This window comes from Aricia agestis, chromosome 17 (genome assembly GCF_905147365.1).
Source record: "Aricia agestis chromosome 17, ilAriAges1.1, whole genome shotgun sequence".
NCBI lineage: Eukaryota > Metazoa > Arthropoda > Insecta > Lepidoptera > Lycaenidae > Aricia > Aricia agestis.
In genome coordinates this window covers 10,606,255-10,678,343 of record NC_056422.1, presented here as the reverse complement: position 1 = coordinate 10,678,343, position 72,089 = coordinate 10,606,255, and the positions used below count along the sequence as shown (strand labels likewise).

Sequence of the window (72,089 nt, the reverse complement as noted above, 5' to 3'; positions counted from 1 at the left end):
AAATTTTTAACAACTGAATAACAGTTATGTAGTTTGAACTTTGTTGATTGCCCAAAAGCTATGTCCACACTATGCTTATATTATATTGCATCTTCAATTTTCGTCATCATCTTTTTATTCATCTTTCTTTTGGCATAATATTCAATAATTGAATGCGTCAAAATCCACCCGCGTTGGAAAGAAAAGTGTCATAGCGTCGCGGGCATGCCTCACGTGAGATGTTGACTGCGCTATAACGCATGCCCTTGATGAACAAAAAAAGGCACAGTGTGGACAAAGCTAAACTCCTTTATGTTACCGTAATGAAGGCCCCGAATATGTCCCTGATAGTCTCTACACGTTCGCATTTAGCTTGTGGACAACATGGAAAAGCATAATTCATTTAAAATAAATAAATAAATAATATTTTAAATCTCTCATTGTCATATTGTGTAAAATTACCAATTTCATTACAAAATCCGAACTGGAAAATACGTTATTAGTATTTAAATTGTATCATTTCATTGTTTACTGCAGGTTTAACCACAACTGTGTTTGGCTTTAAGGTCTCTTGACTAAGGCATAAAATCTCATTAAAAAAGTGTGTCATAGTTTGTGATTCTACATTCAAATTTTGACATTTCGAAGAACAGTTGGCGTAGTTTTTGGCGCCAATCCTTGCGCCAAGGATGTTGGTATCAGCATGGAGTGACTAATATAGATAGTGCTAAAAATATCCTACGCGGGGTTTGACACCGATTCATGCATGTCACTGAAATTAGATAAATATTCATTAACATGTGCTGTTAATTAATATTCGTAATATTAATCGTTTTTTGTATACATAATTCGTTTTTTAATATTATGGGCTTCAGACTAAATAAATGAGAGCAATTTAATTTTTCGTTTTGGTATAGATCGTTTTCGCTTTTGTAAATTGCTGAAAATTACTACATGGTGATTTTATTGTTTTCAAGCTCCAAAACTTTTTATACATACATAATATTATATATATAACAAAACTCCGTTGCGCCAAAATCCGTTTATCCGTTCCGTTAATCCGTTAATTTATTCCGTTAATATTATTAATAAATCCGTTAATTTATTATTTATATTCATACCCTTTTCTATGTCCTTTCCTGGGACTCAAAATATCTCCATAACAAGTATCATCAAAATCGGTTCAGCGATTTTGACACAGGCAAAAAGACAGATAGACAGACACACTTTCGCATTTACAATATTAGTATTTGGTATGGATAGCACAGCCAGCTTTGTAGCTATAGCAATAAAAATAAAATTACTAGCCACTTTATTTAATATTTCGTGCAATATAACGTAAATTTTTTGGCATAACTATGACAAAAACTATTTACCAGCAGGGACACAATAGACATAGCTACCAGTAGTTCGACTGCAAAGAACCGGACAGTTTTCAATATCTGTCAAATTCGTCGGGTTTCACTAGGATTACGAACGGAATGTGCCTCGCGCTGGCTGATATAATTTATTTTTAAATGTTTAAAATAAAGATTTCAAAATTGGATTCTGACAATTTTGATCGCATGTGCCAAAACACAAACAACAATACGACCAAAGAGGAACACGTCCATCGAATATGTCATATTTTTAAATTCATAGGTAACAAGTTAACAACCCTAGCGACGATTTTCGTCATAATACGTCAAATTTAAAAATTTCAACATCAGTTCTAAGACGGCATACTCTATCATTCTGTCTACTCTGGCAGGGATATTCACAATTTCCTGTTTGGATCGGTATATCTAGACACGCGGTAGCGTGTCAAGCCAAGTAAATTCGTCAACTCATTATTGCGGATTGTCACCTACGTGTAACGGTGTAAGCCTTGCTTTACGTATTTAAAATATTAATATTGTAAATAATTGTATTTGTATTTAATCACAAAATTCAGGCCATATTGAGGGCAACATGCGTCATGCACTGTGTTATCGAAAATGGTGACGTGGGATTTTGCACGTTAATGTTTAGACTTTAGCTGCAATTATAATACGAAAATAAAAGTAATTATAAGAGTCAATATAAAATAAAAATTTATTCCTCTTCGGAACAAAATCCTAAAGAATAAAAAGTTAAAAAATAAGAAGAGAAAAAAAGTTTTATTCCAACGAGGGTTTTCACAATACCCGGTCAACTCGAAATCGTTAACCTCAACGTTAATAGTAGAAAGTAAAATAATAGCTGTATGTCTCTGAAATGATACCAGCGGCTCAAGCAAATTCCCAAAAATGCTCTGTCGGCGCTGCTACTTTCACAGTGATCTATCTGTATATAAGGACACATACACAATACACATCCTAAAGTATTATCACTTAGTTTTGTCACACCCTGTATATCTGTATATTATGGCAAAATAATGTTTGCCGGATCAACGTTTTTATAAATACATTCCATGTCTTTCTATTTATTACAATGAAAACAAAAAAAAAATACTTAAAGGCTATCAAAAAATCATGGATTCGTCCAGAGAAGCATGAATAATTACTAAACGTTAACAACACGGCATATTTTGATGATTTTTTGATTATAGGTACTTTTCAATAAGCAATAAAGTAAAAGAACAGATAACAGCTTCGCGCTTAACACTTTTAATAATGATCATCAAAATATCCCATAAAATCCCTTTAGAGCATTTAAGTTTTGAATACACTGGGAGCTAATTTTATATGGAAAAATATATCAAAACGAAAACAATGTTGAATCTTGCAATATTATTTTCAATTTAGAGTCATTTGTTATTTCTATTTTCATGTAACTTTAGTTATATTACTGAAAATATTCAATACAAAGCTTGGTTTCTCAGCTGACAATTGACACTGCAATGATAACTTGACTACGTGGAAAAATAAAGATACTTACCTGTATTTTAAAAAGATAAAACAGACTTAAAAATTGTACGTAATTGAGAATTGAAGCTTTACCTACAAAACTACTGAATCGATTTTAATGAAATAAATAAAAAAACTTACATTAATCCCTAATTTGAACAATACATAATACAACAAAAAAAAATACTGAAATCGGACTGGTAGTTCCAGAGATATGTGAACACAAACATAAAAACATACATACGGTACATACATAAAATTTTGTAATTTGGCACATTTGTTCTGACGCTGATGTAGACTAACATATACGAAAACTGGGCAGTTCTGGAAATGTTACATACACACGCGTCGAATTGATAACCCCGTTTTTGAAGTCGGTTAAAAAACAAAAGCCCGTCTTGCTTCTGTCCTTTTAATAGTGGGCTTACATGATCAATGATTACGGGTGATGGAATCCACTAAATTGCATTCTAGTGCATTCCAGTGCCCGTTAACATTATTCCAGTTGCAGTAATATTCCAGCCACATAAATAAATCAAGATAGAACGGCTAAGCGGGTGGAGTACGCGTGTTTTAATCTTGCAGTATACTGCAAGATTCGTTGAACGTTCATTCAGTCAGCGCACACGTCTCGAATTGATTACACCGAAGCGGTTGTGCAAAAATGCCTCATTGTGCAGTGTCTAATTGTAAAAATAGAAGTACGAAAGTGAATCGGTCAAAAGGAGGTATTTCTTTCCACGAGTAAGTTATTTGTTCTAACTAAGAGCAAAGCAAAAATTGATACGAGCGATTCCTTAGCAACCCACGCGCGTCGCCGTTCTATCTTGATTTATATTTGTGATTCCAGCACTGGATTAGATCAATGCATTAGAACAATGTAAACAGGCCACAATTTTCTTACATCTTAAAAACTTACTTATCTAACGAATTTTAATAGATGATTCAAGAGGAAGGTTTATACGTCATGTATAAACCTTCCTCTTTAAGGCGAAACAACATTTGACGGGTCAGGTATTTAATAAATTAATAACAGTCAAACCGCATTTGACGTAAGAGGACAAGATTTCCTTACTCACATCATTATTACTAGACGGGATAACCCATAGTAAACTAAATAACACTTTTAAGTAATCTGTGGTTAAATATTAAGGAGAGTGTGTGTTAATATTAAGCATACCTCAGCATAACCTTAGCCCTTAAGTAATGTTAGCACTAAATGCATATTTATTTAGTCTTACGGCTGGCACACCTAGATTTCGTTATTACCTGAAATTATACCTAGAGACTAGAGTTCATTCCAAAAAATTTATATCAAAGTTAAGAAGACGGACATCGGAGCCGCTATACAAGTTTAGAACTGATATTTGTATTTTTAATAAAAAGTATGATTAACACGAAATAGGATGAAATACTCCCAGTGTGCCCACGGCTTTAGATCCATCTCTTTTAATTGTTTTACGATCTCTGGCTTTCCGTGTAGAAAATTGAATCAAGAAAGCTTTTTATAATATTAGTTACGCTTCCTGGAGATGGTCGACAGATAACGCGATTATCTGATAGACTTTATGGGGGTTCAAAATTTCTAATAGGTCGGCCATTTTGAATCGTATTTTTAAAAGCTTTGCGCACATTGCGACGCGCGACGTGGTGCTACGGCCCACGGGGCGGGCCTTTTTTTTTTTCATACGAGTTTTGTGATCGGGTGCACGATGGCTGGATGGATAATGGGGCTGTATTATCCATCCATCCAGCAATCGCGGGCTACGGCTACGGTTACTAAGTTACTGTTATCTTCGTTTTGTGTTTGAACATTTTGAATAATGTAATGTAAAAATCAGTAGCTTCACGTTTAAGATTTTAAGAATATACCATTTTGATGGGAAATCTATCGAAAAAGAAACTATGTAACACGGTTCCAGGGTATTAACACTTTGAGGCGGTACACTGGCAGTGGCGGATTAACCCTTAATCAAATTAAGCAATTGCCTAGGGCATCACGTCTGAGGGGGCACCAGAAGAAGCACAAAAAATCTGTCCTTAGGGCGCGTTCACATCTCACTCTCACGTCACCAAAAACCACACCAAAAAAAAGTTTCTAGGAAAAAAACTAATGTTTTGGGCGGTAAAGGTTTAAGGCCGATTCTAGTTGACGTACAGATAGGGAGGTCCACAGGCATGGATTGATTAGGGCACCAAGTCGTCTTAATCCGTCACTGTACTTTGAGGGCGCAAACGCAAAAAACTTCTTATGCAATTCACATCACTATTAAGCATTACATAATAGTGATGTGACATGTTGCGTTAGAACATCACGGAACTGTCTATTGTCTCCGTACATTTCGTCTCTAATCTGTCATACATCATGAGAAAAGTTCACGTCTGGGCGTGGTGACAAACCTCGATGCTTTGATACTAAATATGATTGTTACGTAACCATACCATATACAGATATACAGGGTGTAACAAAACTAAGTGATTATACTTTAGGATGTGTATTGTGTATGTATGTATTGTAAAAGTAGCAGCGTTGACAGAGCATTTTTTTGCGATTTGTATAGGCAAACGCCCCAGCGTCTTGCCTCATGAGTTTGCCCATACAAAATACAAAAAAAACTTGCTCTATCAGCGCTGCTACTTTCATAGTGAACTCTATATAAGGGACTCATACACACCCTAAAGTATTGCGACTTTGTTTTGTCACACCTTGTATAAGTTTAAGATTATACATACACATTAATTTTAAAACGGCAATCGTAATCATAGTATCGCACAGAAATCATAAGTATGGGTATTTTCTTGTTATTAAAAAAAAGTAAAGTCCTCCCCGTTGCATATAATATGTTATTATCCTACTATATACAGAATGTTACAAAACAAGTGATAATACTTTAGGGTGTGTACGTGTTCCCTGTAGAGATTTCACTGTGAAAGTAGCAGCGCTGAAAGACCAAAATTTTTTTTCACTTTGTATGGGCATGGGCCCGAGCGTCACGAGTTTTCCCATACAAAAGTGAAAAAATTTTTTGGTCTTTCAGCGCTGCTACTTTCACAGTGAACTCTCTACAGGGAACACGTACACACCCTAAATTATTATCACTTGTTTTTGTTACACCCTGTATATTATATATACATAGTAAAAGTTTGTTTGGATGTATGGATGTATGGATGTGTGGATGTATTAATGTTTCTTACTCTTTCACGCAAAAACTACTGAACGGATTTTAATGAAACTTTACAATAATATAGCTTATACATCAGAATAGCACATAGGCTACAATTTTAACCGACTTTCGAAATAGGGGAGGTGTTATGTTCGTTTTCTTATGTTCAACGATTACACCGCCGTTTGTTAACCGATTTTCAAAATTTTTCTTTTGGTATATAATAGGGTATCATCCCAATTTGGTATTATCTGATGAAGGATCCATAAGTAATCGAGGGAACTCCTCAAAATTGATATGGAAACATGTGGTGGCTTTGGTTTCGTGAGAAGTATTCTAAGCATATGCTGCCAACAAGTAAGATTTTGCAACGAAATATACCTGGTATAGCGTGATTCGGAAGGTGCTGAGAGAACTCCTGATTCTTTATAGATACAAGTTTGGGAGTTTCGGCGTTGTTTTAAGAACGGAAAGCATAATATTATTATGCTACTATGCAAATTACATTCATCATCATCATCATCATCACTACCATATTATAACATACATGGTTGTGACTTATGACTTATTAGCCTATAATGACCCTGTTATTGGTACTTTTCATAGTCTTTTAAATCGAGACTCGAGTTTGTCAAGCGATAATTGAAAAAAATCTATACTTAATATTATAAACCTGAAGAGTATGTTTGCTTGAACGCGCTAATCTCAGGAACTACTGGTCCGATTTAAAAACTTATTTCAGTGTTAGATAGCTCATTTATCGAGTAAGACTATAGGCTATATATTATCACGCTAAGACTAATACGACCGAAGAAACTCAGGAAAATGTGGGAAAAACGGGGGAAATATTAGAAATTACGAACTACTGGAGCAATTTTTATGGCAATATTTGGCACAGATATAGAGACCAAGTGAAGGAAGTAGGGACATAAGAGCTATTTGTTAAGGGGAAATGTACGGTTTCCGTAAAATTCCTAATTTACGCGGGCGAAGCCGCGCGGGACATCTAGTATGATATATGCCTCTAAATTCTACTCTGCAGAATGCAACTGTGTCAAATTACTGTTTCGGTTTTCAGTAGCTCAGTGACTTTCAGTATTTGATGCTTCATCATCATCATATCAGCCTATAGTCGTCCACTGCTGGACATAGGCCTCTCTTAATGAACGCCAAGATTTGATGCTTACATAATTACAATATGCAAACATTGTACTACATATTAGTATGGGAGCATTGAGTAAGCTTCGCAAATTCATTCACATCTGTAACCTAATAAAAAGCGGCAACTTTTTATTTAACGACTCTATAAAATGCACTTAACTTTTTACCACAATAATCCTTTATGAAGTCATCTTGATAGAACAGAAAGGATTGAAACTGGTTTTTACAATGGGGTGAACGGTGTACAGTTCCCAAGAACATAACTCGTATTTTTGTGGCAGGGGTTGAAAATATTGTCAATGGAATATGGAACTTATCACTGTGATTTTAAAGACCATCGACCACTGTGTTATTTGGGATTTATTTTTTAATTTATGACGAATACATATTAAAAAGTGAGAAACTGTCTGATTTTATGTTTTAAGCTTAGCCTTCAAATTCAACTTTCTGTTACTAAAAAAGCTAAAAAAACAAACATAAAATAAAAAAAATAAAAATCATCCTCAATTCATCAAGGAGAAAATACCACAGTTCAAATACACATAAGGACCAAATACAGTTTTGTATCAATAAATGCATAAATTCATGATTAATAAAAAATTATAGCTAGATACAATAACTAGTTAAGGTTAAGAGGATACAACAGGGGCTAGAGAAATGAAAAAAAAGTACGTGTAATATCTATAGCTGTCTCCCTTACCTCAAGCCTATACCGCAGAACGCGATAGAGACAACTGCAGAAAATCCAGAAAATCAACGATTCGTTGTCCCCTGATTCCTTCTCCAAAACTTAACCGATTTAAGTACTTTTTTCATTAAAGATTAAAAAAAGGCTTGAGCTGTGTTCCTATGTTTTGCTTTTTTTGTATTATCTAGCCAAATCTGTTTTCTGGACGTTTGAACACAGTGGAAAATCTGGCCATTTTTTTGGGTTTTTTGAACGTTCATATCTTATTTAATAATTAAATTATGAAAAAAAAGAAAACATAGGGACATTGTATTAGTGGCCGTAGATATTCAGGAAAAAAATTATAACTCTACTAGCATTATCCAGGGAGGAAACAGGGGACAACGTTTGTATGGAAAAAAGGGCGGTGTGGAATCCTCTTAAGGTTGTCTGTAAGAAACCGCTTTCAGCGGTAAGACCGTCTGTTTATACAGGATCATATATTATTTTAAATTGTAATTTAGTTTCTAATTTTTGTACAAATAAAGCATTTCCTATCTATCTATCTAGTTACATTCGGCCTCAACATGCATTTAACAATAAATAATATTTTAAACTAAAACTAAATTAAATTAAATTATTAAAAATTAAAAATGCAGTTAATTGCATTGAACAATACATATTTTCTAAAAACATAATTAAGTATAATAATTATTTATTTACCGTGCTTTATTTATTGCTGTCCTCTAATGAAAATTATGTTGTAAGTATGAAACTTGCACTTTTAGGTTTTCAAAGTGACATGGGTTCGTTTTGTTTCCACGTAATAAAACTTGAGAGGTGTCAAGGGACACCCGAATGGAACGAATTATTTCTTATGTTCAAAAAGCCTGTATACCTATACACTCAAAAATTATTAAAAAAAGCCATCTATTTGACGCCCGAGAATACTAACAACGCGATGCTGTTTATTTAAAAAAAAACGCCATCTAGTTGACGTACAGGAAAACATACAATCAACGCCTTCTGTCCCTACCATGCAGGTACTAATAAAAAGTGTCGAGGTCAAATATCGTTCTGTCTAGCCTCTTTTACGCCGAACGCGCGATAAGGAACTTCGTTCCAATTAATAATTATTCATGATACACATAAACTTATGATTACTTAGCAGCGCTATTTTGATAGCATCGTAAACGTTATTAAGACAAGTGTAATTACTTATCAGAAAGTCATTAACCTGGGTCTGGGTCTAGTATAGTAATAGACGAGTCTATCTAGATTTGTCCGTATAAGGACGTTTCACAGTAAGCTGAATACCAACATGAAGCTAGATTCTATGTAACAGGACTTGCTTCCGGAGTCTTAACTCCTGATTCCTGATAATGATTTTGATTGATAAATATTAATCTATGATCTAAGATCTACGATATCTATCTATGAACAATGAACATAATATTGTGTAAAATGTGACATAACATGTGTAGTATTTAGACATAATATTGTCATATCCAGGCAAAGAGAGAAGAAATGGATAGATTTAGGACTATTTTGAGTTTAGACGTTTACATTTAAATACGTAAATGGCGTACTTAACTTTTTTCTTGTGTGGAAATTAAATTCGACAAAAATTAAGTGCACTTGTATTATGCAATATGTTTATACGTGGGAGAGCCATGCTTCGGCACGAATGGGCCGGCTCGACCGGATAAATACCACGTTCTCACAGAAAACCGGCGTTAAACAGCGCTTGCGCTTGTTTCGCCGAGTGAGTGAGTTTACCGGAGGCCCAAACCCTACCCTATTCCCTTCCCTACCATCAACTATTCCCTTCCCTTCCCTACCCTCCTATCCTATTACCCTATTCCCTCTTAAAAGGCCGGCAACGCACTTGCAGCTCTTCTGATGCTGCGAGTGTCCATGGGCGACGGAAGTTGCTTTCCATCAGGTGACCCGTTTGCTCGTTTGCCCCCTTATTTCATAAAAAATAAAATAGTTTTTTAGGTAAAATATCCAGGCCTTCCCTAATACATAATAATAATTATGATGTGGAAAGTTTTGAAACTGAGCATAGTTTCACTGAGCACAGCTAGAAGAATATGAGAAATAAAATACTTTTATACTTATCAGAAATAACTATTCTATCCCTTCCGTTAGGTCATCTTATCGTAGTTAACTTTTAAGTCAGTTGAACTAGTGACATACTTTTTGTGGTCGTCATACACTTTTGTCGATAAGACATTTCCCTTTTTTAATGCTAAAGTAAAGGCATAAAACCATGTGAAAACATACATTTTCTCTACAAATAATTTCACTTGTACGCATGAAAATCTGGGGGCACGGGAGTGCCCCCGCCAAGATGAGCCAAGCGAAGCGCGCAAGGGCACTACCTACCTTTTCTCGAAACGTTTCGTCGTATTTTTGAACTTTGGTTTGAATAATGCCAGATAGTTGAAATTTTAAAAATATAGTGACATGGATATATTTATTAAATGTGCAAAGTTTGAATATCGTAGCTTTGTTTGTTTGAAAAGTTTGAATATTATTATCAAATATTTTGCCGTGCTTTAGGGTAAAATTAAGGTTTTTAGATTTAGGGTTGAGTATGTAAGGTTAGAAACTTGGCTCTATATGAGATCTCACTACTTTTTGACACGACGAACTATAATATTATGTTCTCATCTTGGCAACATTTTTACATGAAAATGTTTTTGGTGGGATAAAATATTTTTTATTGCATCGAAAGTTTTCGACCGTATGGAATTTCTTTTAAAAAGTGAAGTTTATCTCGTAATCTTTTATTATCCTTTACATCTTTAAACAGGTAGTCGGACAAAGCCGAATCATTCAGTTTTTATGGCACGAAAATGATTTACGATCCCTTTTTTATTGGATTCATAAATGCAGGTAGCCTGGCAACATTAAAAAAATATCGCCTTCGTTTAAAGAAGCCGAATAGTGGTAATTAGATTTTTAAATAGGCATATAATATATTAAAAATTATAACCTTATTTCTTTGTGCTTATAGTAAATTAAAGTAAAATATTTTTTCAATACAAATATTGTAACGTAAGTCACTTGTGTGACAATATTTCCGTTAAGTATTATAAATAAATAAAAAATACGGTCTCTTTTTATTATTATTATAATATGTATGTACTTACATAATATTATAACTAACTATTTGACCGAGCTTTGCTCGGTATTCGATAAAACACGAATAAAATGACATTTTCTAAAAATGATTACTAGCTAGATCGATTTATCGCCCCCAAAACCCCCTTTAGGTATACTAAATTTCATGAAAATCGTTGGAGTCGATTCCGAGATTCCAATTATATAATATTATATATATATACAAGAATTGCTCGTTTAAGGATATAAGATTATAATAAAAAGCGACTGCCGTCGGCCGCGGTAAAGCTATTGAAGCAATTATAGCTATAGTCTACTCATACGTCTAGTCGTAGTCGCACGCACGCAAACATAATGCCGAAATCTGCCGAACTGGAACGACGTTAGACGATTGTAATAATCTATACTAATATTATAAATGCGAAAGTATCTCTGTCTGTCTGTCTGTCTGTCTGCCTCGCTTTCATGCCAAAACTACCGAACCGATTGTAATGAAATTTTGTATACCTACAGATAGTCTAAAGGCTGAGAAAGGACATAGGCTACTTTTTTACTGGAAAAAAGGGTTGTAAGGGGGTGAAAATGCGTAAATTTGTTCAAATTAAGTTAGTTCCAAAAATTCATAAATAGATGGCGCCATGCGTCTCCTACATCGCGGTGACGCTTGCCCAGACTTCTTTCTATAAGAGGTGGTATCGTCTTACATTCGAATTTCGATTTTTTTTCGATTGTTATTACTTTTTTTATGTTATTAAATAACTCAGTACTTTATCTATGCAGTGACGTAACCTTAAAAGTTAAACCTATCAATGATATAAATAGTTTATGGGTAAAGTTGTGCAATTATGGGCCTAAATAAGCTTTAAAATTTGGCATAAAATATAAAGTTTAATTTAAAAAAATGAAATATTATGTACACACTGCACAGCTGTTTTGTACCAGGGTTTTTTTATAAAAGCTTTTGACACCAATTTTGTTGACATCGCGCGCTATAAACTGAAGTCCACGCGGACGAAGTCGCGGGCAACAGCTAGTATTATGTAAGTACAATCTCTGTAGGAGTTCCTACAGAGATTTAAATATGTACCCCTAGTTTGGGGGTCTTCCTTTACTGTCTAAATCATTTATGTCGATAATCCAAAAGGTACTGTCAGTAGCCAAAACTTTAGTATATAAGGTAAATCTGAAATATATTTACTAGTACATACTTACTATAATACTGAGCACTCAGACCAAATCTTTTTATTTGGTCTAAGACTGAGAAATAAGAGAATAAACTTAAATTCTCACCATACAATCTACTGGTCCATGTATTGTTATCATAATACGATGAATTACGACTGTCCATAAACATTTCATTCATTTATTTAACGACGTTTGAAAATCGAACGTCGTAAAATGTTGCCAGTTGCCACCCGCTGCACTCGCCAGATGTTTTACCAAAGCATGTAATAGAACTATTTAGGAGTTTATATAAGTTTAAAATTTTATTGTACCTTAAAATTGGGTGCACTATGTAGTCTCTACGGTCATAAAATATATGGAGCTATTAATTTTGAAGCGTATTTATTTTGAGCATAAATTAATATAGAGCTATTAATATTTAAAGCCTAAAATCTAATACATAATTTATAAAATTCTCGTGTCACAGTGTTTGTGCTCGAACCCCTCCACGGCTCAACCGATTTTAATGTAATTTTTTAAAATTTTTATACTTACTGATTAATTTTACTTACTTATATAATTTATATGGCAAAACAACGTTTGCCGGGTTTCTATATACGAGTAGGTTATATTATGTAAATTAATTGCACATAAAACGTGCGTTAATATTGCGATTAAGAAAAGTAAAAAGTAAATTAAAATGATAATCAAAAGTGCAAACTACATATTTATTTCTCCCTACTAGCCAAAGCACATCTAAATATAATTTTTCGGCTTTATTAAGTTAAAATAATAATGTATGATTAATTCGTCTTTGGGTACGAAGATCCATGTGTGGCCATACATGCAAAAAACACACTCAGTCAACACTAAACATCAAAATAATCCTAAAACAACTTTATTGGCCCAAAAAACACGACATAAGTCACTGTCAGGGTAACTCCTAAGCAAACAGGGGTGGGACATGTGACGAAGACTGCCACTGCTAAAAAAAGAAAAAATAACAGTGTAAAGTCAGAGTAATCCACGATTTAGTATTTTGAGTCACGGAGACTACCCAATTTTGTGGGAAAAAAGGGGTGTATAGTGTCAGATTATATTTTAAGTTGGTACATTTACAGCTTACCTTACCTCCAAGGTGAGAGCAAAAATATCCTGGGGTGATTGGTTTATGCTACAAGTTCTATTAAGTAGATGGATAGACAGACTTTTTCTAGGAAAAACTACGAAACGACAATGATTTATATGGATTGGTCGTCATACTTATATTTTTTGATACGAATAGGGATCACCAGAGGGATACGGGATACCATAATTACGAAGTCAGATGTATTTAAATAATTATTTTAAAACCAATTAAACAATTTAACAAAACTATTTTTAAAACTTTCTCAAAGCTCAGACAAAGAAACAAAAGACATGCCCCTTTAGATAGCTTTAATCTAATCTTAAAACCTTTTGTCACAATATGGCCGCTCGATAAAAACCAGTGACTTGATCGCCGGCGCATGAGACACCGCTAATGTCTTATTTAGGGAAGCCGAAAAGCTTTTAGCCGTCACCGACTGGGCGCCTAAATTCTGCCATCTGACTCAGAACGAAACAAGTTTTTTACTCTACATTATGTTAGATGATGTAAAGAACAGAGGGGTAACTTCTAACAGAGTTCATAATACCCGGTTTGTGAGGACTTTGAAGTTTATCTTGTTAAAAGCGTTATTAATTGGTTCACTTGTTTAAACAGCTCAAAAATCGGGTGTGATGATGATATATTTTCGGGATTAAAACTTAATCAGGGATCAAAACAAGTCATTTGAGTCTGCCAGTGTGACTATTCATAATTTGCTGAGTAAAAGTATTAGTAACACATAAACACACTACAAATTTTATATTTTACACAATGACGAAAAATTAGGTTAAACATTAGGTGATATTTATTAATTATGAAGCTTTTATAATGACTTAATTGATTAAAATTACGGATCTTCTCTACAATAGTTTTCTAATTCAATATCTTTGTTACTTATGCTGTTATTATCAAAAGTAATAGTCAGATGTTTGAAGTTGCGCTTCTGTTTCATTATTACATCTATGCCTGCTCTACTTTTTGCCAGTGAAAGGTCATAAGCTTGAAATCTATATAATAGACCCTTTCACTATTTTAACTTTTTATAACAGTACAATAATGACACCAGTACTCTGATTATTATTTGCAACATTAGTACAGCTTCAGTTCTAATTTCATCCAGCTCTTATTATGCCTCGTCTTTTAACCATAAAGTTAATATACCTAGCGGAATAGAGCAATAATCTCAAGCTGTCAAACGAAACCGAAATTAGTTTATATCTGTGTGTAAAAATATGGGTACGTATACACTTACACAAGCATGATTGAACATGAATTCTATGAGATTAAATTGTCAACGTGCCGTTAAGTGCAGACTGGACGTCAAAAAACTGTCATGTATCACACGTCTCTTTTTACCACGCAGTGTTACTGATAGTGACTCGCTTGCTCAGGCCTTCGTTTCTCTATTCCACTAGGCTACGAACAATAATAGTTTTTATTATTCGTAGCCACTAGGTATATTAACTTTATGCTTTTAACAAACTACGCTTGTATTCCTGACACTTTTATTGGGTTTGTACAAGTTGCCTAGAAACCAAGTTTTGTTGACTACAGAACCCTAAAACGGAACCCTAACGTGATGATTTTTTGTATATTGATAGGTACATCATATTTTAGGACCATCAAGTCGAAATATTAAATCCTTTCTATCTCAGTCAACTATAACCACTTTTGAGAATTTTCACAGAGAAAATTGTTCGTCTTATCAAAATGAAGCTACTCACGAAGAATTAGCTCGATAGTAAATAAAAAAAATGTTGTAGGGAACCCGGACGGACGAATCTTTGTGATCGAAAAAATTTTTCGGCATGTACTATTTTTGACAAGGTGTACACTCTCAATTACTGCTTGATGATGATGATGATAACAATAAACACAGTAACAACCTTGTAAGTGTAGACCGTGAAAGTCAAGGCCGCGTCACAGCCCACGGCCTATGAGACCATCGAAAGTATACTGTATTTTGTATGCTACGAATATAGTCTGTATGCAATTGACTCTACAGTCTACAGTCTGTGATAGAGTCATGTCTCTTTGTTTTAAGTTGTAGACGTTTTTAAAGGCCTTGTAGAACTTTAAGATAGCTTAGCAAAAATGGAAATGAAAGGCACTGTGTTCGATTTTAGGTTTCTTTGGCGCGGCGAGACGCGAACGTAGCGTGTGGGGTTGGTAGATCAGAAATGAATAGATATTTATTCCGATTTCTGGACATTTCTGACAGGTGAAATAATACAAACATTGATTGGTATGTAATGACCGCTAGGGGACTATTATCGTAAGAGTGCTGTTAAGGAAAACGGGCATGGATCGAAACTGATCGCAAAAGACAGCCTTTTTTTAGAGCCATCATTTTATACGGGGAGGCTGATCCGATTGGACTGATCAAAGGCCGAACTGACTCGTGCACACAAGAAAAAGAACAAAACGAATCCGGTCAAAACCGCCTGCGATCAGCGGGGCTAAAATGGTCCCTTTGAAGAATCATGATATTATGAATCATAATATGTAATATGATTCATTTTTCAAAAATCGCAAAATGCAACTCTGCTTGTGCTGCTGCTTCATTTCTGTATTTTTGCACTGATTTGACATTTGACCGTTTTGACAATTCATTTGCTGAATTGATTGAGAGGAGTTGCTAAATGTGACCATTTTAGCCCCGCAGTACGAAAGGATCGATCGATCTTCACGTATATGGGGGCCTATAAATTAACTTCCTGATCTTCAAAACTTAACCATCTGTCAGGTATTATTGACTTAACTATTTGACCTCAGTGCAAACAATTCTATTAAATATGGCCGTGGACCTTTTGTGACCTCTTGCATTGTTGCGCATGATTCATTTGCTTTATTATTTGCTAGTACATTGTGTTTATTGTAAGCATAAGCACTACTGCAGTATTCCAACACCTGTTAGCCTAGTTGCGAAGTCTGCAGAGGGAAACTCCTGCTTTCGTCTTGTTGTCATTAACCGACTTCCAAAAAGGTGGAGGTTATATTATGTTCGTCTGTTTTACTTTTATTTCATGAAAGCTAAATACAACGTTCTCCTCGTCTGGTATAATGTCAGACAGCGAAAGGCTTTTCATATCTACAAACAGGTAGCACTGTTTGTAATATTCTCCGGCGTATATGGAACGAATCTTTTAAGGCGACGCCTTGATAATTTGGCTGTAGCGATATCGATTTTTCTCAGCAATGACTAAAGCCAAGAAATTATGGTTCATTGTGAGTATTCATCATGTTTTTGTCTTTGAATTACCCATATCATGACACTATTGGTCAACTTTTATAACACAGAATAATCAATCAAATAGACCTGTGTAAAAAAAGGGATTCCTAGTTTTCCAACAGAGGAGAGTGATTTAAGCTTCCAAAATTTGTACATGGATTGGTTCCTTTAATTTGCCCATAGCTTATATGAAATGTAATTATGGTTTTTAAATTACGCGACAAAAACCATTTTGTCCCTTACACCCTTTCCGTTTTTTGCTGTTCCATTAACAAGCAATCTAAAACATATATCCAACACGGCTTAATTATAAAGCTACAAAATAATAAAGACCTCTTATTTGTGTTGGCACAGGATATAACATAAATAGCTTTAAGCTTTCGTTCTGTGTCGTCTTATCACCTGTGTAACATAAAAATCACGGTTTATTCGACTCAACTAAGGTTACCATATTTTAAACTTAACGCATGTTTACGGAAGTCAAAGTGATATTTAAACGAAAGAAAGTTCTCATTTAAATGTATAATTTACATATTGTAATATTTTCAACGATTGGGAGATTTTGTTACAAAGGTCAATGGTTTTTGAAGACTTTTTGAATAATAGTGTTGCGACATTTCAAATAAAAAAACATCATAATCTTTATATTGTCTAGACTAGACTTTTACGCAACTTTGTTACGCAGAAATGGGCATTGTCCAAAAAAAATCACATGTACTTTTTATATTTTTTTCGTTAAAATAGGGTATTTTAAGAATATAAATTAAATAATTTTGAAATTCATTGGCTAGTTTTTTCTCAATAAATTTTTAAAGTTTCGCTCTGACGTCATCATCGGCGGCGAATTGACCTCTGTAGTGTTTTAAATTTCCTTTCAATCTTATTTATAATGGCTGGTTCGTCAAATGAAAGTTCTCATTATGTGAAAGCTGATACGAGAAGCTTACCAAAAGTTCGAAATGTAATGTTGGTCGAATTTATTGCTTATTTAACGCCATTGAAGGTCAAACTAAGGTTAAACATATTTGTTCAAAAATATAGGTGACTAATGGGTATTTTTTTCTTTTATATACAGAAAAACGATCACTGACCTTATTCCTCGAAATGTTTTTGTAATGAGCAAAATTAAAAAAAAAAAGGACAATCCCCATTGTTTATCGTGCTGGAAATCATGCAGTCCGTAACTCGTATTAGAAACTACTGTATTTTTCTAGGCTTTAAAAAAAACCCAAGCCCAATTTTATGTAAAGATTCAGTGGTTTGACCGAGAAGAGGTAACAGAAAGATACAAATACCCAAGTCATGAGCTGTTGTAACGCCAATCGTCCACAGCAGATGAGTTTTAGTACGGGACCCCTAGAACAATTTTTTTTTATTACTATCAAGCAAATTTTTTGTGAGTAGCTTTATTTTGATAAGACAAACAATCTTTCTATTTACGAAAAATCTCGAAAGTGGTAGCTAACAGAGACAGAGGACAATGTTACTCTTAAATTATATAACTACTAACCTATCAATATACAAAAAATCTGTTTGTAAGGGTTCCGTTTTAGGGATCAGTAGTTAACCAAGTTTTGTTGATTACACAACCCTTTAACGGAACCCTAATGAGCTGATTTTTTGTATATCGATAGATTAATAGTCATATAATTTAGGAGTAACATTGTCCCACAAATAAAACAGTTCATATTTTAGGACCATCAAGTCAAAGTATGAAATCCTTTCTATCTCTGTTAGCTACCACTTTCGAGATATTTCGCAAATAAAAAATGTTGTTCGTCTTATCAAAATGAAGCTACTCACAAAAAATTAGCTTGATAGTAATAAAAAAAATTGTTCTAGGGCTCAAGGCCCTGTAGACAAGTGGCAAGGGCTTATCGTAAACGCTAACAAATGTATGGGATTTGACGTTAGTATTGGCTAGCGAATCGATGAATTATGTCAAATCGCATACCTACATTTTGTTGGCGTTTACGATACGCGCTTGCCACTTGTCTAGTAGGGCCATACTACTTAATATCGAAGCACATCTGTCGCACTTGCTTGTTAGTTATTTTCGTATGTACTTATTATGCAGCTGATATCATGACCTACTATTAGGTAATTATTAAAAAATACATAAGACATCTTCTTCGCAAATAACACTAGTTCCTTCAGGTTTATCTTGTTTTTATGTTATGATCCCTGACATAGATACAAATGCCTTTTCAAAGCTTTCGCTAGCGTCTTCTCAGGATCCTGTGGCTTTTGGGTGACTTTGTGATGAAAGCGCAAAAGACAAGCAGCCATCATTAAAATAACAAGGTTACTTTCAGTTCTACCACATGGGATGTATGTATTTGGGTGATATTGTCGGGGGCGTTCCCGTCTAGCATTTAATTTACAAGATGGTGGTGCTAGTTTAAATGAAATCTTCTATTTGTATCCCCACCTGTCATGTCAGTGTCATCCAAATCATCATTGTACATTCAGCTATATCTTACTTCTTTTGTCTTGTTAATTTAAATCAATCGTATCTTATGCTTTTAAAAAAGAGAAAGACTAAGGTACCTTATAAAATCTTTTTGTATTGCCTTTACCTGTATCCTCTACCCCTAGGGGTTCGCCATCCGACAGCAGGGGATTAGCGACAAGATGAAGAGGGAGGGGGGGGGGTAATTAGGGTCATTAACTAGGTCAGTAGTAGGGTCAGTAACTTACTATTAGTAAGTAGTAAGTTCGCTGTCACCTGGATTTTAACAAGAGTCCGTGGAGCCGAAAGTTTGAAAAATCCTGCTGTATACTATACTATAGAGTCTAAAGTCTATAGGTAAAGTCTAGTCAGCCACGGTAGCTATAGCCATAACCATACCTTCGGGTGCTGTACATAGAAAGGCAAGTATTTCACGACCACCGGCATGATGACTCAACGTTTCCCAATACATTGTTAGCCCGCGAATCAGAGTGTGCCGGTGAAGAAATGTTTAGAGGTTGCCGTGTAGCCTTAATTGGAGGTCCTAAGTAAGATTACAGTGATATTTCATAGTACCCTGTAATCTTACTTGGGACAGTACCCTTACTTACTTTCCGTAGGGACAAAATTTAGAGCTCAAATCTACGAATTCACATCGTATCGCAAAAAGCAACAAAACTCATATTAAAAATGACATTGCGATGCGATGCGATGCGATGCGAATTCGCGGTTTTATGTGGGAGTCCTAAGTAAAATGTTGCATGAAGTACTATGGCATACTTTTATTTTAAAACTCGAAACTTTCAAATGCCACATAGGCGCTACTAGCTAGCCTAGTGAACTTTTGTAAGAAAAGTAAAAAAAAAGTTAACATAAAAAAAGTATTCCGGCATATTATTATGCCATTGTATTTTAGTGAAAAATCTTTGAGCCCTATCAATTCTACAATTTACCTTATATTTTGTCTCAAGGCGTTATATTATCACCCAGTCTATCATTTACTTATGGCCTAAGTAACAAAGAAATGAACAAAGTCGTAATATAGTGCCTTAAAATTAACTGAAATTGGCTATTACGATTTAGACTTACCATTGAGGTCTGTCTAAAATCGCGATAGTTTGGGTGATGATGATGATAATGATCATTAAGTACTTAAATAATATCATTGGAATCCGCAAACAATGTTCATCGCAAGTCCCACTACCGTCTGCCACCCACAGTGATTGTAATTCACCACGTGGTGGGATGGGGAAGGTCGGTGCTGATTTGTCCAAATACCTTAATTGTTAGGGTTGCCTATTCTGATAAAATAAAATTTTGCTACTTTTATGTGAAACATGGATATGGTGTATAAATAGTAGTTTGTTTAACCTGCCCTTAAAAAAGGTTTTTTCTGAGTAATCTTTTTTAAAAAAGTTACCAAAAACAAAAAATATTTTTACATTTTGGTTTTTACCATTGTGACCAATTTGAATGCTGCATTTTGAGTTTGCAATAAGATAATACGGATTAAGCCATAAAATTCAAATCATACAAAAAGGAACATTAACAAAACCCTAAATACTGTATTAATTTTACTGATGACCTTAATTCTTAATAGGGTAGACTGTGTACGGTTGTGCCAGGGAACGGTTGTGACAGTCGTTATACAGCGAAACTATACGGAATATGAGGATGGGTGCTAAGAGAGAAAGACGCGTCTTGCAAGCCTGAATGCTTCTCCTAACAATTCTTCCGCCAGCACTTGACGATAATGTTATCAGGGGCCTTCATTGCTTTTTAAGAGTCAAAAGTAGGTTTTCTTGCTTGATTTATTTCAATATTTACTATTTTTTGTATGTAAATAGCCTATGTCGTTTATTTTCTTGTTATAAGTTGATCATTAGTAGTTAACTTCAAGTGATTATTTTTTACGTAAAGCCGATTCGTGGCGCTTGTTTGATAATTAAACTTCTGTGTTGGGTACGGTTGTGACATACATGTCTAAAAACGCTTGCAGGAGACCAAACGAGTGCAGGATATTATCAGTCAATACGACAATACTTACGAAGAAGTCAAACGTAGGACTTATTTACAGAGAACGGAGAAATTCATCAAATGAATCGGATGTCGTTGTTTTGGTTGATAAATATGTTTAGAAATAGACTATGTTTTGATACGCTAGATGAATTTGTTTAGAATAAGATTATGATGTTTTATGGTACATTTTTATTGAAATAAAAATCATATAAAACATTTTTTTGTAGATGTCACTACCGACCCCAACCACCGTCACAACCGTCCTTGGGTTGTGGTCGGTTGTGAAAATTTCCCTCCTTCTTTTAAATTTGATTCCATGACTAATACATCGTATTTTAGCATGATATATTAGTATTTTTATGTAGACAAATAAATAAACTATGGTTTGTGATAAAATTTTCCTAGCTTGGTGTAAAATTAACAAAATTATTGCCCTCCGAACCAAAAATGTCACAATCGACCAGTCTACCCTACTTAATATTAAAACTTGCCTCTTATTTAAAGTTAAAACACAACTTACAAGTTAGCAAAACCACCAGAGTAAAATTTTGGATTTCTAATAGCAGGTAAAACTTTCCTTTAGTAATCCGTGGACTGCAGTGTCGTTAGGCTGTTAAGCTACACTATTATTGTTGTATTTGTTCATTACATTGTGTTTTTAACCGACTTCCAAAAAGGAGTAGGTTCCTCAATTCGATCGAATATATTGTGTTACTTTTTTTAAGAACATACCGCCTTACTCAGAGACGTTTAATTATGATTAACCTTCAATTTAATGAAGAGTTTGACAGATAATGTATGGGGCTTATGTCAAAATTTGAATTAATTACAATTATGTAATTAATGTTCTACTCTGAGTTCGGCAGATAGTGTAGCTATTACTCCTTTTAAAATAAATAAATAAGTACAGTTTGGTAGAAAAGTGTCTGGCGCGATGACAGCTGGAACTAAACATTTTCATTTACAGCAACATTACAGTATCTACTTGTCAATACCAGTACATTATATTGTGTCAAAAGTGCGTTCATGCGTAGCGTAGTATTGCCCAAAATACAAGAAAAGTCTCACTCTTTTTTGCCAAGCTGTTATAAGTGACAAGTGACAGCCCTACTGCAGTGCATACGTATCATTCTTTTGTTTTGATGTGTATTTTGTTTTGTTATGTGGTGTTTGTGGTTTGGTGATATCGGATGGTCGCGACGTGTAAACACGCATGTGTATTCGCACGTAGTAAGTACGATATCGCATGCAAAAACCCAAACGAAAATCCCCTTTAATAATTCAAATATAATTATACACTTTCCTTGCACTTATTCTACTTTATTTATATTATTAAAGTGGAATAAGTGCAAGCCTATTTAATTGAAGATGAATTTCCACCAAGAAGTGACAGTACATTCAATATCATTTTTAATTTAAGAATGTTATGTAATATGTTTGTTTATTCTATTTTTAATTATTTGGAGCTTAGGTTGGGCACAATTATTTTTGTCTTTGCAGGAATTTCTTTACAGTGGATACATTGGGCTTGTCATGACTGATAGACAAAAACCTGTTAATTGACTGTTTTACAAATAAAAGTAAAAATAAATTGAAATTGAACAAATTACAATTATTTGGTCTAAATTCGGATAATATCACTTAAGGTAACTCGAGTGACCTAAATATTGTGCTCTATGTTCTCTAATTAGCTAAGCTGTCTTTTGGGCCTCCACACATAACGATCGAGTTGCATCGCATCGCAATGTTATTTTTAGGGTTCCGTACCCAAAGGTTAAAAACGGGACCCTATTACTAAGACTTCATTGTCTGTCCGTCAGTCCGTCCGTCCGTCCGTCTGTCTGTCTGTCTCCAGGCTGTAACTCAAGAACGGTAATAGCTAAAGAGTTAAAATTTTCACAGATTATGTATATCTGTTTCCACTATAACAACGAATACTAAAAACAGAATAAAATTAATATTTAAGGGGGGCTCCCATACAACAAACGTGATTTTTTTTGGCCTTTTTTGCTCTATATCAATAATGGCAACAGCTAGGTGCTTGATTTTTTCTCAAAGTACTTATTTATATGTGTACTATAATACTTAATAATAATATTAAAATAAAATAAAAAATTAAGGCGGCTCCCATACAAAAAAAACACAATTTTGGCCTAATTTTGCTCTATAATGTTACGGAACTGTTCGTGCGCGAGTCCGACTCACACTTAGCCGATTTTATTTTTATAAGATTTGCTGCTGGTATTTGCGATTCGATGCGAGTTCGCAGTTATGTGTAAGCCTTCAAATGATATTATAGGAGAAAGGACTAAGGAGATAGAAACGTCAAAATATCAGTGTAGAATTATTGTACTTGCATTACAGCTCGACAAGGCTTTATAATTTATATGAACGTGGGTGACAATTGACGGGAGCGCTGCTGGTAAAGGAGAACTGTCAAACACAATATGTCAAAAATGACGATTTTGTATGAACTAAGAAGCGTTTAGTTCCTTTTCTCGCCACGTTAAAGTATAAAGCCTTGTCGAACTGTATGACAATATTGTTATAATATGTAAGTATATACTTAGCTCGTAATAATTGTCGACTAAAGTGTATTATTGATGCTTAAGTTATCGCATGCGGAACATCATATTTGATATTTTCTCAGGCAGTATCGTCATACGATAGCCAATAATTGGTATTGAGGGCATCGACCGATCACATGTTAATTGTACAGTAATTGTTAACAAATACTTAACGAGCTGTTATTGCATGTAAACTAAAGTTATGTGCGGTCTATTATGTGTGTAAATAAACTTTTAAAAGAGTACAAAGTCTTGGAAGAATTTAAAGCTAAAAAGTAATTATTTTTAAATAAAAAAAATTTAAACCGACTTCCATAGTAAACTGCCTCTAAAAAGTATGAAATAATAATTCTTACTCTATTTAAGTGCCCTTTATAGGATTGGCCTAAGCCTTAACTATATCTTTACTCAATCTTTATAATTTTGAAGTCGGTACTGCCTGGGGCACTACTTCGTCCGCATTAGGTAACAGTACGGTACAATGACGGAGATAGATAAATTTCTCCTTTATAGTCCCCTTATGTAATAAGCAACATTTCCAGAAGGTGGGGAGGGGGGGTTTGGCCCCCCCCAAAAAATTGCAGGGCGCAAGGTCAACACTAACGACGCGACAGCATTTACAAGAGAGAAAGGGGGGGGGGGGTTTGGGCTGCGGTATGTTTAGTTTAGGTTACAATAATTTCGTTAAGATATTCACTTTTAATTAATAACTTAGTATAGTACTGTTGATGATGATGATGATGACGATGATAATGATGAACGTAATTTGCTTAGTAGTATATGCTTACCGTTTTTAAAACAACGCCGAACCCCCCGAACTTGTATCTATAAGGATTCAAAAGTTCTGTATAGCACCTTCGGAACCAGGGTATACACTGGTGCAAAATGTTACTTTTTGGAAGCGTATGCTCATAATTCTTCAGAAAAAGTTAAAATCACTAGATGTTTCCATATTATAAATTTCAGTTCTCGATTCCTCATGGATTGCATCATCAGATCACCATTTTGGTGACCATGGTACCAAATGACGGCTGTATCCTTCTCCTTTTTGGAAGTCGGTTAAAAACAATAAAAAAATACCAGCTTATGACATCAACTTTCGTTTATATTTTAACTAGATGTTGCTGGCAATTTTGTAGCGCCAAACTTTTATTTCGTATTTTATAGTGTGGAAACCGTACTTTTCTCCGCAACAAAAACCATAATAATGTCTTTTCTCGTCTCTCAAAGTATCTAACTACCAAATTTCTTCAAAATCAGTACAGACTACAGTGGCTTAAGCATGGTAACAGATAGACAGACAGACATACATACAGATAGACACACTTTTGTATATATAGATAATAATATTAGGTAAAATTTGGTATGGACTATGGATGGATTAACATTAGTACTTATACAGGGTGTAACAAAAATAAGTGATAATACTTTAAGGTGTGTACGTGTTCCTTGAAGAGAGTTCACTGTGGAAGTAGCAGCGCTGAAAACCAAATTTTTTTTTACTTAATACCTATGGGGTAACTCGTGACGCTCGAGCCCTTGCCCATACAAAAGTGAAAAAATTCTTTCGTCTTTCAGAGCTGCTACTATAACAGTGAACTCTCTACAAGAAATACGTACACACCCTAAAGTATTATCACTTATTTTTGTTATGTGTAACAAAAATAAGTGATATGAAAGTTAACTACAAGAATTAGGGGTCAGCTGACTTCTGACAATCCTTGTATCGCTGTTTATCCAGTCACAACACTGCAGCAGCGTATCGGCAATTCGGCAGACGGTCCGGCGCCGCACCTGCGGGGAACTGGGCCACGGAACCGGTCCCGCATGTTGCGTAACACCTAGTGATGGGAAACATATTATCGACAAAGGTTTGTCGATATCCCGATGTCGATATACATATGTTTAATAATAACAAAAACTCCCACACCGGTTTCGGTGACGGTGGCTCGTTTTAATGGAACAATGCCAGTTACGCAGGAGTAATTTTATAGTGCCCAAGTGTATGCGCAGTACACAAGAGTACTCTTTATTCCTGTATACTCTCATAACCCAGGGGGACTTGTATTGACTTTGATGTGTTATGTGCTAAGTTTACTAACAGAGACACTGGAATTCACTAGATAGATCATGCTGGTAATGATGTTGGTGATGTGCGTCTTTTGCTATTTTTAGTCCAGCATGCTGGCAGCAGCAGCAGCAGCAGCAGCAGCATGGAGCTGCATAAAATTATTATAGGAGATAACTCTTGAATAATTGAAACTGCTCTTGTTTATAAAAACAAGAGCAGTTTCAATTATTCAAGAGTTTCAGAAGAATGGCTTCCAAATTTTGCTTATTGTATTACAACGTTAGAAAAGCTGAGCCAAAGCCCTTAAGAATATTAAAATATAAACTACATCTTATATAAAAAATTCTCGTGTCACAATGTTAGGCCGCGTACTCCTCCGAAACGGCTTTACTGATTTTAACCAAATTTTATATGCATATTCAGTGGGTCTGAGATTCGGCTACTGGGTACTTTTTATATTGATAAGTGCATTTGTTGAATAAATAATAGTAAATTATGACAACTCGAGACTGACGGTGACCATTGTTTGTGAGACGGGATAGCGATGGACGTTGCCATGGTGACATACTTATTTAGTCACTTCAATAAAATAATATGGGCGAAATAATTTATATGGCAAAGAAACGTTTGCCGGGACAGCTTGTATTTCTATAAAAAACTTATAAGTTATGAAAGAAATAAGAGAGATAATTAATTCCAATAAAGGAATTAATTTTGGGTACAATTTTACGCATATAACTTTACATATTTATATTATTCATTATGAGCTATTAATATTACATATACTTACCTACATATTTATCGACGCTCCAATTCCAAAGAGGAAAAAACAAGAGTTTATGTTCTCATTGAAATTACGTAATTGCGGTTACGTTCGAATGTTTAAAGTAAATAACAAAAATATTTCAATATATAAGCTAGAGTTTTAATTTAATAATCATTAAAAATTTCTAAATATATACGTTAATATTATTCGTAACTTTTGAAACTAGCTCTAAACGAGGTAACTATAAACTAACTATCTGAACAAAATTTTTTATTGAGTTACAAATAATAAATATGTATTTATCATAATGCATAAATTATAAATAATTTGTATGTAACTTTAGGTATCGACTGCATGTTGAAATAATATTTTGGAATACTTATCGATAATATTCTGTACATCACTAGGCGGCGATGATTATCTTTGTTTGTAATCATGTTTGACTTTTGAGCAATTTTCACTTTGGGCAATATGCGATTGGACAAATTCAACAAAATAAGTAATGTATTATGTGCACTTTAAATATTCCTATTAGCTGGTATATTTAACCCATTTTCAAATAAGCAAGAAGTTCTATCATCTAATTATATTCGGCTGTTGATATTTTTAGGCGTTTGGCGAAGACTTGCCCTTGTATGTTCTTCTTTTTATTAGCATTAATAACGAATTGCTTATGTCTTGCGGAAAACTTGATATACCTAAGCAGCAGACAATATGTCGAAAAGGCGTTGATTTTTCCCTAAACTTACATAACACTTTCTAAAGTTTCTACGAAAACTTTGATAAGGTGATGTACTTACTCTATCTAATCAATGAGTGATTGGTACAATTCGGGTATTCCTTTGTTCTGTGATAGTATGTGTTCTCATCATTAACTTTATCAAGGTACAGTTTGTACTTGTACTGTCAGAGAAATGTATTCATATGCAGAAGGCGGACCTACGTAATTCGGTTGGATTGTGCTTACTAAAATTGACATGACATAAGGTGACTAGTTAACATAGCTGCAGACACCTACTGCCATACCATGCCATGCTGTTAATGAATCAATCTTTCTGATAGTACTCTCTTTCTCGTATTATGTATCTCTTTCTAAAATTAACAGGACTTAATAATATTATGTAAAGGGTAGGCAGAAAGTGCAAACTATGAACATTTACGTTGTCATTCAATAATCTTATATCTTTAAACGAGCAATTCTTGTATATGTTACGTTCAAAGACCGAAATCTCTCAGTGAGCGAAAAAATAGTTCACAAGCACAACGCGTTGTGGTCACAGCGAAACAGCCACGACGCGAATGCTGCGTCCTGCTCTAACAACGTCATTTCACGTTTGTTAGAGTAGGACGCGGCATTTTATTTAATAAAAATAAAGTTTTATTTTCATTAATATATTTTCAATATAATACTACTAGTTGATGCCCGCAACTGCGTTGCGACAGACAGACAGATAGACAATAATAATTTTAGTACGGATAGTATGGAACTATGGATATTTTATAAAGAATAATGATAAACACGTTATGCAGTGATTTAGTAAAAGAAAAATATTTTTTAGTACGCGTATTAACTCAAATATAATCTTCCATACCTATGGACGACTAATCAATCAAGAACAAATCAAGAAAAACGAATAGCATATCAGCCACGGCCTACGACACGAATTTCGCGTTATGGTCTTTTTGTGATTGCCAGAACGCGTCGTGGCCATTTTCATCAGAGTTTCGCGCGAATTTCGCGTCGTGGCTGTTTCACTGTCACCACAACGCGTTGTGAGCTATTTTTTCGCTCACTGAGAGATTTCGGCCTTTGAGTGTAACCTATATAATATTATATTGTATATAGGTATATAGCAAATAATACGCAAAGGTCGGAGGAGAGGGCGCTACTATCCATACTAATATTATAAATGCGAAAGTGTGTCTGTCTCTCTGTCTGTCAATCAATAATACTCCGACAAAAATCCTGCATGTTGCACAGTGCACACGTCATATTATCAGAATATTAACAGTTCAAACGTTGTCAAACGTTGTCAAACGTCGAACAAAACTTTTTGTTTACTGTCTGCGCTGGTCCTGCCTCTAGCGTGAAAAGTGAAAACGTTGTATATAGTAATATTATGTCCTATTACAAACACAAATTGGGTAATCCCAAACAAAATCGCTGTTGAATAGATAAACTTGAGTCAAAAATCTCAGAAAATTATTATGAGATGAACAAATCTCTGATAGCAACTTGGTATTTCCCAAACATGAGCTCGAAGGACCATCTATCATAGCTACTGACAGTTCTACATCTTATCTCAACCAATAAATCCGATGTCAGCTCGCAGATAAAAAATATGAGTGTTATTTCAAAACACAAAAACTACTATGTAACATTTATCAATCAAATTCATCTTCCCACTTAGTCGTACAATAATAAAATCATAATGTTATAATATGTATAGCGAATGTACTTATTATAATATATTTTATTTCACGCGTTGATTTGATTTAAATGGCAGAATTTCCTTTTTGAAAAAACTAAAACAGTTATATACAGTATGTAACAAAAATAAGTGATAATACTTTAGGGTGTGTATGTGTTCCTTGTAGAGAGTTCACTGTGGAAGTAGAAGCGCTGAAAGACGATTTTTTTTTCACTTTTGTACTTATGGGCAAGGGCCCGAGCGTCACGAGTTTCCCCATACAAAAGTGAAAAAAAAATTTGGTATTATTAATAATTTCATAAAGAGCTAAGGCGGTGGCCGGTGGACCTAAAGCTTTTTTTTTCAAGTAGGAGAGTAACCGCCCTAGTAATGGTTGCTTATAGTCAGGAGGAATAAAATTCTTGCAATACCTTTACCAATTTTTCCCGAGTTCGTAAGAATCTAATGAAGGATCTTCGTGATTTACAATTTAACATCAATTTTCAATATTATAAATACTCACGAAAAGTAAATAGCACAAATGTAAACGTGTGCAACAAGCAAAATATTTAAATAAGTATCATTGGTTTATGGCTGACTGCGGTTAGGACGACCTGCAGACAGTCCGATCGGATTCGACCCGCCTCTTCATATTGTATGGGGGCCATAAGTGACAATATAGCGTTTGTACTTTGTGATAGAAGTCAAAATTGAAATATTTCGGATTTATTTTCTAAGGATCCTGGGCCTGCAGCCAAGAAGTTTTCTTTATCGCTTTTTTATAGAATTGCCTATCAAAATGTTTGGAATTGACATTCGACATGTCGAACGACAACGTCATATTAATGAAGGTCAAGATAGACAAGTTAAAAGTTTCAATAATAAAACCAATATTTAAAAAAGGTGACAGAAAACAATTAAGTAATTATAGGCCAATTGCGCTAGTTCCAATTCTATCAAAAATATTTGAAAAAGCAATGCATAAAAGACTAACTTCATTCATAAATAAATTTAATATCTTGAAACATGAACAATTTGGCTTTCAAAAGAACAAATCAACTCAACAAGCATGTTTCAACGTTACTAACCAAATTGTAAACTGCATTGATGAAAAGAACCACTGCATAACTGTTTTCATTGATATGACTAAAGCTTTTGATTTTGTTTCACATAAATTACTACTGAATAAATTAAGCAAAATGGGAATAAGGGGACCAGCGTTAAATTGGATTAAGACCTTCCTTGAAAATAGAACGCAATACACAGTAATAGAAAACATTAACGGAGATAATGAATTAGTTAATACTGAATCTGCAGTCTTACTTAATGAATATGAAGTTCCACAAGGCTCTGTATTAGGTCCTCAGCTATTCTTGTTTTACATAAATGACATTCCCATTGAAATTAATAATCCAATAATCATGAATAATTATAAATTTACATTACTTGCAGATGACATATCCATAATATTTACATATAATAAATCGGACGTGATTAAAATCGAAAATGACATAAACTTGACACTTAGATATTTAATTGAATGGCTGACATCTAATAACCTTAAAATTAATGTTAAAAAAACTAGGTATATACAATTTACAACTTATAACAAAAAACCCATTGACTTAAAATTAACACACAATAATAAAAGAATAGAGGAAGTTGAGGAAAACTTGTTTTTAGGCGTACGAATTGACAAACACTGTAACTGGCATGCACACATAGATAAAGTTTGTTCAAAACTGAACAAATTTGTTTTTGTCTTGCGCAGGTTAGCATGGACAGTTAGTATACAAACCGTAATTACAGCCTATCACGGCTACGTGTCCTCAGTCCTGCGATATGGTCTAGTTGTCTGGGGAAACTCAACGTATATATATAAAGCATTCATTGCGCAAAAGAAATGTATTCGTGCTATAGCTAAGATCCCACCGTATGAGTCATGTAAGCCTTTCTTTAAAAAATTCAAACTATTGACTCTACCTAGCATGTACATTTTAGAAATATTTAAATTTGTTATACACAATAAGGACATTTTTACACAATTGATTGACACGAACCCAACGAAATATTTTAGAAATTCAAATCGATTAATTATAAGTAAGAAACCAAAAACAACTCTTTTTTTAAATAATGCATATACAATGTGTGTAAAGATTTACAACAAACTACCAGATCACATAAAACACTTGTCTAAAAAACACTCTATTAGAGAACTAAACAAAATGCTAATAAATGAATCTTATTATGATGTAAAGGAATTATTAAACAGTTGACATTAAATGATTTTATTTTATGATATTAGTTTTAAATGAAGTAATTGACATTTTTACTTCATTTAATTTCTTGACATAAATATATTATAGACTTCACATTATTTTCATGACATGTTTAATTATTATTATTATGAATGACTTATGTAAAAATTTATTTGAATAGGTATTGTTAGCGTAAAATATAGTTTGTACATGATTATAATTTAAATATATATTTGCATGCTATTTCATACATAGCTAAAAGTGTTAGTTCTTAAGAAAATTATCATTACCACCTACTGTATTCACCACTTTTATAGCAAATAAACGAATTGAATTGAATTGAATTGAATTGAATGAACGCTTATGTCAACTCCATACATTTTGATTGGCGATTCTATAACGAAACGATAAAGAAAAGGTCTTGGCTAAAGGGCCTGAGTCCTGACTCCTATGAAATGTGTCATTCAAATGATGTTTTGTCTCTGTTCCTCGCTGTTTGTTCCTGGTCAGGGACCCGCAGTCTCGCAGATAGCGACTGACATATTGGGGCTGGAGATAACATACGTCTTCATTTTTAACACAGTATAGACAGTGAACAGTAGACTGTAGTGTTTCCATACGACATAAATATTAACATAACAAACCGAATAAAAGGCTCTGATATTATACGAGGAGGCCGATCGTTAGGCTTTGACATCCTCCTCCTCGCGTCGTGTTCCTTATTGCTGAGGGTCGTGATTCCCCTTTTGGAGTTTAGTGACGACCACATTATCCCATCTGTGGCGATCCTTGGCAGGACGTAGAGCATCATGTAGGTTTTGACTTACCACATATGAATTTTTGATAAATGTTTGTTGAAATGTTTACAACTCCAACAAATGTTTGTACGGAGCGGCCGATCGAATCTAGTCGGACTATCGCTGGACTAACGGGAGGCAGCTGTGCACGCACAGGAACGCACAAGACGAATAAGTACGGTATGGAGTTCGACTAGATCGATCGGTCTCGTCCTTTATGGGGAGCCTTTTGGTGCAGAATGCCGTCTTGCGTCGCACGCACGGCTTGTAAATGTTCTCAACTAATTTGATTTTAAACTGAGTTACGCTACTGTATATAGTTTTATTGTGTAGTTAGCGTTGAACTTCACACGTTGACGTAACATACAGAGGAATCAACAACACAAGTTTTCTGATTGTTTTCGGGCTTAAACAATCTTCGTTTGGGCATACAAATTTTCGCATTTTGGTCACACTAAAAAGGTATTTGGAAAATTGTAAAAATCGACACTTGCAATAAAGATACAGCGAGTAAAGCGATTAGATAATATAGTGAGTTATCGTCTCTAGTATTCTAATTTTTTCACTTTATGTTAATCGCATCTAATGCTAAGTACTCACATGCGTGCAAACTGACAGTTCGAAGGCTCACATCGACCTGGCTCGATAGAATTAAATAATATATCGATTTAGAGTGAAACTATCGAGCAATGCTGAATGTGTGGACGAAAGCCCGAGCCGCGGGTTTTGCTCGACGTTATGGCTCGATCGAGCAAAACCGTATGTGAGTACTTAGCATTACAGTAGTTTGTTGACTGTTTAGAAAGTCAACAAGCGTCTGTTCTAAAACTGCCGTGTCTGTAGACGCTAGGTAACGTTGACTGGACATACCCCGACCTAATTACGCAGGTTTTTTTCTCTCTGTGTCTGTCTGATCTTCTCCGAGTATCAACGGCCACATTCGAACTTCATTAGCCGTTGACAAGTTCCTCGAATCTGTATCAGATGTCGACACTGTATTAGGGTCAGTTAAAGAGGCCAGTGGTTTTTTGGAGCAGATTGACTTGTAAACAAATGAAAGTGATTTTGATATTATGTGCTTGTTCTGGGTGTTGGCCATAACATCATAACATAGTTTCGTTTTTTGTTATAAAAACTTATCAGGTTGAAAAGCATAATATTATATTGAATCTTATATCTGATAAGCACAAATGATAAGTAAAATCAGTAAAGACTAAAGCAGTTTCGAAGAAGTTTGGCAGCTTTAGAATTTGATATACTTATTAGAAAACTTAACAGTAAAATTATGCTTAAACAAAATTTAACTGTCAAATGTCAATTATAGCTAAGAGTAAAGGCCCATTGCGTCTTAGATTAAAGTTAAATCTAATTATTATGTGTTAAAATACCATTCATTTTCTTGAAACGAGAAAAATAATAGGTAACCTAAATCCTAACATCTAACGGCCCTAACCCACAAACTTTTTTTGTTGAATTTTGAATGCAGTCTTGTTATAATATGATCTAAAGAACTGCATTCATTACTCAATACGTAATTTCTTTGTTGGTTAGTACACGAATGCTAACAGCGTCCAAATATATTTAACTCAAGGTTAAATTTAACCCAGACTGGTGCATAAAGTGGTTTAAATTAATCGAGTAATTACTAATATCGAGTCATCGCTTACTCGGTAATAGTTATCAGTAGTCGGCGAATACAAACGAATAGCTGGCGAAATTCCACAACTCTTAGTTCTGTAGCGGCATAGCTGAGATTGCTGATATTAATTACTGATTAATTATAATTATAAGAGGTAATTAATATTAGTTTTTTCATGCGGATGTTATTTGACAGTAATTTATTGAGGATCAAAACAAAAAGAAGGATCAAAAAGAAGCATACATCTATTTTAACCGATTTAATATGCCATCTATAGTTCATATTTTGGCCACCAAAAATTTATAGGTGACACCATGGCTAGTCTCTGGTGATACTGATGAAGCTTAAAATAAAATAGTTGTCTCTCTAAGAGACATGTTACAATATGGCGGTGCTTGATCTAATTTGGCCACTTCCCAAAAAAAAACTTATATTATGTCTTTAATTATAAACATCTTTGACAACTTATTCTCATTTCTTATGCCTAGTGCCTGAGCTTTTTTTGAGGAGTTTATCTATTTATTACCGCTTTTGATTGGTTCCGTTAAAAAGTTGACCAATCAACGACGCTCTGATACCGGGTACTAATCCTTTATTTAGCTTTTAAGTTTCACTTAAATCACTTATTTTTAACGTATATTCCTAAAATAGAACGCTTCGTCAAAGTTTATTAATGGTAACATTCAATCTCATAATTCATAAAATAGAGTGGGAGAGATGAGGTTTTTATGGGATGATGAAAATATCTCCCTTTTTAGCATTCTCGTCTCAAAGCGCGTGGGTTTTAGATTTGCGTCATCGTTTAGCCGTGACTGAAATTGTATTCTAATTTGGCGTCTCCCAGACACCAATTTAAAATCAATATCATCCTAAGTTATTGACAAATTGTTCATACAATAAAGGGACAAATGGCTATGTAGCCATAATACCACCGATGGACGATAGGGTCTTTCGTGTCAATTGTCGTGTCAAAATTGAGTTTTACGGCAAACTCTAACAGCAACGAAATATCTTCCACATGTTACGATATAGCTGTCATAATATGTCTATTTGATACGACATTTCACAGGAAATACTCTACCGGCCCTCTGGTGCCAAATTATATATCGAAAACCCTCATTAGCAGAAGTGGGCTAGCCATGCCTGCAGAGGGACATACGGTCGATGGAGCAGACAAGTGTTGGAGGGATGATCACGATTAGACAAACGTATAGTCCATCAAGAAAGTGAAGAAATTAAAAAGTGGCAACATCGTAGTGTCATCCCTTTCAAATCAATCTAAGAAAAAAGGGATAACACTACGATGTTGCTACTTTTTAATTCCTTCACTCTCTTGACAGATTACAGGGTGGGACGCCCTGCAGCTCAATGAACCGTTATCTTTTTTTTGGATTTTTGCACCTGATGGAAACCAACTTCCGTCGCCTATGGACACTCGCAAATCAAAGAGCTGCAGGTGAGCTGCTGACCATTTAAGAAGGACTAGGCTCTCTTCTCGAAGGTTTGTAGGTCCTATTGGTCCAGAAATACTGCTGGTGACAATTCGTTCCAGTTTAGCAATGCGCGGTTTGAAAAGGCTGCAGCCAGCGGAATGCGGATGGATGAAGGTTGCCCAAGATATGAATGGTTGGCGTTTGTTGGCGAAGACATTTCAGCAGTGGACGGCGGTAGGCTGATGATGATCAATCTGATCTGGTTCAAAACATCAAAAATCGATAATGATAAAACATCGATAGTGTCAACATCCCACGTAAAAGATAACAGGATTAAAGGTAAATAAGATAAACTTCCAAAACAGCTACAACCTAATCCTATCGTATCTCTATTAATCTATGTTTGACGACTGGACCGTTTTTTACAAAACAGAATACAGCCAATATTAGTGCCATTAACAAACTAAAAACTTATCGACTAGACTATATTCCTAATTTTGAGCACACACCCTGATATTAAGCAGCACTAATACTTACATCATATCATTATGATTTTGATGAAATGTGTGCTTATCTTGCTGCCTGCAGGTCTGAGAATCAGCCATCTATTTTACATATCCGAAGATTATAGTGAATCAGACGATCCTGAATGGAGCAAATCAATTTTGTTTGAAAGTTGGAGGTTCTGAAAGGACTTTCAAAAGTTGACAGTACAATTTGCAACGTCTGAAATTATTGCAACTCCTAATTCGGTAGGAAGATCTTCGTTTGATTCATCTAAAATTTTTTTGGATTCTTATTATTGTTATTTTACTCTGTTCTAGATTTAAAACATTGACTCACATTTCACATTGTTTTAAATGTTGTCCATCGGCCTTCCGTATTGTCCAAGAGATTGTTTTGTGTACAATATGCACATTTACATAATGATATGATGTAAGATCACTTTTACTTCACATTGCACATTGTGTGCCAACATATCACCAAAATACATTATTAATTAAAAGTTATAACACTGACACATAAATTATGTGCTTATACAGTGCATTAAAAATTGTGTATTGTATAAAATATGATTGAGTAACTATTTTGTAATGCATAGAACGGCAAGGTTTTCTGCGAGTTATACCTTATACGGGCTGTAACATAACAATGCAAAATTCAAAGCAATATCCATACTGATATTATAAATGCAAAAGTGTGTCTGTCTGTCTGTTACCTCTTCACGCCTAAACCACTGGACCGGTTTTGCTGAAATTTGGCATGGAGATACTTTGAGTCCCGGGAAAGGACATAGGATACTTTTGATCTCGGATAAATGTACGGTTCCCGCGCGATAAACGAGTTTTGGCGCAACGGAGTTGCGGGCATCATCTAGTTATACTATAATACATTAGGATGTGTATTGTGATTTGTGACATATTGTGTTTATAGAGTTCGCTGTGTAAATACAAACATTTATTGGAAGTATTTTTATCAATTAAAGATTCCATCAATTAAAGTTCCTAATGTCTTAGCAGAATGTAATGAAAAAGAAAGAAACGGATTACCTGATGATAAGCGACAACTGCCGGAAACTCGCAACACTCAAGGAGTTACGGGAGTAAATTATTGCGTTTCTGTTAATTAAGATCCCCACCATCTTCTTCAGTTACTTCCACACTCGATGAAACACAACAAGCGTTTTTGTACGCCGGCTTTCCATGAAACCGTGGTGTTTATCCAGTCAAGCCTCGCCGTACCATAGCTCTGCCATCAGTATACAGTTGTTGATGATTGCTATATCTAAATGAGTGTGAGGATGTTTGTACTGATATCGTGGGAACCGGCCAGCAAGGACACTCTATCAGCTACTAAGGTCTCGCGGAAGCGCGGAAATTCAGAGTTCAGGGTGTCCTTATCAGGAAAACGTGCGAATATACGACCCTGATGTTATCTTAGTTTGAAGTTTTATTGTTTGAAAATGCTACGCATGTGTGGAATGTAGCTTAAGCCCGTCACAGACTTAGCTATAATCAGAGACCAGCCATACATTTGTTTGACAGTAACAAAATCGGTTTTTGAACTTTAACTAATTAGCTAATACTGTGTCTTTCACTCACGCACGAATAGATTGCTATCTCGTTCCCACAGAAAAAATTAGAAATAAGAGCAAAGAAACCCTCAACGCAGCATCTTAGCTTAACACAATTTAAGTGAACTTGCTTAAACTTAAGAAATAGTTAAGTAATATTGACCCTCGAGAGGTGGGCGCGGTGTTGAACTGCACGTCATATTTCATAAATGACCTTAGCAATGTTACACAATATCAACCTTATTATAGAAATGAAAAATACTATACTATTCGATCTACAGAAAACTTAACCCATTACTGTGCAAATGTAAATATTTTTTAAATCTGTAAGAAAATGTTTGAATTTCTTTAACAATTACATCTTACCATTTGGTAGGGACTATAGATTCGTTTATCGCACGGGAATCGTAGATTTTCCAGGATGAAAAACTATCCTAAGCCTTATCCGGGACTAAGGCTCAATTCACACCGGAATGGCAGAGGCGAGGCGAGCAGTTTCAGTGTCATATGATTTTAAACTTTATCTTCATTATTGTAATACATAGTATCGCTTGAGCCTAAGTTAATAAAATTATTAACTTACGCTCAAGCTAAAAAAGCAAGGCATGTCTAAAAATTAATAAAATTATTTTGTATTATAAAATACAAAATAATTTTACTAATTTTTTAGATGTCGCCCGCATCATCATCAGCCCTCATTGCGGAAAAAATTGTTTATCCAATCAATTATTAGTTTATCAGTCCCAAGAAAACCGTTACATTTTTCTGGATTAAAACTTATGCTTTGCCTTCTCCCAGGACTAAAATATCTCTAGACATTAATAAATAGTTTGTACGATGCCAGTCCAAATATTTGCTAAGCATTAACCGATAAGCTACTAGTCCACTAAACAAGCACATTCGTTCAGTGTCTTGTGCCAGGCAATAGTCTAGAATCTAGATTGAAATCAGCTATTGTATTGAAGGAAACAAAGGTGAGGTGAAGGTATTGACTTATCGAGTATTGACTATTGAGGTATTAGCGATCCTAAACTGCCGCCACCGCTGCATACCAAGTACGTATTGCCAGCTACTACTAAATATGTCATCGATGTAAAACGACTAGATTTACAAGAAAACTCGTAGAAATATTTACTAATATTATAAATGGTATAGTATCTAGTATGTTTGTTTATTTAAGTTTTTAGCCGCTGGAATGATTTGGATAGGATTTTGTGTGGGATATAATATTATAATCATAAATAAAATGTAACGCAATTAAACAGCATAATAAGTCTTTTATAAATCATATTATGATTTATGACATAGGCGACATAGGTAGGCACTAGGCGTATTTTGTCATTTAACAATATTATGGGGGTTGGGTTAGGTTAGGTTAATTTCATAAATTTTAAAAATTGTAGACTGCGACCGTGCCTGAGTGAATTGTTACGTGTATTCACAATTTTAGAGCTTTACATTCGTCAGTGCAACACGAAATACCAGTTTCTGGCATCAAGGAAAATGAAAGTACACAATGCATATTCAAAAGTTATGAAAATCAACTGGTTCTAACGAAATCTGTTTTATAAACGCAATAAATCTTTCAAGCTACAATTCGAATACGAAATTTAACTTAACCAATGCGGTAAACAATCTATTTAAAAAAAAAATAACAAAAAGTTAAGTTTAAACAATTCTTTTTGATATAAAATTTGATTTTTTTAACAAAATAAAGATAAATTTACATAAGTTACTGTAATATCGAACACAGAGTGTGAACAAGATGTATTTATTCCGCAAGTGAGTGCTATCTATAGGCCAGGAGTTGGCGAGAGACAGAAAAAACGTTTATCTGTAGCAAATGTAAACATAATTTAAATACATAAGTATAATATTAAGTAAAACGAATAAATTTTGTTGTAAACGGCAAAATGGTCCTGCTGGTACCTAATATAACAAAATGCTATCCAGCCCACAAAAAAGTAGAGCCGTCTGCTTACAAATAACATTTTTGATTTTACTGATTAAACTATCTATAGTTTTTCCGAATTTTATATAACACTAGCTGTCCCGGCAAACGTAGTTTTGCCATATAAAGTATTCAGCCAGATTAAAAAGTTCTGATTATTCGATACCTAAAATTCTTGATAAGTTTTTAGCTTTGGCTCCTAGACTATGTGTATTTTACAATGTACGGTAGGCGTTCATTCCTGTGCGTAGAGCACAATCTGCACATATATTACGTAAGGCCACCATGATTAAGTACTAGAAGGTACCTTGCCAAGGTAGATATAGAAGGGCGCCACTTTTGGTTTTCACACCAACTGAAAACTTACATAGGACCGGCACTGTACCTTGGTTGTTCAATGTACAGTCTAGAAAAACTCTCTATATACTTGTAGAGTACACGTACACACCCTAAAGTATTATCACTTATTTTTGTTACACACTGTATATTGAAGTCATTACATACAGTGTGTAACAAATGACATTACTCATTACTAAATATTTTACAATACCTAATTCATACTGTACCAAGAAATTGGAGCGATTATAAATTACCTGAGGTATTAGAAAATGTTTGGTAAAACTTAAAGCCAGTCGAATCTAACGAAAATATGAGTAAAAGTCTCAGCAAATATAATTTGGGCAAAAGTCTCAGTAAATATAATTTTTATAATCCGAAAATTTCAGAGAGGTTAAAATCAAATCAGTATACGTGGGACAGCCATGCTTCGGCACGAATGGGCCGGCTTTTGAAATACCACGTTCTCACAGAAAACTGGCGTGAAACGGCGCTTGCGCTGTGTTTCGCCGAGTGAGTGAATTTAACGGAGGCCCAATCCCCTACCCTATTCCCTTCCCTACCCTATAACTATATACACTACCTTACCTATTCCCTTTTAAAAGGCCGGCAACGCATCCGCAGCTCTTCTGATGCTGCGAGTGTCCATGGGCGACGGAAGTTGCTTTTCATCAGGTGACCCGTTTGCTCGTTTGCCCCCTTATTTCATAAAAAAAACAAGGTTGGTGAGCTTATCAAAATTTTTTGTAGGTAGCTTTTACCGTAGTAAACTCCACTAGCTGTTGCTCGCGACTCCTTCCGCGGGAACTTCAGTCCACAGCGCGCAGTGGTTCCCATTTCCGTGGGAATGCCGGGATAAAACGTAGCCTACATTGTCACTGCTAAGTTTCCTCTAAATCCATGTAAACATACACACAATGTATAAATCTCAATACAGATGTTTGACGTTTTCGCAATAGTAAAGGATCCAAGGCCGATTGAGGTCGGGGGTTATCTGAGGGCTCGCTATAATTAGCACGACGCAGCTGAACATGCAACGTGATACTACATTATTATGTTAGGATGTGCACAGTGTCGTGGAAAATTAGTGGAAAATGACAAAATGGTGTGATGACTGAATCGTCTTGGTATTCTCTGGCAATTTTGGTATGAAAACTGACAAGGAGGCGTTTTAGGGTGGTTGGTCATTTTGTTGGGATGGCATTTTGTAGTCTTAACATTATGAAGACGGCATCGAAGTCATATGGAAATGGAAACTTGTATAGCAGACTCCACTCAGTTATAAAAATTGCTCAGATTGTCGGCACTCGGCAGTTTTAGGGACTCTGTTAGAGCTACGTGTGACTTACGCGTTACCCGCTACGTTACGTTTTATCGTAAATTTTCCTTTTGCAGGCCTCATACTTCGAAGATGAAGCCTACTAGAAGGTACCTTGGTTAATGAATAATTCGTCCAAATGATATTGTATTTTTTTTAAGCGAAATTCATTTTTTTGAGTCACGCAAAAAGAACTGAGGCACGAAATGCAGCATGTTGAGGAAATTAATGTTATTATTTGCGTGTCTCGAGAATTCGACAGATTAAGACTTTTTCAAGAAGTACTTTACATTACTCATACTCAAACAATTTTTCGAGTAATTGCGTCGTAGTCGAGATGAGGAGGAATGTTGAGTAAAATAGCGAATTTTAACCGTAAAGGTTAAAGTTCTATGCCCAGAGAATCACGACAAGAGACTCTTCATATGCAACAAGATAATGGTAATATCGCCCTTATGACCATTGCAATATGGCTCATAAGTTGCATAAAGGTACTAGTTACTTAGTAGCTGCTTTACGACGTACTTGAATCATGTGTCATAATTACCTCAAACGCAAAAAAAAACTTTAGAGGATGCGAAGGACCTCTTTGACTTATAAATAGTACCTACTTAGGTATATCAAAGATAATGCATACTTAATAATTGTTATCATCAATACCTACAACTCCAAGTTTTAAAAATGGTAAACGGATTTTAATTGAAGTTATGAGTTATTACTTATTACCAATCATTTGAATTTCAGATTATCAGAATTGACCCACATCACAGAAATTCTGCAACTTCTTCGAAGAAGTATTTTCAACCCATCTACCTATTTTTTGATTTTGAATTTAGTGCACTGAGGCAATAGGCCTCAGTGTACCTACTACCTATATTTTATCCATAAAGTTAATTATATCTAGTGCATAAACTTACAATGTCTTGAATTATCATGATCATTGATCAGTAGTTGACAACAATATCAGTAACAGCCTGTCCACATCGTGTTTAACCCGTGCACTACCACATGAAAGATAACACATGCATGCATGACAGCAAATATGCTATTGATAAATTAACTTTTCCGCTTTCCTATAATTAGATATTTATTTTGATAAGCATTTAACATGGACGTTATGTAAAGTTATATTAAATGCTGTCGTCAATATTATAGCTCTGACGTTTATGAATATTATTGCTCAGTGATAAGTGATAACTGATAAGGTTGAAAAAATTATATAGATCTGTCGAAGGCGTGTACCATCGAAAATATTGATTAGGCATTAGGCAAATTATGGCGGACAAGGACATACGTTATTTGGACGATTATATCAATTCAATTTTGTTTGGGATCTGTCAACTGGGTTCAACATAAATAACGAGACCAAATTGCGTAGGTCCGTCATCTGCCTATGAATTAACTTCCCTGATAGTACATGTCACATGCTTGGATACTAAAGTTTACTGATAAGGTACTCTCCTAATACAAGCTTCCTACTTAAAGTTGAAAATTTTCCTTAATTTATGTCGAAACCTTGTTTCTTCTACTATAAAATACAATCAAACTAATGTTTTTATAATATGATTATTGATTTATGATTAAAAGAATCATACAATACGTCATATACTTAGAAAGCCCTTCATAATATTTTGTGACATCTCTGTCGCCCACTTGTCTTCGACGTGTTATCCGACTTGATTTCAAAACTGTAAGACAACACTCTAAATTAAACTCTATGCTAATAATAACATGAGACATAAAACCTTGAACTCAATATAGGTAAGATTACGTAAGTTTGTTGAATCAATAAGTCAGTTGTCACACGAGTTCGTAAACAATAGTAAATTGTACTCTAATGGGACATTAAGTATTCAAATGCGTACAAAGCTTTAAATAATATTTATTTTAGACCTACGCAGTTATGCAATAAGTTGCAAAACAAAAAAAAATAATAACAATTTAAGATGACTGAAGTTTTATTTTGAAAAATAGAAAATATATAGTTTATCGCGGGAAAATCGTATACTCGTCATTACAAACGTAATATTCTATGTCCTTTCCAAAAAAAAACAAAAGATTTTTTTCGAAGCATCCACATAAAAACTTTTTATTAAAATCAGTTCAGTCTCTTTAGCGTAACGGTCACACGGAAAGACAGACAGACACAATTTCGCATACCATTTGGTATCGACATAACCATTCTGGAAAAAGTGCAATTAAAAAGGGCCGAGTTAAAAAGAATTTGCATTTCATGCCTATTACAAATCATTAAAAGATCCTACAGTTAAGGGGAGGGTTATAACTATTAGTGCCTAATCGGTTCATTGAATGAGTAAAGGGGGCCCTTCCCACGATCCTTGAGAGAACTTAGCGGGAGGTCCGGGGACAAAACAGTAGCGATATAACGAGATTAATAAGCCCTTTTGGGCTAACCGGAACCCTTGAACTTCCTTGGATTGTTATACGTGTTGAATGATGTCAAAATCAGCGACCAAATCTTGGTCGTGAGTCGTGAGAGAAATTGTTCATTCAAATTTTCTAGCTCTTGCAAAATGCGATGAAATGATTTCGTCTATTTTTAGTTGGTTCTTTTTGGCTCCTTCATACTTAATTTAAAGTTACATTTCTTTCCTCACAGCCTCAATTTCAAGTGAAAATTTCAATAGCGTCTAAAAAAGTCTAGAAAAGTCTATAGCGGTTCTTGAAATACGGCCTGAAGACAAACAGACAGACGGACAGACATTGAAGTCTCAGTAATAGCATAGGGTCCCATTTTTACCCTTTGGGTACGGAACCCAAACGCATGTAGGTAATGTCAATTTCGTTTGTTTGGCATTTCATAATACTATTTGGTAGTTAGTAGAAAACGGACTAGATCGAACAAGGAACGAAGCTTCATTGACGTTGCATTAAATAGAATCAGGGTTCTGACGCGGTAAACTATTGTAGATTGCTCAACATCTGTTGTGTCAAATAGATCGCAAAATAAGATTACTAAATACTAGGATCTTGATAATATAATACTCCCCACACCGGTTTCGGTGACGGTGGCCGGTTTCATTGAAACCAGGCCAGGTACGCAGGAGTAATTTTATAGTGCCCAAGTGTGTGCGCAGTACACAAGAACACTCTCTATTCCTTTTACTCTCATAACCCAGTGGGGCGGAAGACCGACACGACTGGCGAGAGATCAGGCGCAGGGCCGACTTTTTTACATGCCCATCCGACGCATGGATCATCTTACTTGTCAGACAATCAGGTGATCAGCCTGCATTGTCCTAACCAAACTTGGAAATAACATGTTTCCAACGCGGGATTCGAACCCACGACCTCCGGAGTCGAGAGCGACGCTCTAACCATTAGACCACGGAGGCGTTAGGATCTTGATACGTCTTCCGGGAATACTACTATGTAAGTATAAATATGGTTAAACCACTGTAAACTGCTAAAAATAACAAGGAGGATTATAAGAAAGCAAATATTCCAAGAATATGCATAAAAATATTATGTGATATGCAGAATATGCGTTATTATAAGACGTCAGTGAAAGTGTAAAAATAAGCGTGAGTGTATGACTAATTAGTATGAAAAAATCTTGCATTGTAAAGACAAGATCTTATTCTCTATATTATATTTTTTTTAATTTTATCCAATTTACCTTTTAGAAACTCTTACGGCCGAACTCAGAGATATGTTAAAAGCTTTTTTTTTAATTAATTTAATAATGATTTTGACATTGAGCTCAATACATTTTTAAAAGTAAGTAAGTAAGTAGGTATATAAAATTTTTCAAATCATAAAAGTTCTTTCAACGCGGCCATAAGATTCTCTTGGGTACTTTTTTAAAGTTAACACTAAACTTAAAATATATTATCAACAATCGTCAATTTTTTGGGCATAAAGCAGATAATTCTCATGTCTTACAGATAACGATCAATCATATCTTGTTAGTATCTACAAATTTAAACAAAATTCAACAATTGATAAGCTTTATACCAATTACTACGTCAGCTGTCCCTACAGGCTACAGCTGTTGATGTAATCGACACATTTCATTAATCATAGTCAAAATGCAACGGTCCTGCGGGCGCCATATCATTGTATATTGTAGTTGGAAAGGACCTATTCTGGTGTCTTACTCCCGAAACTGATATCGATTTCGATTTTCGATTTCAACGGTTTTTGACACTTTAGACATGCTTCAGAAGTTCAGACATCTAAAATAGCGCTATTTGAGCGCAGCGCCCCTGCTGTATGATACAATTTCGATATGGTTTCGATACTGTTTCGGTATATTAGTTACATATACAATGTTAAACGAGCGCTAGCATCAAATACAACAAATCTAAAACTCTAGTTGGGTCGATCCTTACTAATAAAATACTAGCTGGCCCGGCAAACGTTTCTTTGCCATATAAAGTATTTCGCCCGTATTATTTTATTGATGTGACTAAATAAACTTATGTCACCATGGCAACGTCCATCGCTATCCCGTCGCACAAACAATGGTCGCCGTTAGTCTCGAGTTGTAATAATTTACTATTATTTTATAATTATTCAACAAATGCACTTATTAATATAAAAAGTACCCAGTAGCCGATTCTCAGACCCACTGAATATGCATATAAAATTTGGTTAAAATCAGTTAAGCCGTTTCGAAGGAGTACGCGGCCTAATATTGTGACACGAGAATTTTATATACTTATAAGATTATAAATATTGTGTTTTATAAAAATGTCTGTCAGTTTTCCGTCTGTCTGAACCGAATTTATTGGAATTTGGTATGGAGATGCTTTAAGTCCCGGGAAAGGACATAGGATACTTTTTTTCCCGGAAAAATTTACGGTTACAGCACGATAAACGAATTTTGGTGCCACGGTGTTGCGGGCGTCACAATCTTAAAAAAATATCTGTCTGTTTGTCTGTCACCTCTACACGCACATCCGGCATTCTTGTATATTAATTAAAGGTTACAATGTTGTTATTTCTGTTGCAAAATCCTTTTATGGTTATCGCAAAATGTTAAAAATAAAACATAACTTGATAAGTCGGTAGGTAGTTAAGTTATCGTATACTGTTATGTTTTTTAATTGTGGAGGCGACGTTGATGGTAAATAACAAGACTAACATCTCTTATTTCAATGTTTTAATTTTCATGTAAGTACTTATTATATAAGTAATTTTCCAATTTATACAACATGGCTGGTTATAAATGTTCAATACTTTCGTACTCGATCCTCGTTATATAATTATGTAATAAAATTAGGTACTTACTTAATTTTTGTCCGAATTTCCCTTTAAATAAATGAATCATGGACACTAAGTAAATTACGCGGCTAGGCAAGTAGGCATACTATGCGGCCGGCGCGGCGTGGCGGTGAAAGAAACACCGCGCCGCTAGTCGCTACCCTTCCCGCGCTACATCAATTGATATTTTTTTATATAGTTTTTTTTTCATCTAATATTTTATCCAAATATCACTTCTTCGAGTATTGAACATGTCTCTCCAGTCACGCAGTATAAATTAAAATAATTTTTTAAATTTTGTTAGTCTTGCTAAAACTCGGAAATGGCTGATCCGATATTTTAGTCTTAAAATATTTGTGACTACTATTTTTTTTATCTATTGATCCAGTGTCCTACCCATGTACTTAGCATGCACTGCTATAATACGAAAAGTCGAACCTTTCAGTTATTTTTTGTGACGAAGGCGTATTCAACTTGCTTAAATACAATTCAGACCATATAAAGTTAATATACCTAGCGGAATAGAGCAACAATCTCGAGCTGTCAAACGTAAGCCGTAACCAAAATTGGTTTTCATCAGTGTGAAAAATATGTGTACGTATACACTTACACAAGCATGATTGAACATGAATTCTATTAGATTAAATTGTCAACGTGCGGCACGTGCCGACTGGACGTCAAAAAAAAGAGTGCTGCTGTCATGTATCACACGTCTCTTTTTACCACGCAGTGTTACCGATAGTGACATCTCTCCTGCTCAGGCCGTTGTTTCTCTATTCCGTTAGGTATATTAGCGATGGTTCAGACGCATACGCCCACTCACACTCACAAACTCTATTTTATAATACAAATGTACGACTACATTTGTATTTATTACCAAACATTTATAACAAAGTGTTTAAAAAATTGTTAATTTTTCTAGACATTATGTAACAGGACTACCAATTTATAATTAAATATTATAGCTATCACCGATTTTGATTATTATTAAATTGCATCTAGTATACAATACATCGTGGCCGTTATTTCAGCTGTTGCACCAGTATTGGGTAACTCGCCCGAGTTTGCCAAGCCAAATCATTTTGTTCTATTGTTTCAATCATTTCGACATGCACTTTAGTAGTTTTAGTACGGGATGTTAGTAATTACTTCATTAATTTGGTAATTAAATTATTTAAAACGCTCCAATACTATTTTAATGCAATGTTAATGCAGCTTCGTTAAAAACAGTACACAACGTCAAGGTAAGTAACTATGACTACTAGAGATCGCCCAATGGTCGAAATTCGACCTTACTTGCAACGACATTAGGATTTAGGACTACTACCTATATTATGTAAAAAATATTGACTTCATCATAGTTTTTTTCAATTCTTGTCTCTGGGACTCAGCTGATCTCAGACTGGCCGTTAAAGCATTGTCTAATAGTATCTAAAATTAATAAAAAAAACAATAATCCATTTTCAATTTGTCAACTTTTTGTCAACAGACTTTAAACATAAATAAAAGAGTATAATTCGTATGTATAGGCTTATCACTCAAAAATCTGTCATTTTTCCTAGTAGTAGTGTCGTAGTGTGTGTAACGTTTTATTTGTTAAAAATATATACTTATGATAAAAGCATAATTTTAAAATAATATTAGCTCGATGCACTCCTTCACCATATAAACTATAACTGTGCGAAATTTCATGCACCTACGTTTCCCCCATTTTTCTTATTTTTAAGAAAAATGGGGGAAACATAGGGTTACAAAGTTTTTCTCTCACGTATTAATATATAGATGACCGTGGCATTTCAGAGCCATGTTAGCAAGTACGTACTCTGTAGATATTATGATTATAATATTACTAGCTGTCCCGGCAAACGTTTCTTTGCCATATAAAGTATTTCACCCATATTATTTTATTGAAGTGACTAAATAAGTATGTCACCATAGCAACGTCAATCGCTATCCCGGCGCACAAACAATGGTCGCCCTCAGTCTCGAGTTGTAATAATTTACAATTATTTATTCAACAAATCGACGGGTGCAAAGTAAAAAAAGTCATCTGCAATTTTGAGTTTTTTGTTTTTTTGTAGAAATTAGCTTATAATATCATGTTCTACAACATAGCAAAAACAAAAATTCAAATATCACCTTATTTTTGGTACTTTTGTAACGTAAAAGAAGACATCTACTCCTGTTTTGTGAAATTGCACGATGTAGATGCGGATAACTACCGCTGGTCGTCTATACGCGGGACGCGCGGGGGTCATGTTATACGGCATAAGCGGCTATCTGCCATATAGCTTTTTCTACGTTGCCATTGTGATTTAGATGTCTCAATTTACTTTTGTAAATTAGTATTGTTTGTGATGTTTATGAGTAGGTGTCTATGTTAATTCTTATTGTTAGCTATATTAATTGACTTCTAATTTCCTACTGTTATTTTTTACTGTTGTTTAATGTTTAGAAAGTCCAAAACGACTTTTTAAAGAAGTTGAAAGTTTCCAGAACATAAGCGATAGATTTATCGAGCAAAATACTGTGTTGCCCCGATGAAGTTATTGAACATCTTATAGAAGACCTCGATGTGTCAGCGCTGAAGACAAAACGAGTATACTTAAGTTAACTTCGTAAGATAAATCCCCATGATCTGAATACTCTAGATCAGTCACACAAGTTCTCTCTCAGTCTGAAATAAAAAAATATTCTGAAAATTTGGATGTCAATAATAGAGATTCTCAGCAAATTAACGAATACGCGAACACCCTCAGAATACAATTCATCACTTCATCCATCTATGATCTGCTTCAGTTTATTAACTCATACATGCAATCGAGTATATTGTCCCTTTCAAACTGTATATCTTCTACGACAACACCATTGATATTTCTTTGGCAGTGGAGGCATCAAGTTAATGTTCTACGCCTTCCTCGTTAAACGCTATAAAAAGTCGACAGTTCAGTATTGATCTAAAGAAAAGGCGATTGAGAAATAAAGACACGAGACGTAAATTACGACAAAATTTAGGCGAACAATTACATCAGTCCAGAAATGGGAAATTGCAACCTGCAAAACATCATATTCCAGCATTTGCAAGTTTAACTGTAGTTTGAGTTTTCCTATTAACTTATCTTTGACCGGTTTTAGGATCTCTGTGATCGTGAAAAGCAATTGAGAAATCGTTGAAATAAAAACTCATTTTTTGTTCTGAAGAATCGTACATACACTCCTCCGATGGTGTAAAACGTCCGGCCCATCATGATTACAAGTGCCAAGTACAAAGACTTAATAAACCTCTGCCTAAATTATAATAATTAACAACATAGTTCCTGTACTGATAATGATACTGAACACTTTTTAAATTAGTTTTAAAGTAATTAAAGTATTGACATAGAATTTCATTTTTCTTGTGAGAAATTACGATTTTTACGCAAGTAAATGAATGATTCCTAAGTAAATCCCTACTAATATTATAAATGGGAAAGTTTGTTTGTTTATTTATTTGTTTGTTTGTCCTACCTTCACGCTCTAACGAAAAAACTAATCGTATTGTTTTTTGGCAGACTTATTTGAAAGGATGAAGAGTAACATAGGCTACTTTTGGTCTTGGAAAAACATCATGATTCTAAAGGAGTTACAGGAATATTTGCATTTAACGCGATTTTCAAACTCCACGCGAGCGAAGCTAGTGTTTCATATTTTAACTTTCTTCTAAATCGTGCACCTTGCACCAAATCGACAACGTAGAAAAAGATATCTACGCAAACATGTTCTGAATTTGGTGTGTTTAAAATGTAAAACAGTCATTAACTGCGTATTTTAATAATAAAAGTTTTACACTTTACGTATTTACTGATAATCGTACTCGTAATCGGTAAAAATACTTTAATTAATCTAATTTTTAATCCCCACGTAGAAACGACCAAGTGGTAGTTAATCCAGTTGTCATATTTTTAAGCGCAATGTAGATGAAGTCAACTACAATATCTCGTAAATTAAACATTATTAGAAGAAATTAAATATACATGTGGTTTCATTAATAAATAATGAAGCAATGATAGAAATTTCAATAAATTTGATTGGAAATTGTCAAAATGGGAGCATTTTTTCCTATTATGCGCTCTCCTGAAAAGTAGCTGTTTTGTAGATGACTCTTTTTACTTTGCACCCGTCGAAATGCACTTATTAATATAACAAGTATCCAGTAGCCGATTCTCAGACCGACTGAATATGCATATAAAATTTGGTTAAAATCAGTAAAGCCGTTTCGGAGGAATACGCGGCCTAACATTGTGACACGAGAATTTTATAAATTATATAAGATTATCATATTAATATGTCGCGGCATACACTTTTTCAGCGATCCATCCAGTTCAGAGGTGTCCAATCTCTTCTACATAGACTACGTTTTCAGAATTTTGGTAGATCCGGTGGACCCCTGTGGCCTGTACAGGATGTACATTGATTAATACTAATTTCAAAATCTAAACAAGTTTTTTTTTTTAGGTAAGTAACTTTTTTCTGAGCTTCTGTATAGGTATGTAAAATCTGCCCAGAGAAGTCAAGCCAACTTTATGTGAACCAAATTAACTAATTTACGACTGTGGATCCCCAATTTTTGTCACATCCAAAGACGAATATGTGTCTGTCTGTCTGTTACCTCTTTCTTCCCAAACCGCTGATTCTGAATCGATTTTGCGGAAATTTGGTCCCGGGAAAGGACACAGGATACTTTTTATCCAGAAAAAAATGGACGGTTCCCGCGCGATTACGAATTTTGGCACAACGGAGTTTCTGGCGTCATCTAGCTTTCCATAAACTTTATCTTATAATCTGCGGCCCGCCCCGCCACGCCTCGTTATAATGTGCACGTACTTTTTACGTGAGAGAGCCATGCTTTGGCACGAATGGGCCAGCTCGACCGGAGAAATACCACGTTCTCACAGAAAACCGGCGTGAAACAGCGCTTGCGCTGTGTTTCGCCGAGTGAGTGAGTTTACCGAAAGCCCAATCCCCTACCCTATTCCCTTCCCTACCCTCCCCTATTCCCTTCCCATCCCTACCCTCCCCTATTACCCTATTCCCTCCTTAAAGGCCGGCAACGCAACTGTAGCTCTTCTGATGCTGCGAGTGCCCATGGGCGACGGAAGTTGCTTTCCATCAGGTGACCCGTTTGCTCGTTTGCCCCCTTATCACATAAAAAAAAAACTTTATGTGTACAATCGCGCGGAAAGTTTTTACGCAGTTTTTGCCGGACGGGCGACTTGCGTTATCATTTCCTCTGTCATGTGTGGTTTTGCACATGTTTTTACCGACATAAAAAAACAGGGTAATTGTACTGTTCTCATCGTTACGAGCATAGTTTTTGCTAACCGAGCACAAGTTTTTGCAACTTTTTACGTCTTTATAGAGCTAATTTGACAAAAATATTGTTGCGATTTTTGGTAGAGACTACCTTACAAAGCTCAGTATGAGCGGATATCTACTGCCAATTTAACAGTATCTTACTACGTAACATTTAAATTATTATTATATTACTATACCTACAGGTTGTTCGGGTGAACACTATCCTTAAAACCATCAAATGAGCCCGTCAAAATGAACAACTTTTTCTATGAAAACAATGCTGAGAACTCAAAAAAAAATGCCGTCTTCATACTCATACAAATTGCCCGGATCGGCAATTTAAGGATAACGAAATTTCTGTCGCGATACACATCCAGGAACTGGACATTTTTTTTTTTTTATGAAATAAGGGGGCAAACGAGCAAACGGGTCACCTGATGGAAAGCAACTTCCATCGCCCATGGACACTCGCAGCATCAGAAGAGCTGCAAGTGCGTTGCCGACCTTTTAAGAGGGAATAGGGTAACAGGGGAGGGTAGGAAAGGGAAGGGAAGGGAATAGTTGAGGGTAGGGAAGGGAATAGGGTAGGGGTTAGGGGATTGGGCCTCCGGTAAACTCACTCACTCGGCGAAACACAGCGCAAGCGCTGTTTCACGCCGGTTTTCTGTGAGAACGTGGTATTTATCCGGTCGAGCCGGCCCATTCATGCCGAAGCATGGCTCTCCCACGTATAAATTTTGCACCGTAATAAGAGCTATCCTACGTCCTTTCCCTGGACTCCATAGATATGAAGTCACGTCAGTCACAGAGCTGAACTGAATTTGATAGATATCAAAATCGGTTCAGCTCCTTAAGAGGATACACCAGGGGAGAGAGAAATTGAAAATAGGTATTTGATTTGAAAATGTATTGCTGTCTCACCAATCTCAAGTCTCCCACCGCAGAGCGCGATAGAGACAACACGACAAAAGTTCTAATAAAAGAACAGAAAATCTTCGATTCGTTGTCCGCTGATTCCTTTTCCAAAACTTAACCGATTTAAGTAATTTTTTCATTAAGAATTAAAGCAAGGCTTGAGCTGTGTTCCTATGTTTTATTTTTTTTTTGTATATTTTAGCCAGTTTTGTTTTCTAGGTGTTTGAACACAGAGGAAAATCTGGCCATTTTTTGGGTTTTTGGACGTTCTTATCTTTTTTAATAATTAAATTATGAAAAAAAGAAAACATAGGGACTAATAGTGGCCATAGATATTCAGGAAAAAAATCATAACTCTACCGGCATTATCCAGGAAGGAAACAGGGGACAGCGTTTGTATGGAAAAACGGCGGTGTGGAATCCTCTTAAGCGTGAAGAGCTGACAGACAAACAGACAGTTTCACGTTTTCACATTTATTATGTACAAACAAAAAAACTAACTTCAGCTTTTATTAGCTTAAAACAAAGAATAGGAGAAAAACAAACACTTTTGTTTACAAATGAAAGCAAAAGTGATTGATAACGAAGAATTATGAGAAAACCAACCTCATAAGGTTAACGTTGCCACGCTAGGAAACGTAATGGCTGCAGCGAAAGTGGGAGAAAGTGCATAAGACAATATTATCATTGTGTAATTATGATCGGGGGGAAGTGTGGGGGAAGCGTAAATGCAGAACTAATATATGCGGTACAGTCACACAAATACACCAACGAGTTGGATAAAATCGGGCAAATGCGAGTCGGACCCGCACACAGATGTAATTTGACAGAAAAATTGGTACGTTTTTGTATATTTGTTTTGTTTTTAGTATTAATAATAATTGTTGTTACAGTGAATCATAGTCGAGGCGTTGCGACGCTTCAATTCTGCGCCAGTGTGAGTTGAGCCTTTTTTTACATGGGGAAACGATTTGCGCATCCCCGGCAGATTGGGGACATTGACCGGGGTATGTGAGACTCTCCGAGGAACTACCCACTAAAACCCCATGGTGCTCCACTCCCCGCCTAGGCACAGTCATGAGCACGATTAGCCCACCGCAACTCCACCAGCGGTTGTTCGCGTTTCGCAGACTTATCAAAGCATGTAATATGAGTTGAGCCTAAACGATTCCATTGTTTTTAAAAATCTTATATGTACTTATATAAAATTCTCGTGTGACAATTTTAGGCCGCGTACTCCTCCGAAACGGCTTTACTGATTTTAACCAAATTTTATATATTATGCATATTCAGTGAGTCTGAGAATCGGCTACTGGGGGGTACTTTTTATTATTACAACTCGAGACTGACGGCGGCCATTGTTTGTGCGACGGGATAGCGATGGACGATTTAGTCACTTCAATAAAATAATATGGGTGAAATACTTTATATGGCAAAGAAACGTTTGCCGGGACAGCTAGTAACTTCTAAAAAAACAGACTTCTTCATTCTTAGGTCCAAATAGAAATGTAATAATTTGGACGACTGTACCCAATATCCATCGATATACATTCCCTAGACACTGCGGTGGGTCCGGGGATTTCACGGCGATCACTCTGATTTGACGGCCATTTTGATTTTTGACAGCCATGTGGTCAAACGTCACAAAAGCTATGACGATGTAGTGGTTCTGATGAATGACTTAGGTATGAGAAAGCTTAAGAATGTTTGGATGTTTCGTTTGGGTATGTCAAAGATGTTAAAGGAGGTTTTGATTTACGGTTTATATTACAAGTACAAGTTATTTTAAAATATTATTCATGTATCTAAAAGCTAAATAATTTAATAAATTGTATTCCTGGCAAACTACAAACTTTGATCCCTTGGTGAATTTTGTAAAATCCTAGTGGTTATAACTTATATCATAAAAGTGCGTGCGAATTTTTCGTTTAAGGTTTATTCTGTGCGTTGATAGATCAGACTTTAACCTACTCTAGCCATTACATATATCGCGATAAAAAGAAAGCAAACTACCAATTCAAACAAGTAACAACATAAATAACTAATCTGAAAATACACCACGACTTTTGTCCCCAAAACAGTATTCAAAATCGTATCTCAAGATTTATAATATAATCTTTTCAACATTTAAATCGAATGAGCATTTTTCACATTTTTTCAACAAAATTCACGCATTATCAAATCTGCTATGTAAATACAATCAATTAAACAAATACAATCTATTGTTGAGCACCCCTAGTGCCATAGTCCATAGATCAAAGAAGAATAAACATTATAGATACGCCATTAAAAAACCCCGTATTGTCCCTTACCCTTAGCTTAGGGTTGTCATCAGTCATGTTTTTTCAGGATATGTCCTAGCTATTGTCCTGGGACGTCCTGAATAGTTTTTAGCAGCATCTTGGGATTACTAGAAATTACTTGAGTTTAAAATTTTGTTAAAAAAAATGATTGTGTTTTGTTTTGCATTGCAATGGCTAACTTTTTATTGAAATAATATTTTATTGAAATATTAGTTAATTCTTGTTTGAATAATGATCGTTGTTTTTTTTAATGTTTTTGTGATTTTACTGTTGCAAGTCCATGCGTCCTGTAACCCGTTATACGAAATTGTTCAGCCCCCCTAGACAAGTGGCAAAATGCTAACGCTAGCGCTAACGATAATGCTACAAAATGTATGGATTTGACATTAGTATTCTAGCGAAGCGATGACTTATGTCAAATCGCATACATTTTGTAGCGTTAGCGCTAGCGTTAGCGTTAGCGTTTTGCCACTTGTCTAGGGGGGCTGGTTTTTCAAATTTCGAATCTGGTTTCTTGGTGTTGGCAACCCTACCCTAGCTACGTGACGTAGACGTGGGAATAAACGGTTACCCGTATGACTTTTTTGCCATTGATAAATATCTAATTTGTAAACCCGTTTTGGGTATATTAGTCTAATGCGGTACTTTAGTATTTGTTTAGTAAACGTTTTATTCATTTTTTGTTCTAATACGTGCATAATCTTTTATATTAGTAAACTGTAAACGTAGTACAAAATCGGGCACACTAACATACTAATTACTAACCTAATATTATGATAGTATGTTTGTAACATTATGGGCTTAACTTGATGGCCGAAATACATAGACGAATAGAATTTATATTAAAGTGTGAAAATATATTTATACATACATATAACTAAAATGTCAGAGAATTTTCATATAAATTATAAAAAGACGTCATTAAAAACATTTTTATCTATATCCGCAGCTTTTATCCTGTTTCGATACAAATACATAATACTTATCACTATATTATGGTAAACATTAATAATAATACATTGTATTTTAGTAATACACAGAGAATTTAATGACAATAATAATTTTATTTTCATTAATACGTCCATTAATCTATCGTTCCTTGCCCTGACAATCTTATAGCTAGCTAATTATTGTGACTTAGTTTCATTACTCAATATTTTCATACCTCAAAAAAGGCTCCAAATATCTTAGAAGCGAGACCATTATTTTGATCACGATTTTTCTTGTCATATCTGTTTTTTTTTAATGAAATAAGGGGGCAAACAAGCAAACGGGTCACCTGATGGAAAGCAACTTCCGTCGCCCATTGGCACTCGCAACATCAGAAGAGCTGCAGGTGCATTGCCGACCTTTTAAGAGGGAATAAGGGAGGGTAAGGAAGGGAATTGGGAAGGGTAGGGAAGAGTATGCTAGGGGATTGGGCCTCCGGTAAACTCACTCACTCGGCGAAACACAGCGCAAGCGCTGTTTCACGCCGGTTTTCTGTGAGTCCGTGGTATTTCTTCGGTCAAGCTGGCCCATTCGTGCCGAAGCATGGCTCTACCACGTAAAAAGGTGTTTGTCTTCTACGAGATGGCTGATGCTGATAGTCGATAAAACATTGCAATATGTTACTAAATTCTGTATTGCACATAACACTATGCAGTTTTATAACAATGTTATTATTTACAGAGCATAAACCTAATCTTAATGGTTTTCGCTCTAATTCGTACTTGTTTAAAAATTTCATCAAGCTAGAGGTTTTCGTTGAGTAAAAAATTGTTAGAACCATTGCACCAAGTGCAGCTTCAAAAAAGGTGATTTTTGAGTGAACCATACTAAAATCAGAGTAGACAGAATGATAGAGTATGCCGACTTAGAACTGATGTTGAAATTTTTAAATTTGACGTATTATGACGAAAATCGTCGCTAGGGCTGTTAACTTGTTACCTACGAATTTAAAACTATGACATATTCGCTGTACGTGTTCCTCTTTGGTCGTATTGTTGTTTGTGTTTTGGCACATGCGATTAAAATTGTCAGAATCCAATTTTGAAATCTTTATTTTAAATATTTAAAAATAAATTATATCAGCCAGCGCGAGGCACATTCCGTTCATAATCCTAGTGAAACCCAACGAATTTGACAGATATTGAAACCTGTCCGTCTCTTTGCAGTCGAACTACTGGTCGTTATGTCTATTGTGCTAAAATGATGAATAGCTATGTCCACACTGTGCACTTTCATCTTCAATTTTCGTCATCAACTTTCATATTGGCGCGTTCAATAATTGAATGCGTCAAGGAACGCAATGCCAATATTGTCATTTTTGAAGTTTTGGATACGGTCAGAGCGCATGCGTTGCGGGCATGCCTCACGTTCGCTGTTGACTGCGCTATATTGCATGCCCTTGACGATCAGAAAAAGGCACAGTGTGGACAACGCAATTGTGAAAGTGTCTACCACTACCTATGTTACCTCTTTTAGCGTTTATTCTATTCTATAATAATCTATATTCATTCTTCAAGCTTCCAAACCTTAGAACCGATTTCGCTGAAGTTTTGTATGTTGATTAGTCGACACTTTCTGGTCCCGGGAAAGGATATATTAATATAGGATAGTTTTTGTATAAAACAGGCAGCATAGCTACTTTTTGATTAAACAGCTATTTAATTTTTATTTAACGTCTATTTATAGAAAGCGTCAATTTACTTCGTAATAACCATAAAACAGTAAACTTCTCTCCTCCATTATTTGGAAATAGAAAGCCTTATAGGAATTAGCGTTATTAAAATTTACGTAATACCAATATAAAACATCTTTACAAGCAACAATTCAAAATACAAAAGTTTAAATATGTAAATATATGTAATATAATGTATTTACACTTTTGTATTATAAACCTTTTATAATGTCGAAGGAAGAAAAGAAGAGAAGAAAAAGAATGAGAATAAATAAAATGTTATATCAGACTAATTTTGTCCATAAAGTTAGTGACAGTTAGTAACAATAAGCTTTTAAAATAATGTTAGAAGTAATCAGTTTATTTTAATACTTGCTTACAACTGTTTCAACGCAAATATTAATCATACTACTCGTATTATCACATAATATATTATATTAGTAGTACCAACTAATATTATAAATGCGAAAGTTTGTGAGCTTGTTTGTTGGTAACTGCTTCATGCCTAAACGGCTGAAGTGATTTTAATGATATTTGGTATGGAGTTAGCTGCATCCTGGATTAACACATTCTACATTTTACTGCGGAAAAACATATTATCGGTTAACACACAGATTTCAGCGGGTAGCGCCGCGGGGTACAGCTAGTCCATACTAATATTATAAATGCGAAAGATAATGTCTGTCTGGCTGTCTGTCTGTCTGTCTGTCTCTTACCTCTTCACGCTCAAACCGCTGAACCGATTCTGCTGAAATTTGGCATAGAGATACTTTGAGTAACGGGAAAGGACATAGGATACTTTTTGTTCCGCAAATTTATTATATTTTTTCAACCTTTCCTTCGATCTTATCTTAGTAGATAAGATCGAAGGAGCTAGTGCTAGTCATCTTATGAGCTAGTACAGATGACTCTATCATAATATCTACATACTTTTTTACCACGAGACCACCAGCTTTGACCTCAGATATAATTCTCTGACCGCGACAATGATATAATAATAAAAAACTCAAAGCAGATATGTTACTACCGCGGGCGTTGTGAAGCTTCAAATACGACCCAATTGGGTCGTCTTTTATTTAGTCTGTCTCTTTTATGGAAATGTCATTTCGTATATTTTGTTTCACTTATCTGTCAAATTTGTCAATGTTGTTCGGAAGAGATTTAAGCCGGAAAATAGTATGAACGTAACAGATCTGTATAAGTAGAATATCATTGGACCACGCGCTCTACGCCAGCTAAAACAGTTCAAGGTATAAAGAAATGTTAAATAGAAAAGTTAGAGTATTTAATTCTCTACAATATGATATACTGGGTATATCGATTTTCTGAGATATGCACCTAATTTGGCCTAAAATCACTGGACTATAATAATTACTATTCGTCTCTGAGTGGGGCTATTAGCCTCGCAAATAGGGCATTCGTAAATTAACGATTAAGTATTATTATCTGTTAGATAACTAATTTGTTTATTTCTCCATAGCAGTACGAAATTAAAAGCTGTGTGTAAACACTAAACAGCTTTTAGCCTTACACGGCGTTTGTTAATGCACTGTACGTATTTATATTACCCCCAACAGGACTTTATGCCAATAAGATACGTGTCACATTCATAGAAGAACTATAACTATATCTAACGTGGTAGAGCCATGCTTCGGTACGAATGGGCCGGCTCGACCGGAGAAATACTACGGGCTCACAGAAACCGGCGTGAAACAGCGCTTGCACTGTGTTTTGCCGAGTAAGTGAGTTTACCGGAGGCCCAATCCCCTACCCTATTCCCTTCCCTACCCTTCCCTATTCCCTTCCTTACCCTCACCTTACACTTATTCCCTCTTAAAAGGCCGGCAACGCACCTGCAGCTCTTCTGATGTTGCGAGTGTCCATGGGCGACAGAAGTTGCTTTCCATCAGGATTTAGGTGACCCGTTTGCTCGTTTGCCCCCTTATTTCATAAAAAAAAAAATAGAAGCCGAGTATTTGTAATATTATATGCTTTATGAATTTGCCGTACTATATCGCGCGTAAATTTTTTCGGGATAAAAAGTATCCTTAGATGTCCTATCCCGGGACTCAATGTATCTCCTAGCTTTACCTACAACAATTCTATATAGTCATAGCTTCATGTTTTCCAGTTTAAAATATTTATACATATTCATTTATTTAATAATTTGCATTAATTTCTTAAATAAATTAATATTCAGGGCAGTAAATTATGTAATATCAGCTGGTAGATTTTGTAAGCTTATTATTGTGTCAATACCTTAAAAAGAAAGCTTGATTTACTGTTTACCAATAATATGTGGTCATATTGTGACATTTTAAATTACATTTCGATAGTAATTAATTAAGGCGACGCCTTGATAATTTGGCTGTACCTATATCGATTTTTCTCAGCAAGGATTAAAGCTAAGAAATTAAAGTTCATTGTCAGTATTCATCATGTCTTCGTCATTGAATTACACGATTGGTCAACTTTTATGACACAGAATAATCAATCAAAAAGACCTCTGTAAAAAAGGATTCCTATTTTGCCAACATTCCTCTGTTTAGGGCCGCGCTACACCGGAATGGCAACAAGTATATGCTTGAACTAATCTATGTACTTACAAATTTTAAAAACCATTTTGTCGCTACGCCCTTTTCATTTTTTGCTGTTCCATTGCTTGTTTTCTATGAAAGGCCGGGCCGGCCTCTCATAGAAAACAAGCAATCTAAAATATATCCAACACGGTTTTTTTTACTTTTACGCGGCGTCACCTTAATAAAGAACATTACGCAAAAGTCGGAGCAGAGGGTGCTTCTAGCACATATAGGAAATATAATCCGACCAAAATCCGACATGCCACACACTGTATGTCAGAATATTGACAGAAACGTTGTCAAACGTCGAACAAAACTTTTTTTTACTGTCTTTGCCGGTGCTGCCTCTAGCGTAAAAACATTAATGCAGTAATACAGTGCCCTGTAGCCCTAGCATTGCCACCAGTAGAAATGCGAAAGTATAGACAAACTGTGGAGATAAACTTAAGGTGCAGTTCCGATCTTTTTTCGTTCCGAAAAATTCAATTAAAATGCCACTTTATGACTATAGTCCTAAAAATTCAAATAACATCCTACTTTATGACATATACTATAGTCTGTCATAAAGTGGCATTTTAATTGCATTTTTTGTCGGTCGCGATTAGCCGCGGTAAGATCGGAACGGCACCTAAAGTTTATGTCCACAGCTTGTCTATACTTTCGCATTTCTACTGGTGGCCATGCTAGGGCTACTGGTGCGCCGTGGAAAGGCAAGAGGGGCGCCGTGAGTCGATCCTCCGTCATTACCCGAAACCACAAATACTTATTATGAAATATAAAATTATTGAATTATACAAAGCAGGCAGATGATTAAACTTTTACCTGCTTAACCTAACTATAATAATCATTAAAGGTGTTTATTTATGTCACATCTTTTTGTAACAGCTAGGTAAAGTAGGGGACCGTTATAAAATATTCAACGAGTAACTGCGCCGCAGGCTGAAAAAGATTGGGAACCCCTGCAGTAATATATCCTATTAACTATTATAAATCTGGGTTAGATGCAGTTTTTTTCTATGAAATAAGGGGGCAAACGAGCAAACGGGTCACCTGATGGAAAGCAACTTCCGTCGCCCATGGACACTCGCAGCATCAGAAGAGCTGCAGGTGCGTTGCCGGCCTTTGAAGAGGGAATAGGGTAATAGGGGAGGGTAGGGATGGGAAGGGAAGGGAATAGGGGAGGGTAGGAAAGGGAATAGGGTAGGGGATTGGGTCTCCGGAAAACTCACTCACTCGGCGAAACACAGCGCAAGCGCTGTTTCACGCCGGTTTTCTGTGAGAACGTGGTATTTCTCCGGTCGAGCCGACCCATTCGTGCCGAAGCATGGCTCTCCCACGTATTAAGTTTGGCGTTAAGTATTGTCATTTCTGTGGTTTATTGTATAAGAAAGATTCAAATTCAAATTCAAATTCAAATTCATTTATTTTTGCGTATGTGTGTTACAATAATTTAGGTCTTATATTTGATATTAGGTTCAACACATAGGCCTTTGTTGGCATGCAAAATTAACAATAGAGAATTATTACAGTCTAAAACAGGTCATAAAAGAATTATACAGTCAACAATAATTAATATAATGTAGTAAAATGAATTCATTAATATTATTCTAAACTATTATGTATAAAAATGTCATTATTAAATTAAAATGTCAATGTAAATAGGTATGTAGTAATTTCTCCATAAAAATATTTAAAACATGTCATAGTACGTTATTCATTTAGAATAATATTATTATAACAATAGTAAATTAATTTTAAGTTTATTAGAAGTCGGCAATAAATTAGATACATATTATGTTTAAAATTTACATTCACGAAAGAGATCTTCGATAGTATAGAAGCATTTATCAACCAAATACTTTTTTAATTCATTTTTAAATCTTTGAATGCTGTCTATTTCTCTAAGACTCTGCGGTAGTTTATTGTATATTTTAGTTGTCATACCAAAAACATTTTTTCTAATTAGGGTGGTTTTTGATTCAACACAACATAATTTGTCAGCTAGTCTTTTTGTGTTGAAACGCTCAAACAAATGTAGATTTGATCGCACAAATAATGCTACTTCGTATATGTACAAACACGGAAAGGTAAGAAGTTTATATTTTTTAAAATACGGCTGACAACTCTCAGTTGTACGTATATTGGCTATAATTCTGATACATTTCTTTTGCGCCTTAAATATATCTTCACGCATAGTAGAGTTGCCCCAGAATATGATACCATAACGAAGGGTAGAGACCACGAAACCATTGTAGGCCATTAACAAACCTTTTTCATTAACCACTTTAGAGGTAGTATATAGAGCATAGGAAAATTGATTTATTTTCCTACAGACATGTTCTGAATGTTTTACCCATTTAAGATCTTTTTCGATGTATATACCTAGAAATTTTGTAACTCCAATATCTTCAATTTTATCCCCATTATATTTGATATCTAATGTTTTTAATAGAGGTTTTCTTTGCTGGAATTTCATTATTTGTGTTTTCTTTAGATTTATGAGTAAATTATTAGATGTCAACCAATTTATAATGTCAATTAAACTTTCATTTATGTCATTTTCGTAACTACCAAGATCATAACAGGTAAACACGACAGTACTGTCGTCCACGAATAGAGTCATGGGGTACTTTATGCAGCGAGGGAAATCGTTTATGTATATCAGAAATAAAAGAGGCCCCAGAACACTGCCCTGGGGCACGCCATATTCTAATTTTCGACGTTTTGAAGAGTATGTAAGCTCTGTTTTTGTTTTCGCACATATTCTTGTAATTTGAGTAATTTGGGTCCTATTTGTAAGAAAGGATTTTATCAAATTAAGGATACTTCCTCTTACCCCATATATATTCAATTTTTCTATTAGAATATCATGTCTAACGCAGTCAAAGGCTTTAGAGATATCCATAAATAGAGCTGTCACCGGTATAGATTTGTCAATATTTAAGACTATTTTGTTTAAAAAATTGTAAATAGCTAAATTAATAGATAAATCCTTTCTAAATCCCTTCTGTTCTTCAGAAAATAGATTAAATTTTTCAAAATATGAATACAAAGTTTTATTTATAATTTTTTCTATAATTTTTGAGAAAACGGAAATAATAGCAATTGGACGGTAACACGTTACATCCTCTTTTTCGCCTTTTTTAAATAGAGGTTTGATTATGGCTGTTTTAAGCTCAGTAGGAAATGTGCCATCTTCTATACAAAGATTGATAATATAACTAAGCGGTGATGCTATTACTTCAGCCACACTTTTTACTACCGGGGTAGATATTTCGTCAATACCGACACTTGTTGTATTTTTTAATGAATTTATTGTTGATTTAATGTCAAGAGGTGATACATAATTGAAAAATAAAGAATTAAAGTGATTACATGTCAGGGTATGTCTATAGTTTAGAATGTCATTATTATTTAAATTTTTTACTTGGTCAATAAAATAGTTATTAAATGTCTGTGCTATATTTTTAGGGTCTGATATAATTAGTCCATCACTAGTTTTAATTTGTTTTATTTGTTCTTTAGGAAGGTTATTTTTATGCCTATTAATGATGTTCCAGGTTGCTTTTGACTTATTTTTCGACGTATTGATGTAATAGAGGTTTTGCGCTTTTTGTGTCAAATTAATTATCCTTTTAAGTTTTTTTGTGTAAGTTTGATAAATGTGTTTGTTATAAGCACTTGGATCCTTTCGGTATAGCCATAATAACTTGCGTTTTCTTTTACAGCAAAGTTTAATTCCCTTAGTGATCCACTTGTGTTTTTTGTTAGTTGAAATTCTGAGTCGAATAACAGGAAAACAAAGATCATAGAATAGCTTAAACTCATTAAAAAATATACTGAAAGCTTGATTACCCGTCGTGCTTGTATAAACATCTGTGAATTTTAAGCTTTCTAGATAATATTTGAATTTTGTTAAGTTTTCATGTGAAAAATCACGTTTATGTTTGTACCAGTATTTTAAAGTGCATGCTGCTTTTACTGGGAAAGAGATTAGCTGAGCATTGTGGTCTGAGAGCCCAAGACAAGATATGACACGATATTTAACCCTGAGGTTCACTTCAGCCCAAATTAACGCAGACGTCAAGGACTTCACGAGTTATCGCAGTAGAAATACTTTTTATAGTTTTTTGACGAAATTGCCTTCCTATTTTCGATTCTCTATTTCATTTTCAACTCTATGTAGGTTGTCTGGGCAGTCTATGGTTGTTTATGACAATAGTACATGGTTGTCTATACTCTCAAAAGTCCGTGGTTGCTAACCATGGTTGTGCCGTGGCCCGTGGTTGTGCGGTTGTCAGCAACCTCATCAATCGCGTAAAAGCTTAACTTTCTCCATAATTTCTACTCGTATTATGTATTCTTTTTGTAAGGTTTTCCACTACTGTATTGCAATAACAGATAGAAATCTTACATGGTTTTAGAATTTTTATCGATCATCAAAAAGTTAAAAGTGGCTGTGAAGGTTGACATTCGCTCGGACTGACAAACAGACATACATGATGAATTTATAAGGTTCCGTTTTATGCCATTTATCCACTGAACCCTGAAAAGTTATGAAAAAATATAAGTTACTAAATAGTATAAGACGTAATAATTATTAAAATAATAACGTCTTATCCTTAGTATGAAAATTGTTTGAGTGTTTTGGTGATTTATAAAATACTAGACATTCTGCGCGGCTTCGCCCGGGTAAATTAGGCATTTAACAGACAAATTAGTCCACAAAAAATAGCCTATGGGACCCTTCACGTGGTCTACTTCTTACCTGTGCCAAATAACAAAAAAAATTCTCCAGTAGTTCGTGAGATAATTCCCTTTCAAATAATTTCCCCAGTTTTTTCCACATTTTCCTCTATTTCTTCGCTCCTAAAGTCTTAGCGTGATAAAAGATAGCCTTCCGCGATAAATGGGCTGAAAAAAAAGTAGGTTCTGAGATTAGCGCATTCAAACAAACAAATAAACAATTAACAAACAAACAAACAAACAAACTCTTCCGCTTTATAATATTAGTATAGATGCTACGTCGTAAATACAAGTTTGGGAAGGAAATTAGTCATAACATTAGTGTTTTCCAAATAAAAATAAGTTCGTTTAGGATGTAAAGTGACCTCAGAATTCGTCAAAACATGTTATGTCTATAAAACTGTATCAACAACATATTAAATAAATTATATAACGTTTGAGAATTCATGTGCAATTTTCTTTGAAATATAAGGTCGTATTTAGCAACTTTGCACTGACTAAGTATACAAAACTAACTAGAATAATGGGTAGACCTTCGGTTCGCACTCCTAGAGAGTGCAGGTTCGAACCCGGGTGGAGGCGTGTACCTATGAGACATTTTCTGATCTCAAGTACATAATACGGACGCTCGTACGGTGAAGGAAAACATCGTGAGGAAACCCGTACATAGTTGGTCCCAGACGTATTGACTAGTTCTTTCCTCTGGAGTCTGGACTAGGCCGACTATGATGCGAGAATGCCGTATGTGCTTGGGCAACCATACGGACATTTAAAAATCTTGTCCCATGCACTACAGTATTTGAGGAGTGGTTACTTCGTTCTGAAAAATACTGTATAAATCATCCATTACGGATGTAAAGGCCTAGTTTTTAACTAGAAATAAATAAAAGCTGGTACTAAAATAGGCAGTAGGCAGGCTCTTAAATAGCTTAACTTCCTATAATTACATAGATGAAAAGTATATTTTTATTTTTGCAGGTTTTGAATTTTTATCAGAGCGAACAAATATCGTATGTTCTTACCCAAAACCAGTTATTTCTAGTTCAGTTTGAGCATAACGCTATTATAATTTTAGTATATTTAACACTGTAGGTAATTTAGACGGATTATGCCCGGCTCTCGGTTATTCACTTGCCCGATTTGTTAACATTTTGGCTAAAATCAAAATGTTGACCAATCAGCAACCCTATTATATACAGTGTGTAACAAAAATAAGTAATAATACTTAAGGGTGTGTACGTGTTCCTTGTAGAGAGTTCACTGTGAAAGTAGCAGCTCTGAAAGACGAAAATTTTTTTTCACTATTGTATGGGCAAGGGCCCGAGCGTCACGAGTTTCCCTTTCAGCGCTGCTGTGAACTCTCTACAAGGAACACGTACAAACCCTAAAGTATTATCACTTATTTTTGTTACACCCTGTAGATATAAACTCCTGTTCAAAAATCTCAAAAACTGTACACTTACCGCTTTTGTATGAATATTAAAAATATAATATAAGGTGTATCAAGAAATATACAGGGTGTAACAAAAATAAGTGATAATACTTTAGGGTGTGTATGTGTTCCTTGTAGAGAGTTCACTGTGAAAGTAGCAGTGCTGAAAGACCAAAATTTTTTTTTACTTTTGTATGGGGAAACTCGTGACGCTCGGGCCATTCCCCATACAAAAGTAAAAAAAATTTTCGTCTTTCAGCGCTGTTACTTTCACAGTGAACTCTCTAAAAGGAACACGTACACACTCTAAAGTATTATCACTTATTTTTGTTACACCCTGTATACAAATAACAAGTGTTTACAGTGAACTCTATACATAATATAGAGGACACATACATACCCTAAAGTACTATTAACTATTAAGTACTTTGTTTTGTCACACTATGTATATTATTTTATATTTATGTAATACAGTAATTCATTAAATTATTCGTTTACAATGTAACAGTATGTAATATACGGTCAGTGTTCTGTTTAATCGGGCTAACCATTACATGTGGGCCGACTTGATGTATTGTTAATAGATATACAACTGATTGTTTTATATTATGTAACCATTTATGGACTATTCCTTAACTAACAATTTTGAATTGATGCCAAAAAACTTGGTTCTAGGCTACGAATAATAAAAACTAAGGAATCGTAACTCCCATACTAGTAGTTATGTCTATTGTGCTATTACCGTTTTAAATTTGGTTCCTTTTGATCTGTCATGTAACGTCAGCCTAGTACCGCTCTAGGTCACCTAAATATTGTAAATATATTGAAATGTGTACCTAAGGTACACTTTTTTGACAAGTATTGTGGAGCATGGTTTTTGACGGAGTTAGTTTTCCTTAGTTTTTATTTTTCGTAGGTTCTAGGAGTAAAATTATATTATTTTAACTAATAAACCAGGCACAGAAGTCAAAGTCGTTGCCAACCAGAAATAAAATAATAATTATTTTTTTAAATAATATTATGATTTATGTAATATGTAAGTAATATCTTGTAATCAAGGAATCTTGAACACATAAAATGTAAGCGTTTAGTCAAGATATATTAATTTTAATACCGAAGTTTTAAGATATCTGAACAAGGATTGAAGGATTTGACAAAGGATACCGTAATTTGCAAATTGCAAGCCAGTGGCGACCATGTAGCGATCAAATCACGCCATGATTTTTGTCAAATTATTTAAATATCATAAAATCATAAATAACTTTACATTCAACAATATACCTTTTAAATCTCTCTGGACCCCGATTCTCAAACTATTAACATTTTTTTTCTCACTTTTTTGGTAAAAAGTGGGACCCCGTGCGAGTTTCTTACGCCGGTTCTTCTCGCCGGGATAGTTCCCGAACCGGTGGTAGGCACCATTAGCATCAACGTTCTGAAAGTATTTGTTACAAATCTATTCGGAAATAAAACAATTTTTATTTTTTATTTTTTTATTTATTTATTAAATATATACTGAGATATAATATGATACTAATATTATAAATGTGAAAGTGTGTCTGTCTGTCCGTCTGTCTGTCTGTCTGTTACCTCCTCACGCTCAAACCGCTGAACCGATTTTGCTGAAATTTGGCATAAAGATACTTTGAGTCCCGGGAAAGAACATAGGATACTTTTTATCCCGGAAAAATGTACGGTTCCCGCGCGATAAACGAGTTTTGGCGCAACGGAGTTGCGGGCATCATCTAGTATGAAATAAGCAACATTTTTATAAATATTGTTATAATTATAAAAATATAATATAATATGCTTCACTATTAGCATCTAGAATCGTACATCATCGATGTAAGTAACCGTGTAAGCGTTTGATCCCATTACTGTAAGTTGTTACTCACCCAGTTAGTTTAACTAAGTTATTATTACTAATTATTGTAGCTGTTCGCTACTTAACATACTTAACATATGACTTACTATGTTACTATGAAATTCTTTTGTCCGTGAATGGGGGACTTTTCTGTACGGTAATTTTAGTATTTGATATTTCTAATGGCTGTTCAATTCAATTATTACTTAACATTGATTTAATGAAGAGTTTGACAGAAAATGTATGGAAGTAGTGTCAATTTTTTTTTAATTATACATAATATGTAATGATTAAATGTGCGATCATTTAACTATAAACTACACTTAATAATAACTAAGAAGTAGCAAAACGTACGCCGTACGCCGGATTTTTAATAAGTATGGAAATGCGACATTCTACGCAGCGTTCCGTCATAATTTGCTCGTACCATTATCAGAACAACTAAGGTTGGGTTGCACCAGAGGCGTGGTTAAAGTTAAAGTTATGGTTATAGTTAACGCAAATTTAACTTTATCTTTAACCTTAACTTTGACCGGAGAAATTGACAGATGACAGTTGGTCCAACAAGGTTATAAATGAACGTGGACAGGGGCGCTGCTGGTAAATGAGAACTGTCAAAAATGGTGTTTTTGTAAGATGACAGCGTTATTTCCTTTATTCGCCACGTGCATTTAAAACCTTGTCGAACTCTATGGTTATGGTTAAATATGGCGTCTTGATGGCGTCCATTTTTAACTTTAACCAAAGATTTGATATTTTGCATTGTAGTTAAAGTTATAGTTAAAGTTAGTTGGTGCAACCCAACCTAAGTGAACATTATCAGTTGACTTTCAATAATTTTAATTATACTTACGTTGATCCTGTGACCTCCACACACATGGTCGTATTGAATGAATCATAATTTATTTTTATTGCAAAATCAATATCAGTAGAGTCAACGACCACTCTGCTCCATATTGTGACACTATGACTTTATTTTAATTAATTATTGGCAATATCTTATGTAACGAAGATAATATCCATACTGATATTGTGAATTTGAAAGTGAGTTTGTGCGTAATCTCTTCACGTTTTAATAATTGATAAACCGATTTTAATGAAATTTGGTTGGAGACACGTTGATTCCTGGGAAGTGCATAGGGTAATTTTATCGCGGAAAAATGTATGAATTTTGGTGAAACGAAGTTGCAGGCAATATCTATATATATAAAACTCAAAGGTGACTGACTGACTGATTGACATAGTGATCTATCAACGCACAGCCCAAACCACTGGACGGATCGGGCTGAAGTTTGGCATGCAGGTAGATGTTATGACGTAGGCATCCGCTAAGAAAGGATTTTGATAAATTCCAACCCCAAGGGGTTCAAATAGGGATGAAAGTTTGTATATAAATACTTCTTAATGCGAGCGAAGCCGCGGGCAAAAGCTCGTCGAGTATATAATTCTTCTTTGATAATAAATAAAAAATTAACTGCTCCAATTTAGGTGTCATAAAATTGAAAGGGGTCGCTAATATGGGCCGTCCAAACTACAACATGTCATTATTTAAGGAACACCTCTGAAACTGGCAATTTTGTCCCAATTGCGTACAAAATTTAGGATGTTTGGAAATTTTTTGGAATTATCCAAAGTTTGTATCGTGTTTTGGATGTATTTTCATTTGAAGAGGTAATTACTCCCATGTTCCCCGCAGTCAATAACTGGCACGTTATTTTGGGCACGCCACATTTAGGTGTGGAATAAACTTGGTGAATAATGTCTGGGTTGCCAGCTTTTTTATAAAAAAACGTGTCGCACTCGGGGAGTGCCGCGGTTAAGCTATTGCATAGCATTTTTTATCAACTCATCTAGTCGCACGCACACAAACCGCACCGCGCCGAAGTCTGACAACGCCGCGCCGGTCGGAGTGGGGTTTGTTAGGTTTTTTCGTTACGAAATTTCTTGATTCGATCGCCGCGCACAAAGTCCTTTAAAAACTTTAAAATTAACACTTTAGACGACATTAGAGGTCCATTTCAAAAAAATGAAATTTCTAGCCCAGCAATAAAATAAGTTTTTCGATTTTTGTTCTGATTTGAAACTTGAACAGAAGTCAGAACGTTTTACTACAAGGTGTAACAAAACTAAGACTGGGTTGCACCAACTAACTTTGGCTTTAACATTAACTATAACCGGAAAAATTGACAGATGTCGTATGAGAATATGGGGTGTTTGGACGCCATATTTAACTTTAACTATAACCATGCCTCTGGTGCAACCCAACCTAAGTGATAATACTTTAGAGTTAAGTTAACCTATGATGTCTCGCCCTTCATCCTTGTATAGAGTTCTTGTAGGAAGTAGCAGCGCTGAAGGAGCAAATTTTTTTTTTGTTATTTCAGATTTGTATACGCCCCAGCGCGCGTCGTGAATTTCTCCATACAAAAGTGAAAAAAAAAGTTGCTCTGTTAGCGCTGCTACTTTCACAGGAAACTCTATAATACATACGGGACCCATACACACCCTAACATATTATCACTTAGTTTTGTTACACCCTGTATATTTAAGCTCATAAGTCATATTTGCAAGAATTTTCTTGAAATATTTATTAGGATTTAAAAAACTGGCAACTTAAAGCACTGGCAACACCAGACATTGAGCCATCTATCGTCTGTCGTGTATTAATTAATGGTCCCTGACTCATTCCCATTCATTCTCAACAAATTGAAGCTCTGACTCAAACGAAATGTATTTTCAGCTAAGAATCGTCAAGAAAAAGCTTACAAAAACATGAAATCTAGAATTTTAACTCCTGACTCCTGAATCCTAGCTCCTAAGTCCTAAGGCGTGATTATTAAGCAGTAAGTCGATGATGATGATAAAGAAATAGGTATGCTGAATCCCGTCAAAGGACATAGAAAGGTCATATTATGTCCGTCCTTTCCCGGGACTCGGTATCTATATACCAAATGTAACAGACAGACAGACTGACGCAAACTTTCGCATTTATAACATTAGTAAGGAGTATTTGTAATTTTTCATTTAAAAAGTATAAAATGTTGGTAACCTGTATTCAAATTAACGTTATAAGTAAACCAAGGGGTGCGTGACCTCATTAACTTTAGACCCCTTTAATATGGTGTCCTCGTTTTGTAAATCCAGTTTTACTTTCACTTTTTAAAATTTGGCAAAATACTAGTCGATGCCCGCAACTCCGTTGCACTAAAACTCGTTTATCGCGTGGGAGCCGTACATTTTTCTGGGATAAAAAGTATCCTATTGTTCTTTCCCGGAACTCAAAGTATTCCCATACCCAGCAAAACGCTTTGGACGTGAGGACGTGAAAGACAGACAGAGAGACGGACAGACACACTTTCGAATTTATAATATTATTATTTATTATGGATGTTGGACCGTGGATAGGCATGATTGCCACGAAGCTATCTTAGCATAATCGAAATCATAGAGTATAGACGCATAGCCCCTCTACATGTTATTAATTGAGCCTATTTTAAATTTTTAACCGACTTAAAAAAGGAGGTTATCAATTTGACGCGAATGTATATAATATTTGGAGAACTGCCCAGTTTTTATCCGACTGCCAGGACTCAGGAGGGTTATGACTTGTGTTTAGCGCGTATCTTGTTGTATATGTTACTCTACATCAGTGTCTGAACAAATGTGCCAAATTTCAAAAGTGTATATATGTATGTATGTTTTATGTTTGTGTTCGCATATCTCCAGAACTACAAGTCCGATTTGATTTGAGTAATTATTTTTTTGTTGTACAAGGTATGGTTCTACTAAGACAATACTGCAAGTTTCATCAAAATCGGTTTAGTCGTTTTTGAGACATGGAATTTTAATTCTTAATTACTTGTACGTACAATTTTGAACTTCGGTTTTATCTTTTTAAAATAATTATGTCTCTTACGGGACAGCGTGGATAGGGCGCAAAGTAAGGATGAATTATCCGTCTTTGGTCTATACTCTATAGTCTTCCATGTTTAAATTGGATTATCATAACATAATATAATACAAAAAACAGCAAAAAACTAATAGTTTATGGTGAGTATGGGTCCCCTATATACAATTCGCTGTGAAAATAGCATCGCTGAAAAATAATTTGTTTTTTACTTTTGTCCATACAAATTCCATAATAATGCATGAATTGCTGGGGAGCTCGTCAAAAAAAATCTCTTTTAGTGCTGCTACGTTTACAGTATACTTTATGTAGGGGTAAAGGGACACATACAGACCCTAAAGTATTAATATCATATTTTATCGCTTTGTTTTATAACACTTCGTATAATGTAATCAATTAATGATATAGGCAATAGGCAAGTTGGGTCAAATAACGTGGTCAGTAACATTTTGAATTAATTGTTCTCAGTTTGTAAATTATGGGTTTGTCTATAATTTTTAAATTTCCGTATCAAAATAGGCGCTTAAATAA

The 72,089-nt window shown here is 35.0% G+C and overlaps 1 long non-coding RNA gene across 1 annotated transcript; it reads left to right on the top strand.

The window, feature by feature from the left end:
• Window positions 1–48,315: 48,315 nt before the first annotated feature.
• Window positions 48,316–68,430, top strand: LOC121735516. The gene is made up of 3 exons (XR_006036869.1): window positions 48,316–48,434; window positions 52,680–52,685; window positions 68,420–68,430. It is a non-coding gene; the product is annotated as an uncharacterized LOC121735516 (long non-coding RNA).
• Window positions 68,431–72,089: the final 3,659 nt, after the last annotated feature.